At 33.7% G+C, this 72,089-nt stretch overlaps 2 long non-coding RNA genes across 3 annotated transcripts; one reads left to right on the forward strand and one right to left on the reverse strand.

The window, feature by feature from the left end:
• Positions 1-2,158: 2,158 nt before the first annotated feature.
• Positions 2,159-10,514, reverse strand: LOC112641304 (uncharacterized). Of its 2 annotated transcripts, none has more exons than XR_003124585.3 (5): positions 10,419-10,514; positions 10,038-10,151; positions 3,440-3,659; positions 3,183-3,253; positions 2,159-2,352 (listed from the first exon to the last, which is right to left on the reverse strand). It is a non-coding gene; the product is annotated as an uncharacterized LOC112641304 (long non-coding RNA). The 2 variants fall into 2 exon arrangements; XR_004811623.2 differs by having other exon boundaries at positions 3,440-3,675.
• An 86-nt stretch (positions 10,515-10,600) lies between these two features.
• On the forward strand, positions 10,601-57,412 carry LOC112641300 (uncharacterized). The gene is made up of 4 exons (XR_003124584.3): positions 10,601-11,497; positions 12,010-12,137; positions 44,273-44,337; positions 57,262-57,412. It is a non-coding gene; the product is annotated as an uncharacterized LOC112641300 (long non-coding RNA).
• The last annotated feature ends 14,677 nt before the right edge of the window (positions 57,413-72,089 follow it).

Here is a 72,089-nt window from a genome sequence, read left to right on the forward strand (position 1 = left end):
ATTTACTCTGATTATCCAAATTCATTTATGGAAACACAAACTCTTACTAATAATTATGCAAATTACAAGAAGTCTCTTACTTGCTTTATCTCTTCCTCTGAAGTGAGTCATTACAGGTGTTAAAGTTAAACACTTATTCAAACATCTATTAAGTTAGAGTTGTGCTTATAATATAAAGGAATAAGTTCCTAACAAACTGACTCTCAAAAAAATAATAGATATAAACTCTAGACAGAGAACAAAACACAACTCTATGAGTACTCTGGAGGCTGAACAAAAGCAAACAGACTTCTGAAGGAAGGCAAAACTTCAAGCAACAGAGGAACACAAAGTAAACTTCCTAGTTTTTTTTTTTTTTTTTTTTGTCTTGGTTCATTTTATTTTGTGGTTTCGAGCAGGAGGAAAGAGATAATATAGATTTGATAGTAAATTCTAACCTATTTCTGGATAGAGGAGCTAGGGTAAATAGGCCAATAAATTGGGGCTACTGGATAATTAGGGAGAAACATCAGGCAGGAAATTTCCAGAGATGAGGAGATCCTAATTCTCAGTAAAAACTTCCTTGACCTGATAAAGGGCATCTGCACCTGTATGGTGCAAATTTAGTTGGTGTCTGTGATATAAAAATTCTAAATGATCAGAGTCATTGCCCACTACAGACTTAAGAGTATCCAATTTGAGTTCAACCAAGTTAACTGCCTGCTAACACAAACCATAAACAATTTTTGAATCAACATAAAAATATAGTGGAGAATACAATCCAGAGTTACATAACTAAAAAATAAACAAAGGAATGCCAGCTATTCTAAGGTGAAAAAACAATAAAGGGACGCAAGCCTTGAAATGCCACTGCTGTTGAGACTGTCAAACTAGGAATTTACCTATTTATTTATTTTAAGAATTTTTATTTATTCATTTGAGAGAGAGAGAGAGAGCCTGCAAGAGAGCATGGGGTGGGGAGCGGCAGAGGGAGAGGGAGAAGCAGACTCCCAGCTGATCAGGGAGCCTGACCCAGGGCTCCATCCCATCATGACCTGAGCTGAAGGCAGATGCTTAACCAACTGAGCCACCCATTTATATGTATATATATTTAGTTATATATGGTTATATACATAACTATATACATATATATAGTTGGTATATATATACATAACTATATATAACTAAATATATATATTATAACTATATCTATAACTATATATATAATATAGGTAGAATAATTCATACAGAGAGGGCAAAATAGGATATATCCACATGTAATAGAAAAATATAAAAATAATCACAAGAAAATTTCAGAAGTAAAACATGTAACATCTGAATTTTAAAAGAAATTACTGGATGCTTCTAATATTGTTGTAGAACATGAAATTAGCAGCCAAAATCAATAGCATTCATAAACAAAAACAATAAACAGGAAGTAATGGTAGATAAAACCCAATTTACAGTATCAATAAAATGACTAAATACTTAGGAATAAATTTAGCAAGCAATGTGCAACTCTTATATAAAAAAATGTTAAACACATACTGCAAACCAATTTGATAAATTAAATAGAGAACTATCTTGAAAGACACAAATCATTAAATTCATCAAGAAGAAATAGATGACCTCGACAATGTTATATTTATTAAATAAATCAAATTCATCATTTTAAAAAATTCAGAAAGAGGGGTTCTGGATGGCTCAGTCAGTTAAGCACCTGCCATTGGCTCAAGTCATGATATTAGGATCCTGGGATGCAGCAGGCTCCCTGCTCAGTGAGGAGTCTGCTTCTCATTCTCCCTCTGCCACTCCCCTTGCCCCTGCTCATGTGCTCTCTGTGTCTCTCTCTCAAATAAATAAGTAAAATCTTAAAAAAAAAAAATTCAGAAGGAAAACTCCAGTCCACAATGGTCTCCTGGGTGAATTCTACAAAATTATAAGGAAAATATAATCCCAACTACATCTTTCAGAAGTATGAAAAATCTTTCAGAAGTATGACAGAGCTTTCATTTCCTTTTATGAGTCCAACATTATCCTCATATAAAACCAAAGACATTATATAAGAAAATGACAGACCTACCCCTATTTATTATACATGCAAATGATCTTGTAAAATTTTAGCCAATTTAATTCACAAATATATCAAAGTAGTAATGTACTGTGATCAATTGGGGTTTATTACAAGGTTGTAGAATTGCTAAACATCCAAAAGTCAAAGTAATTCTCCATGGTAACAAAACAAAGGTTAGAAAAAAATATATGGTCATTTCAATGATGCAGGAAAATCATGTGATAAAATTCAACATTCACTCATATTGGGAGAAGACGAAGCAGCAGCAACAGCAGCAGCAGTAACAGCAGCTAAGAAAACTAGGAATAGAAGAAAATTTACTTGATTTGATAAAGGGCATCTACTAAAAGCCTACAGCTAACATCATATTTAATGAAAAACTATTAAGTAATTTCCCCCAAAACTGCTTTTAGAAAGGCATGAATAAATGGCTGACAGCCCATTTTTTACCATTACTATCAAACCATGCACTATAAAATTTTGCCAATGCAATAAGTCAATAATAAGATGTAAAAGTTATGAAAATCAGCAAGGAAGAAATAAAACTCAATTTTTAAGTAGATATCATTATTTATGTAGGCAATCTGTAGTAATGTACAAAACAAATGTTAGAATTAATAAGTTATTTATAATTAAGTCAGAAGACACAAAGTTAATTTAAAAGGGCAATAATATTTTATACACTAGGCAGAAAAAAAAACTAGAAAATGAAATTCAAATATTACAAAAATTGTAAAAATGTTATAGTTTTTTAATTGAAGCATGGTTGATACCTAATGATAAATTAGTTTTGGTGTAAAACATAGTGATTTCACAGCTTTATATGTTAAACTATGCTCACCAAAAGCGTAGCTGCCATTTGTCATCATATAATGCTACTACAATTCCGTTGACTACAGTCTTTAAGCTGTGCCTTTCCTTCCCATGACTTATTCTTTCCATAACCAGTAGCCTGTACCTTCCAATCCCCTTCACCCACTTCAAACATCCTGCTGCCATCTTCCCTTCCAAACTGGCAACACCAGTTTGTTCTCTGTATTTATGAATATGTCCCTTTGTTGATTTTGTATTTTTATATTCCACACATAAGTGAAATCATATGGTATTTGTCTCTCTCTGTTTGACTTACTTCACTTAGCATAATGCCTTCTAGTTCATCCATGTTGTCACAAATGGCAAGATCTCAGTCTTTTTTTATAGCTGAAATTAAAAAAAAATAAAGACAATCCACAGGGAGAAAACATTTTCAAATAATGTGTCTAATAAGGGACTTATTTACAGAATATATTATCTATCCCTAGTCTAATAGATAATTCCAATAATACTGTTATTAGCACAACTTTAAATGAAAAAAAAAAAAGGAGGATATCTGAATGGATACTTTACCTAAGAAGATATACGGATGGCAAATAAACACAGGAGAAGGTGTTTAACAGCATTTCCATTAAAAGATGCAAGTAAAGGAGCGCCTGAGTGTCTCAGTCGATTAAGCATCTGCCTTCTGGCTCAGGTCATGATCCCAGGTCTCCTTGCTCAGCAGTGAGTCTGTTTCTTCCTCTCCCTCTGCCTCTCTGTCTACTTGTGCATGTGTGCACTCTTGCTTTCTCTCAAATAAAAACAAACTTTTTAAAAAATGCAAGTAAAACTTAAAATTAGACACCACTATATGCATACTAGAATAGTAAAATGAAAACGATTGCTAAGTACTGACAGGAATGGAGAGTACATGAAAATTTCATAAATTGTGGCTATGTATAATTTTATAGCCAACACTAAAGAAGTTAAATATTCACCTCCTGGAAAACTAGGTAGCTATCACTGTGCTAAGAAATTATATGTATAATTTCTTTATTTTATTAAGGTATAATTAACACACATTATATTGGTGTCAGGTGTATGACATAGTGATTTGATATTTGTATGTATTGAAAAATAATTACTACAATAAGTCTAGTTAACATCCATCACTGTATATAGTTACAGATTTTTTTCATAGCATGACAACTATAGTAAATTATACTGAAGAGTTGAAAGTTGTTGAGAGAAAGTCTTAAAAGATTTCATCACAAGAAAAAAAATAATTATTTTAATCATTATTAGTTGAGAATCCGACCTTCTTTGTAATATATGTGTGTCATCGTACACATTGTACTCACTGACATCGTACATCACTTTGGTGAAAATCAAACAAGATAATGTACCTAAAAATGTTTGTTAACTCTAACATGCTGGAAAATGTAATATTAATGTTATTGTTCATTGCACTGCATACAGTGTGGATATAATGAAATGGATACTTGTTTGAGAAGGTATAATGACTTCTCGAAGTCTGATTACAAACTCAAATATGCTCAAGGGAAAGTATTCATCAACTGACACTGTATTTGAAGAGTAGAATAAATTGCTTACTTAAAGCAAATTATTATTTTAAATATATTTGTGGTAACTTTTTTTTCTTTTGCTTATTGTTCATAATATTTGAAAAAGGACAGAAGTGACACTACAATTGGCAGAAAACAGTCTTAAAGCCTTTGTTAGCTTCCTTGACTTTGTGAACTCAGTTTAAAATCCCTTAGTTTGTTCCTCTTTACTTATTTTTCTCAGTCCCACTGCTCATCTGAATCTCTACTGACAGATTGAGGCTATCACCTGATAGAGGGGAAAAAGTAAAGCTGTGCTAGAGTGGAACAAAAACAGGAAACTGAGTCCAGTGAACCAAGTTTTTGTCTTAATTTTGCTAGTAGGTGAAAAATATGTTCTCTAGGCTTATTTATGTTCATCTGAACCTCTTCATTTTTAAGGCAAAGTGATTAAACATGCTGATTCCAGATGTCCCTTATGGCTCATTGTTTATTTCTCTACAATCTAGGACAAAATATAAAGAGCTCAAATATTCCACTTCCCCTTGTGGTTGATTTTTCCCCCTATTATTGGTAAATTTCTATTTTTATTTATTGATATATAAAGATCTCTGGGGATTTGACATGCAGGAATGTCATCACTTTGGGACACTACATTTATTCTATGAATGCACACAGTATTCATTGGCAACATTACTTTTTTTGCCTATAAGGACTGTCCCAGAGTCAGTGCTTTATGTATGTTTAAGAAACTTGTTTTGGGGGCACCTGGGTGGTGCAATTAACTATCTGACTCTTGGTTTCAGCTCAGGTCATGATCTCAGGGCTATGGCTCTGCATTTAGTGCAGAATCTGCTCCAGACTCCTTCTCCCGATTCCTCTGCCCCTCCACTACAAGTTCTCTTTCTCTTTCCCTCCCTAAAATAAATAAATAAATCTTTTTAAAAAATGAAATTTGTTTTTATTATGTCTCTATCTATTGGCAAAGCAAGATGGACTGGTCTACTCTACTTATTGAATCCAAGTTGCCATTATATTTTTATAACACTATGAAATTTTTAAAATATCAATTATAATTGACACAATTTATTATTCTTGTGTATCTTTATACCCAGATTTCAGGAATGTTAGGATGCGCCTTAGGTTCAAGGAAACAGATGTATATTAAAACTTGTATCACCTTACTTTTATGTAATAAAGTCATAAAAAATTCCAAATTTATGTTACTCTTTTTTTTTTACTTATCAGCCTTTCTCTCCCAGTCAACAAAACACTCAAGAGAAGTGTTTAAAAGTATTATTCAGTAGACCTCCAAAAATGTCCTTTTGAAGGAATCTTCTACTTTACTATTTTTAAAAAGTGCACTCAAGGAAACCTCACAATACATAATTTTTAAATTGTGTGACCTGATGTTAAAGCTCCTGCAATGATATTCTAACCCATTGTTGAGGGTCTACATAGTTCCATGTCTAGAGAAGTAAAAAACTGGCTTCTAAAAGCTGCTTTTCCAGGAGGCATTATCTATTAGAACAAGATGTGAGACCACCTAGAATATGTAATCCCCACACAACTCCAATCAGGCACAAAGTCAAAGATATTTTAAAAGACTTTCTACACATACTCAACATGTTTGAGATTTTTTACTCTAAATCTCTAGACATATACTTCTAAAATTGCCAACAGAGCCCATAACCCTTTCCTAGTTGTCAGAGTATCAATTCTCTTCTGAAATTATTTTCTTTCCTATTTATGGAGAACTAAAATATTCTTCCTCCTTATAATTTCCTTAGTTAAATTTGACTCATATTTTAAGGTTTAGCCCAAGGATCACCCTCTCTGCAAAGCTTAACTTTTTTTTTTTGCCACCAATTTATTATCCATTCCTTATATTGTAACATTTATCAAAATGTAGTACTATTACTGTTTTTAAGTCAACTGCATCAGTTTCCTATTGCTGCTGTAATAAAGTAATGGAAATTAGTGGTTTCTTATAACAACACAACTGTATTAAAATTCTGGAGATGAGAATTCTAGAATGAGTCAACAGGGCTGCATTTATTCTAGAACCTTCAGGAGAGAATTAGTTCCCCTGCCGTTTCAGCTTCTGTAAGCTGCCTGCATTCCTTGACTCGTGGTTGTGCATAACTTTGACCTTAGCTTCTATCATCTTGTCTCCTTCTCTGACTGATCCACCTCTGCCCCTCTTTGTAATGACCTTGATATTACATTGGACCCACTGGACAATCAATGTACTCTTGTTATCTCAAAATCTTTAACATAATCTCAATTGCAAAGTCTTTCTTATTATGTAAAGTAACATATTAATAGGTTTGAGGATTTGGACATGGAAATCATTGAAAGGCTATTATTCTTCAATCACATTGATCTCCCTCATTAGATTTTGAAAAAAAAAAAAAAAAGGTTTTTTTTAAATTCCAGTTAGTTAACATCTAGTGTAATATTAGTTTCAGGAGTAGAATTTAGTGATTCATCACTTACATGTAACACCCAGTACTCATCAAAAGTGCCCTCATTCTTCTTTTTTATTTTTAAAATTTTTATTTATTCATGAGAGATACAGAGAGAGAGAGGCAGAGACATAGAGAGAGAAGCAGGCTCCCTATGCAGGACTCCACCCTGGGACCCTGAGATCATGCCCCAAGCCAAAGAAAAGTGCCCTGCTTCTTCATACCTATCACCCATTTTACCTTTAGGAATTCTCAGTTTGTTCTTTATGATTAAGAGTGTGTTTTATGGTTTGCCTGTCTCTATATATCCCCACACCCATCAGTTTCATTTCTTAAATTCCATATATAAGTGAAATCATATGGTATTTGTCAATTTTTGACTGACTTACTTCACTTTGGATAATACACTCTAGCTTCAACCACACACATCATTGCAAATGGCAAGATTTTATGTGTTGATGGACATTTGGGGTTTTTCGATAATTTTGCCATTGTTTGTAATGCTGCTAGAAACATCAGGGTGCGTGTGTCCCTTCAAATTACTATTCTCATATCCTTTGGGTAAATACTTAGTAGTGCAATTGCTGGATCACAGGATAGTTCTATTTTTAACTTTTTGGGGAACTTCTATACTTTTCCAGAGAGGCTGCCCCAGTTTGCATTTCCATCAGTGATGTGAAGGGTTCCCTTTTCTCCTCATCCTCACCAACATCTGTTGTTTCCTGTATTGTTAATGTTAGCCATTCTGATAGGTTTGAAGTGGTATCTCATGGTTTTGATTTATATTTCCCTGATGAGGGGTGATGGTGAGCATTTTCATGTATCTCTTATCTCCCTGGATGTCTTCTTTGGAAAAATGTCATTGTGTCTCTTCTGCCCATTTATTTTATTTTATTTTTTTTTTCTTCTGCCCATTTCTTAACTGGATTATTTGATTTTGGGGTGTTGAGTTGGTTAAATTCCTTATATATTTTGGATACTAACCATTTATCTCAGCTGTGTCATTTGCAAACATCTCCCAACCTGACGGTTGGATTTTCGTTTTGTGGATTGTTTCCATTGCTGTACAGATGCGCTTTTTTTTCCTGATAATGTCCCAATAGTTCATTTTTGCTTTGGTCTCCCTTGCCTCTAGGGATATGTCTAGTTAAGAAGTTGCTACGGCCAAGGCCAGAGAGGTTGCTGCCTGTATTCTCCTCCAGGATGTTCATGGTTTCCTGCCTCACATTTAGGTCTTTCACCCATTTTGAATTTCTTTTTGGGTATGGTCTAAGAAAGTGGTCCAGTTTCACTCTTCTGCATGGAGTAGTCCAGTTTCCCCAACACCATTTGTTGAAGAGATTGTCTTTTATCCACTGGGTATTCTTTCCTACTTGGTCAAGGAATAGTTGACCGTATCATTGGAGTCCATTTCTGGGTTCTCTATTCTGTTCCATTGATCTATGTGTCTGTTTCTGTGCCAGTACCATACCATCTTGGTGACTATAGATTTGTAATATAGCTTGAAGTCCAGAATTCTGATGCCACGAGCTTTGGTTTTCTTTTTCAAAATTGCTTTGGCTATTCGGGCTCTTTTGTGGTCCCATACAAATTTTGGGATGGTTTGTTCTAGTTCTGTGAAAAATACTGGTAGTAGTTTGATAGAGATTGCATTAAATGTGGAGATTGCTTTGGATAGCATAGATTCTTTAAATATCTTTGTTTGGGGATCAAAGTGGGTGGCTTAACGGTTTAGCGCCTGCCTTCGGCCCAGGGCATGGTACTGGAGTCCTGGGATCAAGTCCCGCATCAGGCTCCCTGAATGGAGCCTGTCTCTCCCCTCTCCCTCTGCTGTGTATCTGTCTCTATCTCTTTCTCTCTCTCATGAATAAACAAATAAAATCGAAAGAAAGAAAGAAAGAAAGAAAGAAAGAAAGAAAGAAAGAAAGAAAGAAAGAAAGAAGAAAGAAAGAAAGGAAGGAAGGAAGGAAGGAAGGAAGGAAGGAAGGAAGGAAGGAAGGAAGGAAGGAAGGAAGAAATTTGTTCTTTCAATCCATGAGCATGAGATGTTTTTCTATTTCTTTGTATCCTCTTCAATTTCTTTCATAAATACTGTATAGTTTTCAGAGTGTAGAACTTTACCTGTTTGGTTAGGTTAATCCCTAGGTTTCTTATGGTTTTGGGTGCAATTGTAAATGGTATTGATTTCTTGATTTCTCTTTGTGCTGCTTCATTTTTGGTTGACTTTGTATCTTGTAACTTTACCAAATTTGTGCATCAGTTCTAGCCATTTTCTGGTAGAGTCTTTGGGTTTTCTACAAATGGTATTATGTCATCTGCAAATAGTGAAAGTTTGATATCTTCCTTGATGATTTGGATGCCTTTAATTTATTTTTGTTGTTCAATTGTTGAATCTACAACTTGCAGTACTATGTTGAAAACAATGGTGAAAGTAGACATCCTTGTCTCTTTCCTGACCATAGACAAAAAGGTCTCAATTTTTCCCTACTGAGGATAATATTAACTGTGAGTCTTTTATAGATGACCTTTTAGACGTTGAGATGTGTTCCCATAATCCCCACTTTGTTGATGGCTTTTATCAAAATGGTTGTTGTACTTTGTCAGATGTTTTTTATCTGCATCTGAATATTCAGAGGATATATGGTTCTTATCCTTTCTTTTATTATTAAGGTGGCATATCAAGTTGATTGATTTGGGACTATTGAACCATCCTTGGAGCCCAGGAACATATCCCACTTGATCGTGGTGCATGATTCTAGTAATGTATAGTTAGAATCAATTTGCTAGTATTTTGTTGAAAATTTTTCCATCTCTGTTCATTAGGGATGGCCTGTGATTTTCTTCTTGATGGAGTCTTTGTCTTGTTTTGGAATCAAGGTAATGATGGCTTCATAGAATAAACTTAGAAGTTTTTCTTCCATGTCTATTTTTTGGAACAGCTTGACATCAATGTGTTGTGGATTTAATTGTACCCCCACCCCAAGCCTTCTCTCCCCAACCAAATTCTTATGTGAATCCCTGTCTCCCAATGTGGTGTCTTTGGAAACAGGACCTTTAAGGAGGCCTTAATTAAGGTTAAATAAAGTCATAACAGTGGACCCAAATTCATTAGACTCTGTCCTTATAAGAAAAGGACGAGACAGCAGAGGCACTCACACACAGAAGAAAGGCCACATGAGGACACAGGAAGGAAGCAGGCATCTGCAAGCTATGGAGAGACATCTCAGAAGAAACCAAACCTGCCTTGGTCTTGGGGTTCAGACTTCAGAACTATGAGAAAATAGATTTTTGTTGTTTAAGACATCCACTCTATCTGACTGATACAGTATGGCAGTTCTAGCTGATATAGTATGCTTTTTCATTTTTTAAATTTCATTATTTAGCTTAGTGACCATACTAAAAAAATATATGCAGCAGGCATAAAATTTATAGTAGCAAACTTATATTTGCAGAAATGTATCTGTAAGGAAATTTTAAATGATTTCAAATTAGCACAGAGTATTATTTAATGTTAAATTGGTCATTTACTCCTGTTACCTATGTTTAAAACTTCATCCTCTTTGGGGTAAATGTTATTCAGATTCAAGAGTCTTACTCTCCTCTATCCCTTCCAACATGACAGGTTTAAGGGAAATTCCTTACTATGATGTCAACAAAGGAACTGTGTGCATTAGGGTTTTGGGTTCTCACTGTGCTTGTTCCTGAAAACAGCAAGGGATTGCAGGAGTTCTAGACTGTAGAAATGAGATGTTTCTTTGTTAAATGTTTGACTATATTGAATTTATTGTTGTGGTTGTCTCAGAACAAGTTGTATAAGCAGAGGCCATATTTAAATTTATCTAAGTTTGCTGGCACAGAGGATTTGGATAGGGCCAAACAATCTCCCTTTGCTGCTTCCAGAAACACAGTAAAATATTCTCCAGGATAGCAGCACAACCTTTAGGCTGAAATCATTCTGATTGCTTGGGGTCAGGGTACTAGGTTCAGGGAAAGAAAAATGTCTCTGCCTCTCCTACCTAGATTTCCTCAACCTATTTACACTGAATATTCAGAAGATTTCCATCAATTGGTAACAAAAGCTGAAAAATATTTCCAGCATTACATTTTCAAAATTATTTCCATAAGCCATGAAAGACAATCTTTCTTCTTCATACTTTCCTCCAAAAATTAACCTAGTATGCAGCATCTATACTCTCCCTATCCACATCAACAATTCTGCTCTTTGAAAAGTACTTTTCTTCATGTCATCTTTCCAACTTGCTATATTCCTATATAGCTCTTACCTTCTGTAATGAGACACGTATGAGAGAATGGAATGGACATAAGGTTTTTGTTCTGACATACTCTCCCACCTGAACACATATTTGCTTAAATATCTATATTGTGGGATCCTAGAGGAGGAGGAGAGTGGGAAATGTTTATGAGAACGAGGAGAGAAAAACAGATCTCATCATTCTGTTTCATTTGTTTTGAAACAAGTAAATAGTTCATTGTGTTTGTGAAATAAATGAATGATGAATGAATGAATATATTAAATTCTAATTACCACAAAGAAATTATTCTCGGGAAACAGAAAATGGTCTTCCTGTTATATCTGCAGAAATCACTCTCAGAAGGTAACTTCTGTAAAAAATCTAGACATATTTGATTGAGTGGTAAGTTTCTAACATCTTCATCTTCACCAGTTTTCGTCTTAGATCTTGCTTCTTCCACTGGAATAATTTGTTATGCCTAATCCCTGATTCCTCCAACTTGAATCTAATAAATATAGAGTAATTTGATTTTCAGAACACACTAATATATTAAAATATCCTTCCAAAATAAAATCAAGAAAAAACCAAAATGGTGCTTTTCATCCTCAAAACAAAAGAACCCACTTTAGGTCTTTTGGCTTAAACTTATCCCTATATTAATCCACATTCAATGTGGTTAACATATCTATAATGTATAATTTGATAAAATATTCAGGCTAACTTTTTTATTCTTAATTGATTCTGAAATCATAATTGAATCCAATCTTTATTTCTTAATGATTATAAAGATACAGGTACATTAAAAATATCTGTACTTGGATATTTGATTTTATTCCTACTAATTCTTTTTTACATTTTATTTATTTATTTGACAGAGGAAGAGAAAGAGAACACAAGCAAATACAGCAGCAAGCAGAGAGAAGGAGAAGCAGGCTCTCTACTGAGCAGAGAAGCCAATGTGGGGCTCGATTCCAGGACACTGAAAACATGACCTGAAGCAAAGGTAGACGCTTAACCAACTGAGCCACCTAGGCATCCCTATTCCTATTAATTCTTAAATTGCAGAGCCTTAACAAATATACCCAACTTAGCTGTTACTTACTCAATTTTGAAGTATTTGTGTGAAAGATGTCATGTAAAAAACCAAAGTAAGCATGAAATGTGAAGAGAGTAAAATCTATTTATATAGCCCGCTGAACATTAATATATTTTATTTCTTCTAAGAAATGGTAAAAATAGGTCAACAAGTACATTTCCATGAAATATAACATAAATTGGAGCATTACTTAAAAAATAGCAGTATACTCCTGGGTCATCTGCTAAATGCTATGCATCATTACAATTTGAATCAATCAAAAAGGATCACAGTAACCTTTCCAACTAAGGTAGCACTCTTAAATCACTTTACTAACGCGTACTACTTCAATTTGAAGTATTAAAAATAAATATATCTCTGCTTCACAAAGTAACTCTTATAGCTTAAAAGAACGTGCTACGCTATGTTTTTAGAGAATTTCAATGTACTGTAGTTCCACATTTTCAGCAATGCATATATGGGATAAATCTTGATTTTAAAACTTTAAATACAGAAGATCTGTTTTTAGAGGTTCCAGTCAGCTTTTTTCCCTATAATTCTTAAAATTTGTCAGTCATAAATAATGAGACACTGAAGAAACTAAGCATAGTATCAAAGCTCATAAATTAATAGCTAAACATAAAGAGACTTCAAAAAGATGTTTAAAATATGCAGAATTAATTCAACTTTTACTACTGAAAACAGAGTGGAGATTAACATACTATGAAACAGATCTCAATCCGGGGTACATTCATCTTGCCTTGATTAAGAGGGATAAATGTTCCACCCTACTTATTCTCTACCCTCCTTTTCTATCTAAAGAACAATTCATTTTGCAGTAATGAAACTGATCTCAGTTTCAGCTGAGAAACTGATCTTTTAAAAATAGTTCTAAGATCCAAAAGAAATATCAAATACCCAGAAAACATGAATCCCTAGGATGGATTAAAAGAGTATAGTTCCCCACCCTCACAAAAGGGAAATAATCCAGGGTAAAACTTAACAGGACACCAAGACATCACAGAATTATTTTAATGACTTCAGTGATACTGGACAGCTGGCTAGCTGTTCCCTGGCCTCAAGAAATAGGTGATTCAAACATTAGTGTAGATTCATATGCCCAGGTCTAAAAATACTATGCCATTACATGATTTAGGGAAAATCCAACATGCTTTCTTTTTTTAGAATATTAAATGAATAGTTATGTAAATCACTTTTTATATTACCCTGAATGCAATAAAAATTTAATAAAAGTCATTTTCCTCCTAGTTTACACTAGGAGGAAATGAGAAATGGAGAATGAGAAAGCAGACCAAACCCCATGCAAATATTTATATGCACTAACTTTATAATCTTGGCATTCCTTTCACAGTTTTTATTTACTCTCTATTTTAACCATTCCTACTATTTGATTTTCATGTGGCGCATTTTTTTGGATCTAAATATATACATACACACAAACACACACCAATCTGCAAGTCTGTTCAAATAAGATAATATATCTATATGCTCAAATATTGCTTGACTCACTTGGACTGTGGATAGTTATTTCCAACTTTATGGCTTATGACAGAATAATAATAGTGGACTAGTTCTCCCATTGTAAACATCCATTAAGCTGGGGAAAAAAAAAAAAAAAAAACAATGCATGTGGAGTAAAAAAAAAAAAAAAAAAATAAGGAAAAAAAATCCATGCTACACATAAGAGAAGAACAGAAAGTATCCTGATCCCAGACCATAGAGATCCAGTTCATACAGAGGAGGGGTGAGTTACTAAGAAAGTCTCAAACTGGGACCCAAAAACAGCCTGTCTGAAATTGAAAGAGGATAATAGAGAATGTCAAAACTGCATCCATCTGTAGACCAACAAGTAGCCTTAATAAATAGCAGTTTATCCCTGGGGGCAAGGACACCATGCTGGAGACATAATCTCTTTAAGGAAAGAAATCACCAGAATAAACTAAAGTTAAAAGAAGAATACAAACACTAAGCAAATTCTCTATTAACCCAACCCCACAATATGCACAGGCAACATTTGAGGACCTTGAAGTCAAGAGCGTAGTGATTTTAATAATAGCAACAATAAAACACAAACACAGTTTGATTCCTAATTCACAAAAATCTCCACAGTAAAGTCCTAGCAAAGGAAGCATGCCCATAATTAGTTCTGATGATCTAATGTATAGCATGGTGACTACAGTAAATAATAACGTATTGTATACTTAAAATTTGCTAAAATTAAGTGTTCTCAACAAACATACAGACACACACACACACACACACAACACTAGTAAACATGTGGGGGCAATGGATAGTTTGATTTGTTTGATTGGGGGAATCATTTCACAATGTATATGTATATCAAAACATGTTCCTGTACATCTTAGACATATACAATGTTACTCATAGACTAACAAAGCTAGGGGAAAAAGATGTATGCTCATTTTGAGAAATAAAGACTAGCTTAGTCTGTCTTAATGTGTTTCATCCAAATACTATGCAACAAATACTATGTAAGAAATAACACAAGGGACAAAACGAACAAAGCAATCAATAGAAGGAGGTTCACATATGACCAAGATGTTAGAACTCTCAGACAGGGAATTTAAAATAGCTACGATTAATATGACAAAGGCTATACTGGAAGGACACACAAAACCAATGGGGAATATCTGCAAAGAAATGGAAACTAGGTACGCCTGGGTGGCTCACCCATTGAGCATCTGCCTTCGGCTCAGGACATGATCCTGAGTCCTCGGATCAAGTCCTGCATCGGGCTCTCTGTGTGGAGCCTGCTTCTCCCTCTGCCTATGTCTCTGCCTCTGTCTCTCTCAGTGTCTCTCATGAATAAATAAATAAAATCTAAAAAAAAAAAATGTGAACAAGAAGACAATGGAGTGCGCTCATTCCAGTGTGAAAAACGATAGCCCAGAATTTTATATACTAGTTAAAAGTTTTAAAATAAATAAATAAAAATATATGAAAACCAGCAACCCCAACAGAAGCAAAACCAAAGCAACAAGTAAGTCTATCTTCTCACAAAAGGTCTAATTCCTAAGTAGTGTAGTTATGCTTAATATTTAAAAATATGTAGGACTAAAAATTTAAAAAAAAATATGTAGGACTTGCAAATATTGAAGGAATTTTAATAATATTATGAAATGTAAAATAAGGCAAATGCTATGAGCAGAATATATATGAAATACACAAAGTTTTATTTTTAGTAGATATAATCACAAGGCAGCTCCGATAAGATTAACTTAATAGGAGTATACTGTTCAATTTTAATTTTCCAAAAAATGAACAAGCTCAACTAATGCATTCACAACATTTCATTCCTGCTCTCTATCCACACACCTATTTCATCTATCAACTTCCTTTTGGGGAATGCAAACAAGCATCGATTTGTGTGATATGCAGCAGCTGTTTATGAGAATCTCTTATAAGAGTCCTGAGTAGTCATGTACTTTATTATTAGTAGAATCAAATACACAACAAATATGTTGCTATCTGCCACTGATCAGAAATTTAAAAATCAGGGAACAGAAATGTCATGATCTCATTTCAGATACAATATGAAATACTTGGAAAAGGGTATTAAAGATACAGCATTCACAGTTAAAAAGACACAAATTGTGCATGTGTGTGAAATGGATTAAAATATTGGCAGACTGTTTGAAATAAGAGCTCAAAGTCCTACTTACATCAGTAAGTATGGTATATAAAACCAGTTTCAGTTGTCTGTTGCTAAGAATACTCATGTCATGAAGCTCATTGGTGTTTGGTAGCAGAAGTATTCTTATTTGTTTTATTTGAAAGCCTTTCAGGTTTCAGATGAAGTTACTCAAAGTAGTTTCCAATACTAAATTTGTTCACACATGATTTATTTTTCCTCCCATAGGTAACAAGCTTAGATCAACCCCCTCAACAAAAATAAAAAGAACAACTTTTAACGAGAGCCCATTTCCCATTCTCAGTAGTTACAAAATTGTTCTCTAAATTAAAATAAATTCAAAGTTCCCCCTTTTAAAATACTGCATATACACATAAAAGATTCATATTTAAAGAAAATTATTTTAATTTTAAATAGGAAGAAAATGGGATAGATCTGGAAAGGAAATCATATACAGAATATTTATGGTTAATCAAACAGAATAAAACAGCACTTTAATTCTATATTTGATTTCCCTTGCATTGACATAAATTGAGAGGAATATTTGTTTTGAACACACTAAGGGAAAAATATCTGTTATTGATAAGTATGACAAGTAACTTAAATATCACTGGAGGAGTAAAGACACAGAAAGTTTCATTTTCAGTGTATTCCTTTAATTTAAAAAGTTTCCACTGAAGAATAGTTATGCTCATCACAGTTGCATAAGGGTTTCATAACTTAGCAATTTAAGGTCATAACCTACTGCAAGCTTCTCTGTTTAATTCAGAGATTTTTAAAAATTCATATTTCTTTTTTTTGCTTTGATTTCTCTGACTGCTAGCTTTGACTTTGCCTATACATTTCTCATTGCACACCCAGAACGGCAAATTTCTTGAAGTATTAGAAATAAGTAAATGCCGTTAAAAGGATTACTCTGGTTTAGAAATTCCTCCTTAGCAGCAATTTATTCCATCATAATTTGTGCAAACCTGTGAAATAAGTAGTGGCAGTGAGGCTGAACTTTAGACAAACTTTCTCTTTTCCTTACTGGAAATTGTGTTTTGAAAATGGTGTCTTCTTAAAGGTTCACAGAATTTGTCATCCCTCTGTGGTCATGCAAATCTCACAGGCAACATACATTCAATCTTTCTCCTTTTTTTAGTATGTGTGCATGTATGTGTGTGGGGGTGTGTTTATCGAAAAATTCTGCTGAAAAGGGAAATTGTGTGCTAGTCCTCTAAGGCAAATCTAAAGGAAATTGATAGTAATAGCAATGATGATGATTATAAAAATAATAAATTTTTAATTAAAATGCCCTCAATATTAACGTAGAGCTTGGATGAAGACAGTTATTAACTTTGTTAATATTGGTGAAACTATTAACTATGTTAACTATTGGCAAAACACATCTTAGCTCCTGAATTTTCACTTCTATCATAATTCTGGCATTTCCACTAGGTTTTCTGTGGCATGTTCTTCTTAATAACTCCTTATAAAAAAGGTCAGATTCTAGTCATGTATGTGGGAACTCTTTGTTCATTCATTTAAATCTCTAAGAAACTCTACCCATTTGATACTATTATTTTTAAATCAAGCAATAGGTTAATATTTATATGTTCTCACAAAATCTAAAATATCAGATATATCTATATGTAAAGATATACCACAAATAGTTTAAAACAATAGAAAATTTACTCTAAAATATGATGTTCTTAGAAATAGGTTAAATTGCACAGGTATTTAATTCCAGTATATAAAAGGAATGTTTAACACAAGTGGAGGTAAAACAGAAATTATACTGTTTATAGTCTTATAACTCTACAGGAAGGGATTAGGAGACAAGGAAGAAAAGCTGTTAACATTTTGAATTTTATGACTAAGTTCAACAGTCAGGTGTGACACAGTATTTTTATTCATAGTGACACAGTTCTAGGTGCATCTTGTTCTTGATAACCTAACTTGAATTCTTTTCATCCTTCTTACATCCCAACTATGGAAAAATAAAGTCTATTTCACTAAAGCATTATTAATAAGTTAATTATCATTATGCATAACTCAGTTCAGTCATACTTATATAAGTAAAACAATTTATTCATGCTTGCGAACTGTGCAAAAAGTAAGGTATGAATAGAATGAGGATGGTGAAGGTATGTGGGATCAAAGAAGGAGATGAGAAGGGTACGTGAGTAAGTAATTTTGATGTTTCTTATTAGAAAGTATGTAAAGAGCTCCAGTGTTCTCAAATTATAGTTATCAAACAGAAGTTATCTATTTTAATCACTGTGGAGTTAGTATAACATGTGTTGGTCAGTTTACAGCATTTTCTCTATTGTTTATAATATCTATTTAGATGACTGAGATATCCACTCTCCTCTCGACTGACTCTCAACATCTTTCAACATGACACCTGGTTCTGACTAATGTGCTGTATTGATTCTTTACAGTTTCCTAAGATACTTAATTTTACTTTTATTTTTTTGTAATTTTGTTTTACTACATTTCTCCCCTCTTTTAAAAAAAGATTTTATTTGTTTATTTGGGAGGGAGTGCACGAACCAGAGAGAGAGCAAGGACGAGTTGGGGACTGGGGACAGAGGTAGAGGGAGAAGCAGGCTCCCCACTGAGCAGAAAGCTGATGTGGGGCTCCATTCCAGGACCCTGGGATCATGACCTGAGCCTAAGTCACAAGCCTAACTTACTGGACCACCCAGGTGCCCTTGCATTTCTCTTTTTACCAAATAATTGGAAAACACTTTTGTTGGTACGCCACGTGCAAAAATTAAAGTCAAATTATATTGTAATAAGAACTTGATTCCTTCCACTTCCTTTTTCTAGCTAGCTTTCAGGTCAGCATTATGTCCCCATGATAGTTCTTTATTGTAGATGGAGCCCCTATAAAATATTGCAGATGGGTGAATTTTCACAGTAAGATATATATCTAAAGAAAAAAATACACCACTGTGGAAAGAATTTCTATCTATGAAATTTGCATAGGTCTCTGATTATAATTAAAAAAAAACTGATGGAAAGGAATAGTTTAATGCTGTAATAATAGGAATTGTATTATTATTAATTATATTATTCAATAAACTTACATTTCACAATTTTATTTATTTTAATAGAGTTAGGGCTTTCAAACTAGGAGTTTTCTAAGCACTTTACTTAGTTATGTACTATTGTATTGGGAATCTAGTTTGAAAGGGAGGTATCGTGTAATCAGGTATGCCCTTGATATGGTAAAACTCTGTTTCAGTTTGACAAACTTAAGAGAAAAGCATCATCAGAGAGGATGATTTTGATTATTCAGTATAATCTTACATTTTCAATAAAAACATCCTTCCTACTCTCATTTTTACTGACTTGCATACTATCTAATGGTTAAGCTTAATTTTCCTCATGTGAACAAAAACCAAACCAACTTTGCCTTTTTACTTTAACATTTTTTAAATGAATTTAACATTTAAAATTTTAATTTATGCCAACCAAACCAACTTTGCCTTTTTACTTTAACATTTTTTAAATGAATTTAACATTTAAAATTTAAATATATTTCCTACTGTGTCTTTAAAAAATCCGGCAGACATATATATTGACCAGAGTCACGGTTCTCTAGTTTTAAATGATTTCAATAGGTGCGTTTGAACACATTTGAGTTCATTTAGAAATAGGGTAGAAGAAGGCAATGATTGTCCCTCCAAGACAGCAACAAAAAGCAATAGAAAATTTTCTTATTCAGTGAAATAATAGACATTCATTACAAAATCTATGCACAGTCTGAAAAATGGGGCAATAACACCACTTAGATGTGAAATTGAATCATTTTATAAGCTTTCATTTGTAATCTATACATTTATACAATAAAATCCCATATTCACAAAAGATTGAATCCACATGTTTCAGAATTTTTCATGAGAATGCAAGATAAATGAATACTTATCCTTCCACTCGAGAGAAAAAAACAGTATTCCAACATTGAAATGTAAAATTTTTGTACCTATTTTATTTTTAGCTCAATCTAAGAGCCAACTACTAGTTTACATGAAATATTATAATTGGTAAATTATTTTTGCTATATACAAGTAATAGACTTCAAAAAAATCCCAAATCTGAGCATTCATTGGTTGTTTCTAGCTGCATTTCTGCTTATATATTTCCAAAAATGTGAAAATACTGCCTATTAGCATAATTATTATGTCCTTAAAATGTGAACATAAAATAGTTTTTTAAATGAGGATTATATATATATATATATATATATATATATATATATATATTTAATTGTGGTATTTTTCTTTTAAATAAAATGCTTTTTTTGGTGGGGGTTGTTTCAGGTTTTTATTTAAATTCCACTTAGCTAATATAGAGTGTAATATTCGTTTTAGGAATATTATTTAGGAATTCATCACTTCCATATAATACCCAGTACTCATCACAAGAAATGCCCTTCTTAATACTCATCACCCATTTTACTCATAGCCCTGCCCACCTCCCATCTAGCAACGCTCAGGTTATTCTCTATAGTAAAAGAGTCAGTTTTATGGTTTGCCTCTCTATTTTCCCCTTTATGTTCATCTCTTTCCTTTCTAAATTTCTGCATAGGAGTGAAATAATCTAGAATTTGTCATTTTCTGACTGATTTATTTCACTTAGCATAATACACTCTAGCTCCATCCATGTTGTTGCAAATGGCTAGGTTTCATTCCTTTTCATAGTTGAGTAATATTTGTGTGTGTGTGTGTGTGTGTGTGTGTGTGTGTGTGTGTGGCATCTTCTTTATCCACTCATCAGTCAATAGACAATTGGGCTCTTTCAATAATTTTGCCATTGTTGGTAATGCTGCTAGAAACATCAGGGTGCATGTGTCCCTTCAAATTAGTATTCTCATATCTTTTGGGTAAATACTTAGTAGTGCAATTGCTGGATCATAGGGTAGTTCTATTTTTAACTTTTTTGAGAAACTTCTGTACTTTTCCAGAGAGTATGCCCCAGTTTGCATTTCCATCAGCAATATTAAGGGTTCCCTTTTCTCCTCATCTTCACCAACATCTGTTGTTTCCTGTATTGTTAATTTTAGCCATTCTGACAGGTTTGAAGTGGTATCTCATGGTTTTGATTTATATTTCCATGATGAAGGGTGATGGTGAGCATTTTCATGTGTCTCTTATCTCTCTGGATGTCTTCTTTGGAAAAATGTCATTGTGTCTCTTCTGCCCATTTCTTAACTAGATTATTTGATTTTGGGGTGTTGAGTTGGTTAAATTCCTTATAGATTTTGGATACTAACCATTTATCAGCTGTGTCATTTGCAAACATCTCCCATCCTAAAGGTTGGATTTTAGTTTTGTGGATTGTTTCCTTTGTTGTACAAATGATTTTTTTCCTGATAAAGTCCCAATAGTTCATTTTTGCTTTGGTCTCCCTTGCCTCCAGGGATATGTCTAGTCAAGAAGTTGCTACAGCCAAGGTCAAAGAGGTTGCTGCCTGTATTCTCCTCCAGGATGTTCATGGTTTCCTGCCTCACATTTAGGTCTTTCACCCACTTTGAATTTCTTTTTGGGTATGGTCTAAGAAAGTGGTCCAGTTTCACTCTTCTGCATGTTGTAGTCCAGTTTCTCCAACACCATTTGTTGAAGATATTGTCTTTTATCCACTGAGTATTCTTTCCTACTTTGTCAAGGGATAGTTGACCATATCATTGGAGTCATTTCTGGGTTCTCTATTCTGTTCCATTGATCTATGTGTCTGTTTTTGTGCCAATACCATACCATCCTGGTGACTATAGATTTGTAGTTGACCATATCATTGGGGTCCATTTCTGGGTTCTCTATTCTGTTCCATTGACCTACGTGTCTGTTTTTGTGCCAATACCATACCATCCTGGTGACTATAGATTTGTAAATAGCTTGAAGTCCAGAATTGTGATGCCACCAGCTTTGGTTTTCTTTTTCAAGGTTGCTTTGGCTATTCAGGGTCTTTTATTGTTCCATATAAACTTTAGGATGGTTTGTTCTAGCTCTGTGAAAAACGCTGGTGGTATTTGATAGAGATTGCATTAAATGTGGAGATTGCTTTGGATAGCATAGATTCTTAAAATATCTTTGTTCTTCCAATCCATGAGCATGGGATGTTTTTCTATTTCTTTGTGTCCTCTTCAATTTCTTTCATAAATGCTCTATAGTTTTCAGAGTGTAGAACTTTTACCTGTTTGGTTAGGTTTATGCTTAGGTTTCTTATGGCTTTGGGTGCAATTGTAAATGGTATTGATTTCTTGATTTCTCTTTGTGCTGCTTCATTTTTAGTGTATAGAAATCCCACAGATTTTTGTATGTTGATTTTGTATCCTGCAACTTTACTGAATTTGTCTCTCAGATCTAGCCTAATTTGAGGAAGTACACAGATATTCAAATCCAGGAGACACAGAGAATTCCCATCAAAATCAGCAAAAGTAGGCCAATACCAAAACATATTGTGGTAAAATTGCAAAATATGTAGATAAACAAAAAATCCTCATAGTAGAAAGACAAAAGAAGTCCTTTGCTTTCAAGGGAAAACAAGGTTAAAAGAAATATTTCCATAGAAACTTAGCAGGCTGTAAGAGAATGGAATGATATACTCAGTGTGCTGAATGACAAAAATATGCAGCCAACAATACTTTATCCAGCAAGGCTGTCATTCAGAATAGGGAGATAAAAAGTTTCCAGAGAAACAAAAACTAAAGGAGTCCATGACCATTAAACCAGACCTGTGAGAAATATTAAAGGGAACTCTTTGAGTGGGAAAAAAGACCAAAAGCAAAAGACAAGAAAGTAACAGAGAAAATCTCCTGAAACAATGACAAAACAAGTAATAAAATGACACTAAATTATTTCTATCAATAATTACTTTGAACGCAGGGGCATCTGAGTGGTATATTTGGTTGAGCATCTAACTCTTAGTTTTGGCTCAGGCTGTGATCATGATTATAGGATCAAGCTCCTTATCAGGCTCTCCACACTCAGTGCAGAGTCTCCTTGGGATTCTCTATCTCTTTCTCCCCCTTGATCTCTTTCTCTCTCTCTCTCTCTCCCTCTCTCTCTCTCATGTAAATAAATCTTTAAAAAATATTACTGTGAATTTAAGTAGACTCTATGTTCCAATCAAAAGACATAGGGTATCAGAATGGATTATTTAAAAAAATCCATGTATATGCTACTTATCAGGAGTCATTTTAGACCTCAAGACACCTCCAGATTGAAAATGAGGGGATGAAGAACCATATATTATACTAATGGATATCAAAAGAGGCCAGACTACTAATCCTTATAACGGTCAAGCTAGATTTTAAACCAAAGACTGTAAGAAGTGATAAAGAAGAGCACTATATCATAACAAATGGGTTTATCCAATAAGATGATCTAACAATTGTAAATATTTATGCCCCCAACTTGAGACTACCCAAATACATAAAACAATTAATAACATGAAGGAACTCATTGATAATAATACAATAATATTAGATGTTGTAACACCCCCATTTACACCAGTGAATGGATTATCTAAGCAGAAAATCAACATGGAAACAATGGCTTTTAATGACACTATGGAACAGATGGACTTAACAGATATATTCCTAACTTTCCACCCTAAAGCAACAGAATACATATTTTTTTTTCATGTACATATGAGACATTCTCCAGAATAGATCACATACAAGGTCACGAGTCAGGCTTCAACAAGTACCAAAAAGACTGAGATCGTACCATGCATAATTTCTGATCACAACACTATGAAACTTGAAGTGAACCACAAGAAAAAAATTGGAAATACCACAAACACAGGGAGGTTAGAAAACATCCTATTAAAGAATAAATGGGTCAACCAGGAAATTTAAGAAGAAATTCTGAAAAACACATGGAAAAAATGATAATGAAAGCATGAGAGTCCAAAACCTTTGAGATGCAGCAAAAGCAGTCAAAAAAGGGAAGTATTTAGCAATAAAGGTCCCTCAAGAAGCAAGAAATATCTCAAATACATTACCTAATCTTACACCTAAAGGAGATTGATAAAGAACAACAAATGAAGCCTAAAGCCAGCGGAAGAAGGGAAATAATAAAGACTAGAGAAGAAATAAATGACACTGAAAACAAAAAACAAAACAGGAGAACAAATAAATGAAACCAGAAGTTTGTTCTTTGAATGAATTAATAAAATTGATAAACCTATAGTCAGACTTATCAAAAAGAAAAGGGAATGGACCCAAATAAATAAAGTAACAAATGAGAGAGGAGAGATCACAACTAATGCCACAGAAATACTAACACTTATAAAAGAATGTTATGAAAAATTTTATGCCAACAAATTGGGCCATCTGTAAGAAATGGATAAATTCCTAGAAACATTCAAACTACCAAAACTGAAACAGGAAGAAATAGAAAATTTGAACAGACTTATAAGCAGCAAAGAAATTGAATCAGTAATCAAAAGTCTCCCAAAAAAACAAAAGTCCAGGGCCAGATGGCTTCCCAGGGAAATTTTACTGAACATTTAAAGAAGAGTTAATAGCGATTCTTCTCAAATTGTTCCAAAGAATAGAAACAGAAGGTACATTTCCAAATTCATTCTATGAGGTCAGCATTCCCTTGATACTAAAACCCAAGTCCCCACTACAAAAGAGAATTACAGGAAAATATCCTTTATGAACATAAATGGAAAATTTCTCAAAAAACGCTAGCAATTTGAATCCAACAGTACATTCAAAGAACCATTTACCACAATCAAATGGGATATATTCCTGAGCTATAAGGGTAGTTCAGTATTCCCAAATCAATCAACATGATACACCACATTAATAAAAGAAAGAATAAGAACCATATGTTCCTTTCAATAGATGCAGAAAAAGCATTTTTCAAAGTACAGCACCCATTCTTGATAAAAACACTCAACATAAGGTGGGGATTGTGGGACCATATCTCAGCATCTAAAAGGCCATCTAGGAAAGACCCACAGCTAATATCATCCTCATTGGGGAAAAACTCAGAGCTTTTTGTCTAAGGTCAAGAACAAGACAGGGATGCCTACTTTACTATTATTATTTAATATAGTACAGGAAATCCTAGCCTAAGCAATCAGAATATAAAATATTTCTAACAAAAGTCTTGAACCCACAATGACTGCAAACATTGAGGAGATGTGATTAGACTGACTGCCACAATGCAAGCAAGCATTCCTTTTCTCATTAATAGTCCCTCAAAACATATTTCTCTAATATAAAAGGTAATAAAAGGAAAGAATAGAAGTAGTAGTAAGCCAGAAGAAGAGGCCATTAGATCAAACATTCAAATAAATATTTTTAATCAGAAATTTCTGTAATGAAGAAATGGCTAAGTGATATAACTGACCTGGTTTAATATTTCATCCGATAGACATACACCACCATTTCTGTAACCCAATTATCTTTTCCTTTTTTTATTGTCTTTATATCGACTTAAGTTAAAGTCAACATGTAATTTTATTCCTCACATTTTGCATGTCCAGTAAAATAATCTATACTAGTGAATCTTTAATTTTAGTCAGTCATTTTTTAGTTATATTTTTTAAAGGGAGAAAAAGTTCTTAAAAGAAAAATTTTGAATTTAAGATTCTCCCTTTATGGAAAAGGAATGTAGAGGGTCATACAGTTATTTGTCATGATTTTCAGTAAATCCTCTTATCTCAAAAAAAAAAGAAAAAGACCCAAAATGAGCTCATTGATATTTAAAGTTACAAATTGGATACTTATTCCTTTGGTCTGGTCCTGGTGCTTTGACTTTCATTTTCATTAAAATGCAAATATCCTAAGGGGGCTCACTATTTTATTCATTCATTTATACTTTCCTGTAAACAATTGGTATACAATCAATATTTCTTCGTTTATACTGTCAGATCATTTATAATGAAATATTACAATTGATTTTTTAGGGGGTGTGGGAAGAGAGAAATAAAGAAGTAATTTTCAATAAAACATATAGTGTAGGAGAAAAAAAGTATAACTGTGAAGAGTTCATAAAGACACCTTACAATTTTGCTGAGAGTTGACCTTGATTCTACTTCAGATACAACTTAGTTATAATGAAAAGCAAGTTCCATATTATTGTAGTATACCTAGTGATAAAAATGAGCATCAGAGATAGCTAATACTAGAAAATATATTTTATATTTATTGATTGCTAAATATATTGAACAAAATATGAACAATGAGTAGAGACTGTAAAATTTCCTAATATCTCAATATTAGATAAAACATTTCTTTCCCGTATGAATAAAAGTAAGAAGACCAGAAAAATCAAGTTCCTTTCAAAATCTGCATATGCATATTGAAATACAAATAATTAAGTTTTTCCTTTTCCATCTTCCTTGAAGATTGTAGGGGGTGCGAAAATGTGATGGCCTTTTGTATTAACTGTGTTTTAGGAGGGAACAATCTCTGAAAGCTGCATTGTATGAGGAGAATTTAATAAAGAGAGGGATCTTGTTTATTTTTTTATTTCTTTATTTTTTTAATTTACACAGTAAAGTTCACTTTGTCGTTGTTGTTGTTGGAAAGATGCATGAGTTTATATACTTACACAAACACCAGCATAGACAGGATACAGAACAACTCTTTTTTTTCAGACTCTCCCCCATCATTTGTCCCCTGCAACCACTTATCTGTCCTCTGTTGCTATAGTTTTACCATTTTTGAGAATATTATAAAAATAGAATCATACAGTATATAATATTTTCAGGCTGGCCACTTTTACTAAGCATAATGCAAACATTATTTTGTTGACAAAATTCAACATCCGTTCATGATGCAAACTCTCAGTGAACTAGCAGTCTTTGGTCACATCAGGATCTACTAATTATAGCCCTGATGTATGAAACGAGATGGTTATCTGGAGTATGACACATATCTACCTGTATTTTTATTTCTGCCACATCTATTGTGATGCACACAACAGTAGTTTATATTTAAATGCGTTATAATAAGGTTACAGTACAAATAAAGTAATAATGTAAAAAGTATTAGCTCCTTTCAGTTATTCCCAAGATTTGCTGATTAGGGTGATGTCTTAGGAAAAAAAAAAGAGAGAGAGAGAAAGAACTGGAATTTGGTGTTTGAGTTAAATAATGAAACAGACTTTTGCTCTTCTTCTCTTCCTCCTTTGGAAGGAACATATATTTTGCTTGTTTAGAAATTCAGAATCAAGACAATATTCCTTTTAGTCAGCTCTAAGACTGTAGGCTCTTACATAAATCCTCTAAGTAAGTACACAGCTATACAGTATGGCAAAAACACAAAACTTAAAATTCTTTTTACAGTATCAAACAGAAAAAAATATAATAGAATATTACTTAGATTTAGTGATTAAAATCGGTCATTCATTCGACAAATATTATCAATCATATAGTATGTGGAAGGAGTATGATAAGGATTGAATATTGGGTCCTGAATAAGCTTTCCCCCAATTACTATTTTCCCCAATTAGCTCTTTAGAGCCTTCAACACCATCAGTATTGGACACTGGTTATTATGAGATGAACAAGTTAAATATGTTTAGTTCTACAAATATTTCTTAATTTCATTCTTTTTTTTTTAATTTTTTATTGATTTATGATAGTCACAGAGAGAGAGAGAGGCAGAGACACAGGCAGAGGGAGAAGCAGGCTCCATGCACCGGGAGCCCGACGTGGGATTCGATCCTGGGTCTCCCGGATCGTGCCCTGGGCCAATGGCAGGCGCTAAACTGCTGCGCCACCCAGGGATCCCCTCAATCTTAATCTCAAATTGAATTTGCTAACCAACGAACACTTATTAGAAATGCTTGGAACTATGCCATTTTCTATTCATCTACATATACTTAATTTCCTTCCTATCATTCATTGTTCTGATTTATATTAAAGGAATTTGAACCCTAAACATTAAATTTCCTAGACCTTTCTTCCTGCTGGAATCCAGTTAGTATTGGCAAGTAAGAGGAACTAGCAGGTTTAGTTTATTTATTGCATTTATGCAATTTGATTTTGAAATAATTATATTTTCATAGTAATTTGCAAAGAAAGAATGCAGAGAGGCACAGTATATTCTACACAATTTCCCCAAATTGCCAAAACTTAAATTATTATAGTACAACTACCAAAACCATGCATTGACATTTATATAATGTACATACAATTCTATTTCATTTTATCACATGCATAGATTTGTATAACCACCACTTTGATCAAGATACAAAACTGTTTCAGCACCATAAAAGATCTCCAATGTTTTATCCTTTAATAATCATTCCCATTGCTGCCATGCCCCTCCAGCATCTCTGACCCCTGGCAAATACCACTATGTTTTCTGTATCTATCATTTTGTCATTTCAAGAATGCTATCTAGATGGGATCATACAGTATGTGACCTTTTGGGATTTGTTTCTCTACTCAGAATAATGCCCCTGAGATCACTGGCATTATTTTAGAAGGAATGACCAGCACACAGCAGTGAGTGGTGGTTGACTGGACTTTGGTTTTCCAGCAGTAGCAGGAGGTAACTACCAACAGTTGTGGGAGCCACAGGCTTCAGAGGCTTTCAGCAGCACTGAAGGATAAATCAGTGAGTAGCTGCAAGCTTCAACTGACTTAGGAGGGTCCGGCATTGGCAATATCTAGCAGGGTCAAGGGAACAAGTCCACTTGAGCTCTGGAAACAAGACCTCCCTTGTTTCTTCCAGACCTCTGGTATGGGAGAAGTTTCCTGAAATTATTATTATTTTTTTTTTGGTTCCTGAAATTATTAATCTCTATTTACTTCAGTGTCTCCTTTTCATTAATTCTACCCTTTTAATACTTTTATAACTAGTTCTCAGTATTTAATACCCTCTATATTACTTACTTAGCATAAATTCTACTTTTCTGAGTGGATTCTGACAGAGACATTGTTAAACAGATTCGATGCTAAGAAGTTAGTTCATAGAGTATCATTAACACATATTGATAGTATTGATATTATTACTAATATTAGTGATAATAAAGCTATTATTTATTGGAAATCTATTCTGCACTAGGCATTCTGTATAATAGCTTTCTTTCAAACAGCAATGAAAAAAAGTTGAGTAAGAAGAGTAGAGCTAAAAAAAAAAAAAAAAAGGAAGAGTAGAGCTATGCCAGCTTTGAATACAGTCATTTTTAATTATATAAACACATTTTCTACATGTATTTGATGAAAAAACTGAATTCTCAGAGTCAACTAAAAGTTAATCTATTTCACATGACAGCTCACTTAGGAGTCCAATGGTCATTCAATGTCAACGTGGTTAAGTTTATGATGCTTAATGACAGAACCAGAATATGGTTGCAGTGAAATGTTCTGGTGCTATAACACTCACACTGTGAAATGCTGTCCTATTGAGCATTTCAGATTCCAAGTCCAAGCCAATATTCTTTAACTTGTGAAAATACTTTTGGCATTATATTTTATGTTTGCTGAAAAGTCGTCTCAGTCAAAATGGTTTGGTGGTGCCAGTTGAAGCCTTGTGCAGCTGGCAACTTTTAATTGTTTCCTGTATAGCTTGGAATGACAATGATGCCAGTGGCCTAGTTTAATAATTGATTACTTATTTAAAATAAATAAGTTTTATGTTTTGCTTTAACTGGCTACACTTTAAAAAAATGTTTTTTCTAAAAGGAAGAAAATTATATAAAAGTCTCCTAATTTAATAAAAAGCCACGTTAAAAAAATAAAAAGCCATGTTTTTATTTCTCAAATTCCTTTGGAAAAATTTTAGCCTGTATCTTAAACATTTAGTTATCTAAATATTCTTAACCAGTGACCATGATTGTCACTTATTTCTCCATGAATTTTTAAAGTGATAACTCTAGTCCAAATTGAATTGCTCCTAATAAATTGTATTTTATATTAATTATACCATATAATTTGTGTTATATTTTACTGTTTTTACAAAACCCCCACCACTTTTGTTTCTGAAATTGATCAATTGTTAATAATGCCAAATACATTTATTTCATATTTCTACCATGTGTAAGACCTTAATGCTATGGATATATTAATATTTGTGTTTTTAAGCTCTCACTCTAATAAAATATTCAACTAACTTGTTTCTATATCTGTATTTGAATGTTTACAACTACTAATTTAAGAGTAAATTGCTAAAGTGTTCTCTTTTAAAATTGAGAATCATGCCAAATCAGAGCATGCAATCCCCTCTGATCATGGATTCCATCTGGTTTATACACTCTCTGCCTTGTTGGCCAGTGATTACACTGGGTGTTTATTCAACAATCATTGTCTCAGTGCTAATCTCTAAGTAAAAACAAAGCACTCAATGTGACAAAGTCCCTGCTTTCATAAAACTTGTATTTAAGAAACATAAATAAGAAAAATATTAAATAAAAAGATAATTTCTCATGATAATAATCATATAAAGAGAGCAAATCACAAAAATATTATCTGAGGAAGAATTATTGTAAACAAGTCATGAGGGACGCCTGGGTGCCTCAGCCGTTGAGTGTCTGCCCTTGGCTCAGGGTGTGATCCTGGAGTCTGGGATCCAGTCCCACGTTGGGCTCCCTGCACGGAGCCTGCTTCTCCTTCTGCCTGTGTCTCTGCCTCTCTCCCTATCTATGTCTCTTATGAATAAATAAATAAAACCTTTAAAATAAGTAAATAAATAATAAATTAATAAATTAATAACTAAATAAGATAAAATAAACTGATAAATAAGTCCTGAAAGAAATTCTCTTAAAGGATATGATATTCAAGCTGAGAACTGAATTTTGCCAACAGCTTATTCAGATAATCAGAAGAAAAAATATTTCAGTCCATGGTTAGCATAAACTCCTGGAGGTGAGAATAAGCTTGACTTACTTAAAAAAAACGTTTTTTTTTTTCTTTAGGTGTTTTTTAATTAAATTAAGTAGTTTAGATTTTATACGAGGAATAATAGGAAACATTTTTGTTTGAACAAGGAGGTAATCTCATTTTATTTGAATTTATGATAATGAATCTGTGTTGTGAAAAATGAATTAAAAGTGGCAAAATATAAAAATGTCTTAGTTATAGGTGAGAAACAACGGTTGTTTAGGATGGTATCAGTTGATACAAAGATAAACAGGCATATTTGCAATGTGTTTGTTAGCCAAATTAAAAATACTTGCATAAATTAGAGGTGAAGAACAGAAAAACTTAGGTGGACAAATGAAAATTTTAGGAAAAGCTCTCAAAATGTCAAAAAAATATTTCTCTCCAAGCTTCACTATTTATAATCAGCCAAATTTTATATAATTTAATCCTCTCAATAATTATATTTAATAATTATTTTTATTGTACTCTAAAGATGAATTCACTCAATGTCAGGAAGATTAAGTCAATGTCTCAAGATTGCAGAGCTTTCTTTAAGGTAAAATTAGCAATATAAAACTTCAGAATATATTTGAATAGAAATGCCATAGAAATAATTTAGACTCCATGTTTTTTTCTGATTGGAAGCTGCTGAGATGGAAGGTGGGAATGTATATTCATTTGTTAAACATATGATTTGCTCATAACATGTGCCTCTGAAATAGTTGTACCTGAAGTATAAGCTGGCAAAAATTTCATTAAAAGAAATATTTTAGGGGATCCCTGGGTGGTTCAGTGCCTGACTTCTGCCCAGGACATGATCCTGGAGTCCCAGGATCGAGTCCCACATCAGGCTCCCTGCATGGAGCCTGCTTCTCCCTCTGCCTGTGTCTCTGCCTCTCTCTGTGACTCTCATGAATAAATAAATAAAATCTTAAAATATATATATATAAAGAAATATTTTACCAAAATCACTTGATATGAATTTCTTATGAATCTAACTTGAAATTTTCTGAAATACAACCACAAAATTCATTCTTTACTGCCATACAAAATTAATGAGATGAATTTTCAAAATTTAACAGAGAAGTTCATTAGGGATTATTTAGCAAATTAAGCTTGGAGTATTGGCATTATTATATTATTTTTTATGTTTGTTAGTATTAAGCTTACTAAGTGCTAGTTTCTTTCCATAAGTTATTTCATTTAATTATTAAAAATGTACTTAGAGGTAGAAAGTATATGGATTTTTCCAATCCAGATACTAAGGAGACAATTCAAGTAACTTGGTCAAGATCACTAGGTTAAAACAGCCTGAGATGAGTTTCAACTTCATTTAGTTCTAAATTTATAATAAATACTTCTTAAGTACATTCTATTTTTTCCAGCAAAAAGTGGGTAGAATGATAGCCGCTGTTTTGAGATATATCTAAAAGTATATTTTGATTTGTGTGTGGTTAATTCATTTTTTCATATACATATACCCATACCTTATTTTAAAACATCTAAGGATTTAATTCTAGTGCCTCGTATTTGTGTAGTATAGAAACATAGAAAATTTGACTTGTTAGATATAAAACAGCAAATGTTAATTTCCAAGGATATAAATACTAATTCAATTCTTTACTGAAAGCTTATTCTTGTCCCAGAGCTAGAACAAACCATCCTAAAATTTTATGCAACCACAAAAGACCATGAATAGCCAAAGCAGTCTTGAAAAAGAAAAGTAAAGTTGTAGGCATCATGATTCTGGACTTCAAACGATATTACAAAGGTGTTCTTATCAAGACAATATGTTACTGGCATACAAAGAGACACATAAATCCATAGAATAAAAGAGAAAACCCAGAAATGGACCCACAACCATAGGATCAACTAATCTTCAACAAAGCAGGAAAGAATATCCAATGGTAAAAACACAATCTTTTCAACAAATGGTGTTGGGAAAACTGGACAGCAACATTCAAATGAATGAAACTCAACCACTTTTGTACACCATACAGAAAAATAAATTCAAAATAGGTGAAAGACCTAAATGTGAGATAAGAAACCATCAAAATCCTGGAGGAGAACACAAGGAGCAACCTTTTTGACCTTGGCTATAACAACTTCTTAAGACATGTCTCTGGAGACAAAGGAAACCAAAGCAAAAATGCACTTTTGGGACTTCAAGAAAAAAAGCTTCTGCACAGTGAAGGACAGATGCAGTGTCAACAAGAATAAAGGGAACCTTTGGAATGAGAGACTCTATAAAGAATTTATCAAACTCAACACCCCTCCCCCAAATAATCCAGTTTAAAAATGTGTAATCCAACAGATTTTTTAGAAAATAAACATACCCATGTGACGATAATCCAGTTTAAGAAATAGAATAATGCTAGCAAACTAGAAGCCTTACTGCCTCCCCCGTCATCTTCCAGTCTTTATCCCCTCTGTACTTACCAAAGTTAACCAGTATCTTGTAACATTGGAGATTGGTTTTGCCAATTAGGGGCCTTTTATAAATAGAATAGTGTATATTCTTCTGTGATGACTTCTTTCATCCAACATTATGTTGCTGAGAACATGTAATTTAATGCATATTGATTATCCTATTCTAATCTAGCATTAATTTTTTAATGCAGCAATTCATGTATACGGTTGACTCTTTTTTTTTTAAGATTTTATTTATTAATTCATGAGAGAGAGAGAGAGAGAGAGAGAGAGGCAGAGACACAGGCAGAGGGAGGAGAAGCAGGCTCCATGCAGGGAGTCCGATGTAGGACTTGATCCCAGGTCCCCAGGATCACACCAGGGGCTGAAGACAGAGCTAAACTGCTGAGCCACCCAGGCTGCCCTACAGTTGACTCTTGTTAAACAACTGGGTTGTGTCCAGTTTGGGACTACTACAAGTAATTTTCCATATCAAAACTCAATTGATAAAATAACAATTATAAAATAGTTTATTCACCAGGGCAGCTCAGTCAATTAAACGTCCAACTCTCAGTTTCAGCCCAGGCCAGGATCTCAGGCTCAGGGAACCAAGCTCCACCTGGGGCTCCATGCACAGCATGGAGTCTGCGTTTCTCCCCCTCTCCCTGCCCCAGGGACTCTCTAAAATAAATAAATAAATCTTTAAAAAAAAGTATATTCTCCACTGCTGCTGTGCCATCTCTGCATGGAGGAAGCATTCATATTAAGTGTTCTAGACTTGTCCTGTTTGTCTACTTTTTATTTTACCCTTGCAAGAACACTGCACTCTCATAGCTTTAATAATAAACCTTGATATTCAGAGTAATAACCCCTTTATACCTTTCTCCTTTTCTTCAAGAGTCATGCTATTTTGGGCTTTCAAATTTCTAATAACTTAGATTTGTTGACCAATTTTAGTAAAAGTTATGCATAAATTTGTTTAGGAATATCTTAATTCAAGAGGTCAATTTAAAGGGAACTGACAGCTTTCCAATATTGTCTTTTGATTCATGGATCTGATATATTATTCCCTTATGTCTAGTTCTAAAAGAAAAAAAAAAAGACTCCATTCTTAGAGTTACCATTTTTTGCCTGTCAGTTCAAATAAATAACTTAGTTTCTCTCCTCTGTAATTTGGATATATCATATATTCATTATAATTTAGTACAAAATGTTTTACAATTACATTTATGATTTATTTCTTTGAGCTACAGATTATTTAGAAAAAAGCTTTACATTTCTAAACATGTGATGGTTATATTTTGTTATGACTTTCTAGCTTACTTCCATTATTTTATAATCAGAATGATTATGAATGATTTAAACCCTTTAAGCATGTCAACATTTGCTTAGTGGCATAGCATATGGTGAAATTTTATTAACATTGCATGTATACTTCAAAAAGACATTATTTTCTGCAATTGTTAGTTTCTATAGAAAAAACATTATATCAAGATTATTCATCAGAGTTCCAATTTTCTATATTCTCACTCATTTTTTTGTCTGATTGCCCTACCAGCTATTGAAAAATGTATGCTAAAATTTCCCACTATAATTATAGTTTTTTATATTTATCTTTTTTGTTTGGTCAAATTTTACTTTGTTGTGACATTGTATTATGTGACTACAAATTAAAATCTGCTATATTTTCTTCATTAATTAAGCATTTTATCATCATGAAATTTCACTTTATCTTTTCCCTTAAATTCAACTGTGCCTAACTAATAGCTCCATCAATTTCTTTTGATGGGTATTCACATAGCATTTGATTTTCTCTACTTTTACTTTTAAATGCTCTTCATTTTTTATGTTTCTCTTATTTGTAGTATATATATATTTTTCTCTATGTCTGATAATTATTTTTGAACATCAATTTCATGTATACAAATGTGCTTTCTGATATTGGGAGTTTAAATAAACCATTTTGGTACTTCTTTTCTCTTTATTCTGCCTATTATGAGTTTCTTTCATCACTTATTTGATTTATTTATATTTATTTTTATAAAATTATTCAATTTTCCTTATATTACCCATGCACTCATTCTTCTACCACTATATCAGTAGTTTCCAGATCATATCATACATTGCTATCTTATCAAAATCTAATAAAAATATCTAATTTCAGTATGGAAATGTCTAAGGTTTTGGATTCCATTAGCTCCATTTATCTTTTTCACAATTTATATCATCTTTCTCTCATATACCTTAAATTTTTTAAATTCCACTCGATATTACTATATTGTTTTAAGCTCTTACTATTCATTTGATTTATCCAAATATTTCCTTTTATAAATCCTTATCCTTTATCTTATCCAAGTTATCTGATCTTCTATCTAGTTTCATGTATATTTTTTCAACACTTGAATACCCTCTTATACTTGCTTTATCATCAGAAATACTAATGACACATTTTCTCAGCTTGTTCTTTTAATGACATTTTTTTTATTTCATCTTTCTTTTTGAGACTAATTTAGCTAAAATTGTAGACTAGAAGCCCCTTCTTTCCCTGCCAAACACAGCCCAAAGTTTTAAATATTATATCCAATCATAATCCTCTATTGTTTTCTTTTTTTTCCTTCTTCTATTGTTTTCTATGAGAAATTATGTGTCAGTATTGTCATTGATTATTTGAAAGCACTCATTTGTATCTCACTTCCTACTTTTCTATATATCTATTTTTTTTACATATTCATTTTGTGAGAAACACTGATGTCATTATTTTTGCTGAGGCAAGTGCATTTAGTTTTAGTTTCCTCTTGTCTGAATTTTTGCTGCCCAATTATATTTTATGTCTTTGGGTAATGATTCTAAATTTTTCATGGGTTGGAGTAAATCAAATTGGGAATTTAAACCAAATCCTCCATCACTTATTTACCTTTCAATTATGATACAATCACCTACATTAACTTAGTTTAAAAATATTTTATGTTTAAATTTACATTCAGCTGTAACTTGAATAAACACACATACACACATACACACACAGACTTATAGTGATTTTGTGAAATTCGGGTTTAGAATTAAAGACATAATGCCTAGGACAGCCCCGGTGGTTTGGCACAAAGCGGTTTGGCACTGCCTTCTGCCCAGGGCGTGACATGGAGACCCCCGATCCAGTCCCACGTCAGGTTCCCTGCATGGAGCCTACTTCTCTCCCTCTCCCTCTGCTTGTGTCTCTGCTTCTCTCTCTCTCTCTCTCTCTCTCTCTCTGTCTGTCATGAATACATTAAAAAAATAGACATGCCTAAAATAATTGTTATATTTTTCATTCTTTAAAATAAACTTATGTGCTACCAGTACTCATTAGGACATAGAATGATGATAGGCCTGTGGTCTCATGATAACAAGAGAAAAACAAAACAAACAGCAAACAAAAAAACAAGATGAAATATTTAAAAGATAATAGACTTTTATAGGAAGGCTATTGTAGAGTAGTGTATGCAAGGAAGCCTGAGAAACAATATTCCCGAGAGGACCAAGTCTCCTATAGGTGAGCAGAGTGCCACAGCTGGCTAAGGAAAAAAAAAAAACCTCAAGCAGAATTTTAAGGACAATTTTAATAGCAAGATAGATTAGAATCCAAAAGAGGTTAAAATGTAAAATTAAATAACTCAACCTAAAATTTTTCCTCTTGTCTGAATTTTGCTGAAAGATTAGCAGTGAAAGTAGTTGGAAATCTGAAAGAATTTATGAAGTTTTTATGATTTGCAAAGAAACTAGATTCATAAACCCTGACATAAAGCTCTCTGAAATATCACTCCAATAACATATTTGATCAAATTTTCACAAGAATACAGAGATCAGCCCTTCAGCAACTGTAGTTGAAAGTGAGTAGAAAGAGATTTTTCTAACAAAGTGTAAAAGAAAAAAATCTAATTAAAACAGCACCAAAAACAAAAACAAAACAACAAAAACAGCACCTAAATTGGTAGCATCTGACTCTTTAGCTTCTTATTCTAGCTGCTAGAAAAAGGAGAGAGCTTGTAACATCATGGATACAAATAGAAAATGTTGTATTTCCAAAATCCCTATGCTGTTACTTTATACCCATTGTCCAGAAAATAATAGGGAAAAAGTGAGAAGTATGGAAAAACTGGAAACTCCATACATAATTAAGAGAAAAAAATTCAACAAAAGCAGATCCCCAGGATGATTCAGATGTTGGTATTAACATTTAAACAATTATGATAAAATACATATTATGCCTTGGAGAGTAACACAATCTGTTTATTTTCTTTATTTTTTAAAGATTATTTATTTATTTATTCATGAGAGACACACTAGAAAGAGAGGCGGAGACATAGGCAGAGGGAGAAGCAGGCTCCACGCAGGGAGCCTGATGCGGGACTCAATCCTGGGTCTCCAGGATCATACCCTGGGCCCAAGGCAGGCGCTAAACCGCTGAGCCGCCCAGGGATCCTCTCAATCTGTTTATTTTTACAGCCAAGGCAATGAGGTACCTTGTGATGCTTCTTTCCTAAACAGAAACCTTTTGTTTTTTAATTATGGCTTTACAGAAAAAGTGTGAAGGCCACTTCATTAAGGAATAGAATATAAGACAGAAGTCCTTTTCACATTGGAACAAGAAAAACTGCTCCAGTCACCACTTCTGAAGTACTGAAAGGAGGACAGAAATAAATGTAGGGCAAGCAGGTGATTTGGGATTGTGGGCCTAAACTTAGGGATTTAAGAAGGTTGCTGCTAATAAAATAACCATGTTCGTATGGGGAAGACAACTGAGTTAGTGTTGCTCATCACTGACAGATTTACCACCATTTAGCACCATTTACTATGGAATGGGAACTATTCTGCACCATTGGTAGAAGAAGTAAACTAAAGCAGGTTTTCTAATATCCCCTTACCTTCAAGTAGTAGCAATAAGTGATAAAGAAATCCCTAAATGTTACAGGAAGGGATCATGGAGTATGCTAACGTTAAAAAGCCCTTAATGTGAACAGTCTTTGAATCCAGAGGCAAATCTCTATTGGCCCACATATCAACAGTGGGCATCACATCATCTCAAAATATTAGATAGGACTTGGCAAATATAAATTAAAAGACCAAAACCGATCAGCCATTTTGCATCAGAAAGAACAAGGGATTAAGATACTCCTAATTGATTGAATCTCTTCTCTCATTGGCTTCTATGGAATCACAAAAGCTATTCCAGGTACTTAGCGCCTACATGAAGAAAATGACGGCAGACATATGAAGCACTAAGCATTTATCTGTATGAGTCTGGAAAAAAAAATCAACTTGTAAAGACTAAGATACCATAGATGAAAAAAATTTCTAGTTGTTTGCTTATTTGTACACTTGGTGTACTGTACTTGGATTAGTCCACTAATTGGAAAATAAACAACGAAAAGCTATCACATTATTTTTGTTCATTTAAGAAGCTGAAAAGCAGAATAAGTATATTTAGGATTCACTATCTGAATAACTGCAGGAATATCTGAGAATATAATTTTATTTTTTAACATGTATAGGTCTTCTTTTTGAGAACTGGCTGATAGCCTAAAAGGCACAGCTCTAACATGGCTTTAACCTATTATTTTTTGATGTTTAATGAGTAAGAAAAAATGAAATAATAAAACAAAACTATACATTTAATTAACAAATATCTATCTTTTTCCCAATCTCCCAAAACATAATCTGGAATGGGGAAAACAGACTCTCAGTGTGTTTGTTCCCTTCACATCATCAGGACATCCAGGGAAAAGCCTGAGCAGGACCCTCAATAATATAGGATCCCAGACAATGGACCCCTTTTGCCAGAGTCTAAGGAAGGTACTGTCTCACTAGCAGTATTATGCTTCTTTGGTAATATTAATGGGAACTAAAGGACGAAACATGGAGATATTTAAAAAGAAGCATAAGTAGAGAACCAGTTAGGAATGTAAGAGATTTTATACTTATGTAACACAGACTAAAGTCAAATGCAAAGGTATGTTAATTCAATAAGCTGCAGCTGGGATGAGTCATAGCTTGTAAATGGTTTTTATTAGGCCATTAGTAATCTGAAGTTATGAAATTATGTGGCTTTAAGGTCAATCTAACATTGCACTACTGTTAATAAGATATCTTCATGATTTTCCATCAACCTACACACTGAGTCATCACATTTCTGATATCAGGCTAATTCATCAATAAGTGGATTGTTTCCTCTAAAAAGAAAAGTGCAACCTATAGCGACATATGCATTCTAACAGAATATGAAAAACTAAATTTTATGTAATAAATTTTGAAAAGGCTTGGCAATTATTCATCCCATTCAGTGTTCTGCAAAACTTTTAATATCTATTCAGAAAGTCTAATAAAAATTTTTCTGGATTGAAAAGAAACAGGACTCTCCCTGATTCTTGAGTGCCTTTCAAGCAGTTTGTTATTTAAGATTCTTAATGAAGACAGACCAGTTCCATTCCTAAAGATACACTTCATTAACATCAATTATTTGAGTCCCTGTAACATGTATAGATACAGAAAAAGAAAAATTTTAAGGGGAAGATAACCCAAGTGTTTGAATAATTAACAACTGTTTAATCATTATTTATTGCCTGTTTCATAAGTTTACTCTAAGATGCATTGCATTAGAAAAAAAATAATGCAATAATAGTAATATATCATTCAGTAAAAAGTCCCTCAGGCACCAACAAGGTAAAAAAATGAGGAAGAATATAATTTTTTAATCTCTAGCATACATGTAGTATTAAAATATTCAATCATTTACTCCAGTCCACAAAGCAAGCCAATAATGTGAATTTAATCCAAAGTGAGTTTTTTTTTTTATATCCATAATTATTTTACTGCCAATAAAAACAATCAGTAATTTTGGATTCATTTGGATTCAACTATGCATAGCATCTCTATGTTCAAACCACTTTGTGACTTGAAACTATTATTCTAGAAGAAATAAATAAAAGCTATTTTTAATATACTGTTCATATAAAATCTACCAACTTTACAAATCTTTATCATTTGACTTTCTTATCCCTGACTTCCACCTTTATGTTCACACTTGATTTTAATTTTTTTAAAGGTTTTATTTATTTATTCATGAGAGACACAGAGAGAGGCAGAGGCATAGGAAGAAGGTGGAGAAGCAGGCTCCATGCAGGAGCCCCACGCAGGACTTGATCCCCGAACTCCATGATCACATCCTGAGCTGAAGGCGGATGCTCAACCACTGAGCCACCCAGGCGTCCCCACACTTGATTTTAATGATTTTAATAATTCATTAAAAGGAAAAAGAACAGTTGCTTTCCTTTACCTTTGCTGCCACTCATTCTTCATCACAACACTTTACAAGACTTTAATTAAAAGACTTTCTTTTATTACCCAAATACATTTTGTTCATCATGATAAAGACAGTTGAATTCAGTGTCAGAAATCTAATTGTCTTTTATTTAGTGGCTAGTTCATTGATACAATCAGTATAATTAGGCTGATCTTGAAGTTTAATGAACATTCAGAAAAAATAAAATCTCTACAGGAAAGAGCAACAACTCTAGTAAATTATATTCCTTGGTTTCTTAATGATCTAGGTTTTGTTCTGATATTGGTGGAAGAATGAAATCTTACGTGTCTTACCTTGCTCTATTAGGCCTGCTGATGATAAACAGAACGTTTAAAGAAATGATTGTATGCTATGGCTGCTGTTACAGAGCCATAGCTGGAAGACTGATTGCAAATAAAAAGATAATCAACAAAATATTCTCTGTCTCCAGAGCCTTATTGCACTAGGATAGGAAATTAAAGTCAAATAAGCTTAAAAGTGAATTCTATACAAAGGAAGGGTTTTTGTATACTTAGGCCATTTTATTATTCCAATGACAACTATAATAAACGATTTAATTTTAAAAAAAATAATACAAATTCCTCAGATTTACATTTTTTCAATAAACATTTTATGTTAGAACAGTTTTAGATTTACCAAAAAAAAGATGTCAAGATAGTAATATGCTTAATCTCCCTATTATTAATATCTCACCTTAGTATGGTACATTTGTTACAATTAATAAACTGATATTGATACATCATAAGCAAAGTTCACACTTTATTAAAGTATCCTTAGTTTTTATCTAATTTCCTTTTTCCGTTTTAGGATCTATCTAGAATATGACATTGGATTTAGTTGTCTTGTCTCCTTAGGCTACTCTTGGCTGTAATAACTTCTCAGAATTCTCTTGATTTTGATGACCTTGATAATTTTGAGAAGTAATGTTTAGGTATTTTCTAACTATCCTTTAATTGGAATTTGTTTCATAGTTTTCTCATGATTAGACTTGGTTTATGTGTTGTGGGGAAGAGCAGAAAGGGAAAGTGCTATTTTCATTACATTATATTCATGGGTTTATGCTATCGAAGTAACCTCACTGTTGATGTTGACCTTGATCACATGTCTGTAGGAGTGTTTATCAGATTTCTCTGCTATAAAGTTACTCTTCCCCCCCCTCTCCGCTCTATACTTTATCCTTTGGAAGAAAATTACCATGCATAGCCTATAATTAAGAAGTGAGGGGTTATACTCCATCCCCTTGAGGGTAAAGTATCAACATAAGTTATTTGGAATTGTTTTCCATGGGCTTGTCTATTTTCACCTATTTGCTCATTTATTCAACCATTTATTTATATCAGTATGGACCTATAGGTATGTATTTTGTACTTTGCCTTTTAAAGCAGTATTACAATATCTATTTCGTTGTTAAAAATTTCAGATTTGGGCATTGGTAACTCCTACAGACAGCCACTATTTACTTACTGCATCTATCTGATATATCAACATCAGAGTGTTGTGTTTTGTTTTGTTTTGTTTTGTTTTGTTTTGTTTAGAACTTCCTTACTTTCTGGCACCGAAAGGCACTCCATACTCATATTGAGTATTTCTATCCCAGTCCTAGAATCAGCCACTTCTCCAAGAAGCTCTAGTTTCTTTACATGAAAATCAAAGAATATTACTCAGCCATGAAAAAAAAAGAAAGAAAAGAAAAAAAAAAAGCTTTCCATTTGCAATGTTGTGGACGGAACCAGAGTCTAGTGAAATAAGTCAGAGGAAGACAAGCATCATATGATTTCACGCATATGGAATATAAGAAACAAAGTAGATGAACATATGGGAAGGGGGGACAAAAAAAGAAAGAGAGGGAAACAAAACATAAGAGACTCTTAACAATAGAGAGCAAACAGGATTGATGAGGGAGGTGGGTGGAGAATAGGCTAGATGGGTGATAAGTATTAAGGAGGGCACTTGTGATGAGCACTAGGTGTTGTACTTAAAAGTGATGAATCACTGAATTCTATTCCTGAAACAAAATTGCACCAGATGTTAACTAAAATCTAAGTTAAAATCAAGTTATTAACCAAGATTAGAATACTAGCTGTGTTTATTGTTACTGGGGGGAGGAGGTATCATTGCTTTTAGTTCCTCTCAAATGACAGAATAAGGAATTATATGTGTATATACTAACTAGTGTGTGTGTGCATGTATCTCTAAAATTTCTATGTGTAATTTATGTATATTTACGGTAAGCTATACATATATGAGGGAATATTGATGATTCCAACTTTAACGCATTATAAATGCATCATTCTAGCTTCCTCCCTTTCTTGTGTATAAACTCTCACTCCAAGGGCATCTGGGTGACTCAGTCTGTTAAGTCATTAATCATCTGCTTTTGGCTCAGGTCATGATCCCAGGGTCCTAGGATAGAGCCCCCTGTTGGGCTCCCCATTCATCAGGAAGTCTGCTTCCCTCTCTCCTTCTGCCTCTCCTCCCTGCTCATACTCTCTCTCTCTCTCTCTCTCTCTCTCTCTTTCTTATTCTTTCTTAAATAAATAAATAAAATCACTAAAAAAATAAAAATTAGAAATAAATAAAAAATAAACTCTCACTCCAACAATAAGAAACCTGGTGCCCACCATCCAGCACCCATTTATTTGATTATTTAATCCCAGTATACATATTTAAAGTATCAGAATTACTAAACCTTTCCCCTTTGAAAAATAATTTTATCAGCTATGGTATAGTACTTATGTACAATTGCTTCTGATTTAATTTTAGAGATTCTGTTAATTTCCAAACTTATTGTCAGCACTATTTTTCACACTGACCTTCAGTGAGGTTGTTTCATAAACACAGTTAGAATGTATTGTCACATTCCACATTCCATCCAGGGATCCCATTACCTCCTACATAATTATTTTTAAAATTTATATATATTAAGGTTTAATCTTTGGGCTGTACATTTATGTAGGTTTTGTGAAAGGCCTTACATCATATATCTTTTCACTGCCCTAAAAATTCTCCTTTGCCTCACCTATCCAATACTTTCCCCATTCTCCAGGAAATCCTGGGATTACTTTTTTTTTTTTTTTGCATGTTTTGTAATTTTCTGTTGAAAGCCAGACATGATTTATCTGGTAAAATAAGCTAAAAAATGAACCTTCCTCATGAAATTTTATGTTAATCTGGCTAGCAGTTAAACTATGTTTAATGTATGCTACGGTGGTTAAGAGGCTTCAAATTCTGCTGGTGTCCTGATTTATGTGTCCTCTTGATTTTGGGCTCTACTAAGTACTCATCCTCAAGGGATCTGCATCCCTTAGTTCTTCACCTATAATTAATTATTGCTAAACCAAAGTCTTGTTAGTACAGTACTAAGGTGTAAGTGAGGAGGCATATTCTACAGTTTTATATTAAATCTCAGGTTTTGTTTTGTTTTGTTTTGTCTTTGTGAGCTTGTATATTTGTGCTGTGACCTTCTCATGTGTTTACAGCTTTACATTTTGGGGTTTTGTTTGTGTGTTTGTTTGTTTGTTTCCCACGTAGATGTGACAGGAAGGCTAAAGTAGGCTGGAGTAGTAGAAATGCTCTTCCCCAATAGAAAAGGCTCTGTTAAAATACTTTCTGCTGGAAAGTAAGTCTTTGTGGTGGAGAACGCACTGGATGCATTTCACAGTGGTTATTCTTCCCACCCTCCACCAGAGGGAAAAATGGATTTTTTTCCTCTTCATTTTGAGAACCTATTGGGATTCCTAGAGTTAAAACTCAGGAAAAGCATGGGACCAATAGTGGTTTCTAGGAGTTTCTCACTCTGATTTTCCTATTGGCCTCCAGCAATTCATGAAAATTGTCAGAAGGTTTCCACCAGTTCACGGCTCTAGCAGCTTCTGCTACAGAAGGTAAGTCTTAGCTGTGACAATTTTGATTTGTCTGTCTCTCTAAATTTTAGAGTAACAGTCTGTCCTATGATCTTAATTTTCTGTTAGGTCCAGGAAGAGCCCTTGATCTTCTATTTGTTCAAATTTCAATTTGTTCGAAATTTATTGTAATAGCAGTGGTGATTTCTAAGTACGTCATGAGCTGAAACTGGAAGTCCATGACTATATTTTTATTAATTTTTCTCTTGACTTTAGAATTTGAATTTTTTAAAATATTTTTTCATATATGCATACTTGGAAGTGAAAGGTGGCATTTTTAAAATTCCATAAAATAAAATAAATTATAATTCTTAGATCCCTCTTTCTGTGAAAGGAGTATGTAGTTTCACAGAAAGGTAACTTACCAGGATGCTTTATTCATGATTTTTATTTAAGAATTTGAAGACCATTAAAAATAAATAAATAAATAAGTGAAGCCAAGCATTGAGAGAAAAGAAAAAGAGAGGGCAGTGACTCTAACTAGATTTCTATTGTTTCTGTGTTTTAACAGTGGTTTTTATTTATTTTATTTAATTTTTTTTTTTAACAGTGGTTTTTAAATAATGCATCCAGTAACTTTTAAGACACTTATTTTAAAATACCAACAAAGGAAATCATATCTCCAAGACTAACCATGGGTTATATATGGCCCTTGTCACAGGGCAAAAATTCAGGGGGTTTATGGTTGTGGATGGGAAAATAATAGATTTCTATATTCACTTAATTTGAATCGAAATTTACATTTCACTCAAGTATGAATGTAGGTAAAAATCAACAGTAATAAAAGCAGTAGCTGTGACTTTAGAACTTGAAATAAAAATCACACATTTTCATATTACCTATAGTCAATGCAGATTTTTTGAAATATTTCTGTTAGTATTCTGAAATTACAATAATTCTTAGACCCATCCTTAACATCATTTCATTTAATGCATTAATAAATAACCACAGATATTTTTACATCACAAATGTGATATATTAAAATAACTTAGCAAGTGTTTTAGTAAATTATTATCCTTTACAATCCAATTTACATTGTGCATTTTGAAAGGTCTCATAGTCTCAATTAGACTGAAAGGTCCTCAGCATGAGTGATGAGGCATTTTATACACATATACTCTTTTTTATTTTTTTTTAGATTTTATTTATTTATTCATAAGAGACACAGAAAAAGAAGCAGAGACACAGGCAGAGGGAGAAGCAGGTTCCATGCAAGGAGCCGGATGTGGGACTTGAACCCAGGAATCTGGGATCCTGCCCTGATCCAAAGGCAGACCCTTAATCGCTGAGCCCTCAGGCGTCCCACATACCTGGTTCTTGATGGAAATCATAATATTATTATTACTAAGAGTATTTTCCACAATAAAAATTACAAGTATTTGTCACTTGTTTAGCCTCACTAAAAAACCAAACCGAAACAAAACAAACAAAAACTCAGTGCCCCCTTCAGTCACAGGGTGTCATTTTCCTGCGTCCGGTGTCCTATCATTCTTGATGACCAAGGAAACTCTAAGTTCTGTTAAGGAGGACTGTAAGTTCTGTTGCATAGACACACCACACAGCATTTTCTCCTATGAGGTCATGACACCTGCATAAACTTATAAAAGAGATCCAGGCCTCTTCTGCCCTGGATACTCCAACTTTGCTGGTTATTTGGAATTTTAAACAAATCTCCAACCTCCTGCTCAAAGATAGGGTACAACCTGAATTCAGAACATTCTCTTCAAAACCCAAAGAATCTATGTATTTATTTATCACTTGGTTACGATTCTTGCTCTCTCCCCTGAAAAAGAAATTTTTATCATCTGTTTATTGATCTTTGCTGGAGGTAATTTGACTTTGGTTAAGTTCAAGTCTTTCAAAACATCAGACATTAGAAGTTTCCTTCCCCTTTCCTCCCCTCTCCTGATGCATGCTGTGTTTATCTTTTCTCTAAGGCAAAAAAAATACTGAATATTTAACTGATCAAATATGGAAAAAGGCATTTGTAACACATTTTCTAGTAACTCTTTTGATTAATATTCCAACATATTATTGTGTTTTACTCTCTTGTTCTTTGTTTTGTTTTGTGTGTCATTTTTCTAATTACAAGAAATAATGCGTCTTTTCTAATGTTTCAACCTCCTGGGACTTGCTGGTCTCAGAGATTGCTCTTGCAGGGGCTAGTCAGTTCTTAGAGATAGTAAAGGGCTCACCTACAAGTATGTTTTTCATATGCAAACCAACTAATCCAAAACCCATACTTCCACTATTACTTCTTTTATTTAACTCTTTCACTCTGGACCATCTACCCCTCAACACCCCAGGGGCAGGACAGGAAAAGCAGGGATAACTCTTAAGTCCCAGAGTCTGCCAAAGTTATTCAAATCACGTGATTCTAAAGCTATTTACTTTCTTTGCCTTCTCATAGAAACTATAATAAACTGTCTTGCCCATGTTTTCCCCTCACTCTTTCTGCTTCCTGACAGATACTGATGCTTGCTTTCCCATGTGGCCTTGTACTGTGATGTGTATCCCCATCTCTTGGGGACTGTAACAAACCATCCTTTCAAAAAGCAGCTCTCCAGATCTGTTGGCCTTAACCATAACTGAGTAATAGTAAACCTACATTTAAAAATATTTGGATAATTACGTGTCTATCAAATAATGCATCTATTAATTGTATTAGACCAAGCTAACTAAAAATTTAAATGCTTTGTAAGAGTATAAATTTCTAAAGTATTTGCTATCAATTGCCTAACGACCCTGAAAAAGTGAAACAATTTGAATTCTTTTCTACACTTCTTGAGAGTATTTATTTCCTCACATCCTTAACAGGATCTTGTAGAATAATTCGTTATAAAATTTACAAGTATGCTAATACCAAATATTTTTTCCCGTCAATTGTGCATTTCTGATTTCTAGTGGTGCTAAATATTTACAATTGACTAGCATTTAAAAAAAATCTTTCTGTAAAACTACATATTTTTTTCAGGAATTTATTTCTTTATTACTATTTCAGAGTAAAACATAGTAAAACTTAATTCTAATAACTATTTAACAAATAAATTTACCCAGATAAACACCACTCCTTCTTTCAATGATAGTTTATTAGGGTTTATTGTGGTAGCTATGGTTTTGTTTCATTTTGTTTCACTTTAAAGATATTTATTTATTTATTTATTTATTTATTTATTTATTTGAGAGACAGAGAAAGAGGAAGGGCAGAGGAGAGAGAGGGAAATACTCAGACTCCCCAATGAGTATGGAGCCTAAGGCAGGGCTGCATCCCAGGACCCAGAGATCATGACCTGAGCCATGATGATTAACCAACAGAGACACCCAGTTGCCCTGATAGCTATGTTTTTAAATTTTATTTTCACAAATCTGTGATATCTTTTATGTTTTCCATATTTGATGTTGTGATTACAAAGTCCTTCAACACTGAAAGCTTATATGATTTGTTAGCTAGTGTTCTATAATATTATTATTTTTTTATATGTAGATATTTAATTCCCAAAGGACTAGTGTTCCTGAGTGTTGTGCTATATGAATCAAAGTTTTGACTCCCAGTGTTCATCCATCATCTACAAGAAACAAACTAAAATAAGGAACTCCTGGGTGGCTTAGGGGTTGGGCATCTGCTTTCGGCCCAGGGCTTGATCCTGGAGTTCTGGGATCAAGTCCCACATCGGACTCCCTGCATGGAGCCTGCTTCTCCCTCTGCCTGTGTCTCTGAACTAACTAATAAGTTCTATTTTCCACCAAAGCACATAGCATATTACCCCATTTCTATGCTTTCCTGTAGCAAACACTGTTAATGGTCTTAAACCTGTTTTCCATGTTGAGTACAGATGAAGATGACTTTCCAAGACTCACTAGGTATTAGGCTACATTATGACTGGGAAATAGCCAGTGACACAGAAGATACAGCCTGTGTTTCTTCTAAACCAGGCCTGTAAACAGTTGGCAATGTAATCCTTAAATGTTTCTCCATCTGGTGGCTGAATGTAGAGGATATCACAGTATCCTGGAGAAGAGTGGTACCTTGAAATGTTAGAGACAGTTAGCTTCCAAGAGGATGCTTGGAGGCCAGCAAAGAGAGTGTCATAGCCAGCTATTGGGAAAGTCAGAGGCCTGTCCTGACAGCACTCCAAAACAGTCACAAGAAACTAGATCAAATCACACAAGCCCAAGACGGCTGACAAAATAGATTGGAAACCTCTGGCCAAGTAAGGAAGAAAAAGCAGGAAACCCTTTTTCCCAAAAAATCCTGATATCAAGTAATAAAAATCCCTCCCCCTTGTTAAGAACTGTCAATGAAAGATAGAAACCTGAACCCTGGTGGGGGGGTGGCAGGGGAGACACCTCTCATTCTTTCTTGACTTACCGGCTCTCACATACCCAGCATGTACTTTCACTTTGATAAACTTTCTCACTTGGGTCCCTCAGCCACTGTGTTGTGTCTGTCCTTGAATTCTTTCACATGAGGAGACCAACTCTTCCACAATATCTATAGGATATGTTGGTTGGGTCAAGGCCTCAGGGTCCAGGGTCTCCCCAGTTCACCCAGCAAAAGAAGGATCCCACTGATTTAGCATAATTGTTTTCCTCTGAATTTTTAAACATTATTTAAATCCGGCTTTCTTCATAGATAACAATGATAATTTGTGTGGAATATGGCTCAACGTTTTATGCTTTTTGAGAATTTTATCCAGTACTTGGTGACCTCTTTGTTATTTCAAATTAAAGCCTTTCCTCAATTTTGACATTTCCCCCTTTTCAGGCACATTCTTATTTCAACTAATTGTAATATTTTGTTCAGACATAACAATTAGCCAAAAATACTGCTCTTCAGAATTTATTCTCTATGGGATTTGGAGTCAAGATGACCTGGTTTTAAGTCAGCCATTTAAAAACTCCATTACCTTGGGCAAATCAATTACTGTCTCTTGACATCAGTGTCCATATCTACAATCTTCATTTTATAGAATTGTGGTGAAAGAGAGATGTATAGTTAATTTAGTTTAAATACATGTAAAACGTTTATTATAGTACCTAGTTTTTTTTAAGCTTCCTATACATCCCAATCTCTTTTCTCCAGAATAGTGCCCATATTGTCCCATTGTCTCTTACTTTTTTTTGGGGGGGGGGAGGGTGCAGATAATGTTAGGTAATTTTTAAGGCTCAAGTATATGTCTTCTTTACAAAGGAATATTTACTAACCATTCCATCTAATGGGAGCCACCTCTTATTCACCTATGACTTAGTCTTTTAATTTCATATTTGCTAACACTTATAATTTGGATTTTTCCCCCAGGAATAAAGACATTATAATGATAGGATATCCCTATTAGGTAATACAATGCCAAAAATAGGTATTCAAGAATTATGTGAATTGGGATGCCTGGGTGGCTCAGCAGTTGAGCATCTGCCTTTGGCTCAGGGCATGATCCTGGGGGGATGGATTCCCATATCAGGCTCCTTGCAGGGAGCCTACTTCTCCCTCTGCCTGTGTCTTTGCCTTTGTCTCTGTGTGTCTCTCATGAATAAATAAATAAAATCTAAAAAAAAAAAAAAAGAATTATATCAATTATTTTATCAGTATACTTTCCCCTTTACTCCAAAAGTTCTTTCTTTGTGTCCCATACACTTCTTTTTCATTTTGCTTCAGTATACATTTTGTTTTTGTCAATTTCTAGAACTTTCACTCCTCTAACAATCTAATTTTTTTTGCATTATTTTCCTAACTCTGCCAATCTTCTAATTTCAGTCTCTGACTTTCTTATTCATTAGCTTAGAGGACTAAAATGGTGTCAACAATATATCTTTTTTTCTGAGAATATAATCATTTTTCATTATTGCTCTTCCTCATGTTTTGCATATAATTTTTATATTTATTCAATTTTGTCATGGGTTCCACGTTGTCTTTCATTGCTACTTATTCACTCTTAAAGTATCAGGTATCCCCAGGCCTGACCAAATGGCATGAATGAACTATTTCAGTGTCCTCTCACTGTTTATCTTAATGTTCTTGAAGTCCTCCTATGATCTTAAGGTGCAGAGATATAATGTCTAGATTTTAAATGTTATATCTCTATCATCTATCTATCTATCTATCTATCATCTGTCTATCATCTTCCTTTTGTTTAGACTTTCAAATACTGTAGGAATCTGAGAAATAAATTGGTACCTAATTATTTTCATTAGGGGGCCTTCTCTTTGCCTGATTTTTCTCTCTCATTGCCCCAGAAATCTTTCCAAATCTAGTATAACATAGATTAAATTTTTACATTCTATCCACTAATGTGGAAAACTAAGCTTTTTTTTTTTTTTTTTTTTTTCCCTAAAAGCATCTTGGCAGGCTCAGAAGCTTATATTTCTGCTGATGGTAGTATAAAACAAAGCCAGAAGTTAACAACAAACACTAAAACCTTTCAGTTGAAAAAGACATCCGAGATTTTTTTCCAGTTTGAGACACTTTCACAGGATCTGAGGCTCTTTTTTCAAGTGCTCTCTCTATGTATATGCCATACAACCTCCTCTGACCCAGTCTTCCTTTGGTCCACACATTACTCTCTTATTTTGGAGGTTTGTCTGTATGGATTATCAGAAAGGAATCACAAGCTTTGTGTTTCTATTTGGGCTGCTATTGGAGAGCCTAGAAAGAGTTAAGGGAGAAAGAAGAGTGAGATTGGGGGTATTTTTTATTCTGGCCTCTCCCTGCTAGATTACCTTGGCCCATTACATCTCTAACAGTGGCCCGCTACAACAGATCATTTTCCAGATTGTGCTAATAATTCCATTCTCATGTTCCTTCAGTTCTGATGGGGGTAATGAAGCTATTGTCAGCTCTTGAATTCTGCACTATTCTTTCTGCTTTTCCTACAATCAGCCTACATAATTCTATTTATTTATTATGTATTTACTTATACTGAGTTATAATTGACATATAACTTCATATTAGTTTCAGGTGTACCACATAATTATTCAATATTTATATTACATTGTTCTTTTTAAACTGTTCTTTAATCACCCAAATTGAAAGCATAATCTTTATCTGCTGAGTCCCCGACTGTTACAGGTAAATTATCATTTTTTCCTCCAAAACCAAGTCTCAGAATAGGGTAATTATCAAGTGTTTTTATTGGGAAGTGGAAAAAAATGCCACCACTATCTTGCTGACTCTGAATTCGTACTGCCTTCGTGATTACTTGGTGCATCTGGTAACTGCTTATGTTGCTATAATCTGTTACTCAGTTCTTTAACTGATAAAACTTGGGATTTGGTCTGTAACCAGAGTGGAGAGCACCAGTTGCACCAACCCAGATCTAACCTTCCAATTTTTTAAAAATAGAATTATTATTATTTTTTTTTACATAGTTTTAGGTTCACAAGAAAATTGAGAGGAAAAGAACAGAGATTTCCTATTTCTCTTTGTTCTCACATGCATGACCTCTCATGTGATCAACATCCTCCACTAGACTGGTACATTTATAATAATTCATGAACCTACATTGACACATCTTCATTAAGTCCATAGTTTAAATCAGGGTTCACTCTTGATATTGTACATTTTAAGGTGTTGAGAGTTTAACTAAGATACTCTGTAACACTACTGTTCAGTATCCATTTTTGTGTGGCCAAGTGGCCTGTAGCGTCCTTGAACTGCCACTAGACCCTCCAGTGAATACATGCCCTAGATGATTGCCATAGAGTCACAAGTTCTGATATGACTCCCAAACTGCCCTTGTGATAAGCACTTTCCTTTGCTTCCTATGGCCTTCCTTAGGTAAGATCCCTGCAAAGCTTCCCAAAAGCTGGCTCTTTTAAAATTTGAATTGACCAATCTGGCCTCAGCCCAGGAAGCCCAAAGCACCTTAACCATAGCCCTTAATAAAGGCATGTACCCAAGATCCTGCCCCAGTCTCTCTGTCTGCATCCTGCCTTGACCTAATGTGGCCTTGACCAAAGTGTGCTGTGTTTTTCCTCTAGGATGTGTAACGAAATATTCTTTTTCACTTCCCCTTTTGGTCTTTTGCTGAAACCTGGCTCCAATCCAACATCCCAGGGCTCTGTTTAACATATATTAATTTAACAAAGTCACAACATAAGGATTTGGGCAAATATATAACGGCATGGACTAGTATATAATGGCATATATCAAACATCATAATATCACGCAGAGTAGTTTCACTGCCTTAAAAATCTTCTCTGCTGTTCCTATTCTTCCCTCCATCCCTCTTACCCCCTGGCAGACACAGATCTTTTTACTGCTTTCCAGGATTCCAATAGTTGGAATCATATAGTATGTAGCTCTTTTTAACTGCCATCTTTCACTTAGAGGAAATTTAAATGCATATTACTAGGTCTTGTTATAGCCTGATAGCTCATTTCTTTTTATTTATTATTTATGTTTTTAAAATATTTTATTTGCTTATTAATGAGAGACACAGAGGGAGGCAGAGACGCAGGCAGGAGGAGAAGCAGTCTCCCCACTGGGAGCCCGATATGGGACACAATCTCACTCAGATCTCATGACCTGAGCCAAATGCAGAAACTCAACCACTGAGCCATCCACACACCCCCCTCCCCATTTCTTTTTAGTTCTGAAAAATATTTCATTGTCTGGTTGTACCAGTTTATTTATCCATTCACCTAGTGAAGAACTTCTTGGTTGCTTCCAACTTTTGCAATTGTGACCAAAGTTTCTAAAAACATCTGTGTATAGGTTTTGTTGTGGGAATGAGTTTTTTACCCCTTTGGGAAGGCAAAATGTCAAGGAACATGATTGCTGGATCATAAGATAAGAGTATGTTTAGTTTTGTAAGAAACCACCCAACTGTACACACAAAGTGGTTATTACCATCTTGCATTCCCACAGGCAGTTAAAGTTTATGTTTTTCATCACCTGTATTTAGTGTCATCAGTGTTCTGAATTACGGTCATTTTAATAGTTGTATAATAGTACTCAATTATGATTTTAATTTGCATTTCCCTAATGACATCTAACATGGAGCATTTTTTAGATATGTTTTGTTTTGTTTGCCATCTATATAACTTCTGTGGTCAGATGTCTTTTAAGGCGTTTGGGCATTTTTTAATTGGGTTCTTTTCTTATAAAGAGTATTTATATATTATACAGTAATTTGAATATATGGTATATTTCAGGTAACGGTGCTTTATCGGTTGTCACTTTTGAAAATATTTTCTCCTAGTATGTGGTTTGCCTTTTCATTCTATTGATAGTATCTCTTGAGGAACAGAAAATTTTAAGTCGGCTTATCAATTATTTCTTATATGGATTGTACCTTTAACAGAAAATCTAAAAAGTCATTACACCCAAAGGCATCTAGATAATTTTCCTAAATTATCTTATATGCGTTTTATACCTTTGAGTCTACATGTTCTATCACTGATTGTGAGTTAATTTGTGAAAGCTGTAATGTCTATGTCTAGATTCATCTTTTTTGCATATGGGTACCCTTTCTCCATTATATTGCTTTACGCTTTTGCCCAAGATCAGTTGAATTTATTCATGTGGGTCTATTTCTGGATTCTCTATTTCATTCTGTTAATTAATTTGTCTATTCTTCCCCAATATCACATTGTCTTGATCACTGTAGTTTCATAGTAAATCCTGAAGTCTACCAACCAACTTTGCTCTTCAGTATTGTGTCTTTTGCCTCTCCATAGAAACTTTAGAATCAGTTTGTCAATATTACTTGCCTGAATTTTGTTTGGGATTGTGTTGAATCAATAGTACAAATAGATAAATCCCAATTGGTTGCAGCAAAGAATTATTTTTATACATTGTTGGATTTGATTTGCCTATTTTTTGTTGAAGACTTTTGCATCTATATTCGTGAGAGATATTGGTTTATTTTCTTTTCTTATAATGTGTGACTGTTTGGTATTAGAATAGTGCTGGCCTCATAGAATGAGTTAGGAAGTATCCCTTCTGCTCCTTTCCTCTGAAGGAGTTGGTAGATAATTGATATAATCTATTTTTTTAAAGATCTATTTATTTATTACAGTAGCAGGGAGTGCAAGTATGAGCTGGGGGAAGAAATAGAGGGAGAGAGAGTCTCAAGTAGACTTCACACCAAGTATGGAACCTTACATAGGGCTCCATTCTCATGCCTGAGATCACAACTTGGGCCAAAATGAAGAGTCCTACATTTAATCAACTGTGCCACTCAGGCGCTCCGATATAATTTATTTCTTGCAGAATTCTCCAGTTAACCCATCTGGACCTGGGCTTTCTGTTTTGTAAAGTTATTATTTATTTAATTTCTTTAGTACATATAAGTCTATTCAGATTGTCTACTTGTGTGAGTTTTGGCAAATTGTGTCTTTCAAGGAATTGGTTCATTCCATCTAGGTTATCAAATATGTGGGGATAAGTGTTGTTCAAAAATGTCCTTTTTTATCTATTTAATATCCATGGAAACTGTAATGATTGCTCCTCTCCCATTTTTTTAAATTGGTGATTTGAGTCCTCTTCCTTTTTCTTCTCCATCAGTCTGGCCATTGGATTATTGATTTTACTGATCTCTTCAGAGAACCATCTTTTGATTTGATTTATGTTCTCTATTCACTTTTTTTTTTTATTTCATCAAATTCTGCTCTTTTTTTATCATTTCTTTTTGGCTGCTTCCTTAAAATTTAATTTGCTTTTATTTCTTCAGTTGCCTGAGGTGGACGTTTAGAGCATTTATTTTTATATCTTTCTTCTTTCTTAATGTATTAATTTAATGCTATGAATCTCCCTCTAAGCACTAGCTTTGCTGCATCCCACAAATTTTGATAAATTGTTTTCTTTTCCATTTAGTTCAAAATACTTTAAATTTATACTTGAGATTTCTATTTTGACTCACGTGTAATTTAGAAATGTGTTGCTTAATCTCCAAATATTTTGAGTTTTCCATCTATCTTTCTGTTATTGATTTCTAGTTGAATTCCAGTGTGCTTGGAGAACAGACATTATACAATTTATATTTTTTAAATTTATTAATGCACTTTTAATGACTCAAAATGGGTTCTATTTTGGTGAATGTTACATGTGAGCTTGCAAAGAATATGTATTCTGTTCTTGGATAAAGTAGTCTATAGATGTCCACTACGTACAGTTGATTGATAGTACTCTTGAGCTCAACTATGTCCTTACTGATTTTCTGCCTGCTAGATCTGTCCATTTATGATATGGGGGTGTTGAGGTCACCAAATATAATAATGAATTCATCTATTTCTATCAGTATTTGCCTCATGCATTTTGACATGTTAGAGTATTATTATATCTTCTTGGAGAACTCTTTTATCATTATGTAATATCCTTCTCTCTTTATCCCTTATAATATTCCTTGCTCCATTTGAATTTAATGCAGTTACTCCTTTTTTATTCATATTAAGATGATGTGTTTTTCTTTAATCTTTATGTGCTTTTACATTTAAAGTGGATTTCTTATAGACAATGTATTGTTTTTTTATTCATTCTGACAATTTCTTTTCATTGATGCATTTAGACCAGTAATATTCTAAGTGATTATTGATAAACTAAGACTAATATTTACCATATTTGTTACTGTTTATTTGTTGCCTTTGTTCTTTCTTTATTTTATCTTCCACTTTTCCCCTGCTTTTGTGGTTTTGACTGAGCATTTTATATAAATGCATTCTATCTCCCTTTTAACTTATCAGGCATATTTACTTTAAAAAAACAAAATAAAACTTTTTTTTTAGTAATTCCCCTAGAGTTTACAATACACATTTACAACTAATGCAAATCTATTTTTAAATAACACTACATTACTGCCCAGGTAGTGAGACTACCTTATGAAAGAAAAAATCCTAATTTCACTCTCGTATCCCTGTGTCACTATTATCATTTATTTTACTTACGCATAAGTATGTAAAGCATATATAATATACAACTATATATAATTGAAAAAATAGTTGCTATTATTATTTTGAACAAGTTGTTAACATTAGATCAATTAAAAATAAGATAATTTTTTTTGTTTTCCCTTCACTAATCACTTATCTAATACTCTCCCTTTCTTTATTGTAGATCTCAGTATCTAATCCATGTTATTTTACTTTTTTCTAAAGAATGTTTTTTTTAACATTTCTTGTAATGCAGATCCACTGCTAAAAGTTTTTCTCAATCTTTGTAAACAATTTCTTTTCCTTCATTTTTTTACAGGATAATTTTACAGAATACAGGATTCTTGTTTTGAGTCTGTGTGTGTGTTCTCTCAACTCTTTAAAATTTCACTCCATTTTTCTTGCTTGTTTCTGAGCAGAAGATGGATATAATTCTTATATTTGCTCAACTATAGATGAGATGTTTCCCCTGCAGCCTTCTTTAAAGATTTTTTTTTTTAATCTTTGTCTTTCTTCAGTTTGAAGTTATGCCTAAGTGTAGTTTTTTTGGAATTTATCTTGCTTGATGTCCTCAGAGCTTTCTCAATCTGTAGTGTGGTATCTGACGTTAGTGGGGGAAATTCTCAGTTGTTATTGTTTCAAATATTTGTTCCCTTCCTTTTGTTTATTTTTCTTCTTGTATTTCCATTACATGTACATTACACATTTGAAGCTCTTCCACAGTTCTTGAACATTCTGTTATTTCTCTTCTAGTATTTTTCTCTTTTCAGTTTTGGAGGGTTTTGTTAATATATACTCATGTTCAGAGATTTATTTTCAGCCATATCCAATCTACTAATAAGCCCATTTAAGGCATTCTTCAGATATGCTAGTGTTTTTTTATCTCTAGTCTTTTTATCTCTAGGTTTTTTGTTTGTTTGTTTGTTTTTAGGATTTCCATGTCTCTGTTTACATTTCCCAATTGTTCTTGCATAATGTGTATTTTATCCATTAGAGCCTTCAGCATACTAATCATAGTTTTTATTTTTTATTTTTTAATAGATTTTATGTATTCATGAAAGACACAGAGAGAGAGGCAGAGACATAGGCAGAGGTAGAAGCAGGCTCCCTGACGGGAGCCCGATCTGGGACTCGATCCCAGGACCCCAGGATCAGGCCCTGAGCCAAAGACAGACATTCAAACATTAAGCCACCCAGGTATGTCAATCATTTTTGTTTTTTATTCCCAATTCAATAAGTCTAACATCCCTGCCATGTCTGAGTCTTGTCCTGATGCTCACTTGGTGCCCTCAAACTGCATTTTTTATCCTTTAGTAACCTCTGTAATTTTTTCTTGACCACTAAACATGACATATTGGCTAAAAGGGACTGCTATAAATAGGGCCTTTATTAATGTAGTGGTGAGATGTGGTGGGAAGGAAAATGTTCTATAGTCCGATGATTAGGTTTCAATCTGCTATTAAGCCTGTACTGTATCATTGGACTGTGAACTCACAAGTGCTTCTCTCTCCTGTCCGTAGGTGGGAAGGAAGTCTAGACTTTGCTGGAATTAGGTATAGCTCTCATTCCAAATGGCTGGAGTTGGTTATTTCCTTTCTCCAAGTCAGTGGGCTCTGAGAAAAACCAAAGCAGGTTAGGCTCTGTTAAATAGTTTCCCTTAAGAACGGATTTTGTTAAGAATAAGATGCTCTGGCATTTTTTCAAAATTGTTCATTTTTTTTCTCTCCCTGCTGGAAGCATGAAGAGATTTTTCTCCAGTGTTCACTGTGAGTGAACCTAGTAGAACTCCAGGTTGTAAATCACAAAGTATTGGAATCATTAGATGACCAGCTTCCCTTAGAATATTTACTCCTCACTGAGCCAACACCAATTTGTCAATTGCATTTCAAGTTTTTCAACCCTGGCACTGGTCCTGTGGAAGTTTTTCCTCAGCTCAGTCAAGCTGTGATTCTTTGTACATGCCTGTTTGTCTCTCCAATTTGGGAAGAGCAGTTTGACCTGTGACTTCATTTCTCTTAGTCACCTAAGAATTGTTTGTTTCTCAGTCTACTCAGTTTTTCACTTCTTGGTAGGATGTAATAGTGACTTCCAAGTTTCTTACATGCTGGTACTGGCCCCTGTGCACTACTGAGTTTGGCTTTTTCAGCAAGGCAAATGCCTCTAGGTCTCAGCCATCCTCCAACCAGTCCATGCTAGTTATGGCCATTCCATTACATGCTATAGAATGGCTCTTTCCAGGCCTGCTATCTTTTTAAAATAACTTATATTATTTACCCCAGGATAATGTACAGAACACTAAGAATCAGCCTAATGTTCAGAGAAGCTGAGAAATCCATATTTGATAGAGATCTTTGGCTTAGGGATACCTGATTATAATATTTATTCCCATCCATTTCTGAACCAAGTGAGAGGCACAATCTTACTCTAGTTCCAGATTAGTACAAGGATTGTTCTGAAGGGCCTTCAGTATTCCTGGGCTTCATTAGCTAAATCTATACTTCACAGAAGAGTATTTAAACTATCTCCACTCCAACTCATTTCTAAGATTATAAGAGTGAAAAGTATACATGAAACTAATATTTTATGGGAGAAGAAATTTAAAATTTCATTTCCTTCTTATAAAATTTTTGAAAAGACATATATTACACTGCTTTCTATTTGACTTGACCTCTGCTCTAGTTAACTATTATGTCCACGTATAGTCAATTTTCTTTGTTATTTTACTAGCCAGTTAGGAGGGGATTAAAATTTTTCTCATTTAGCTGAGATTTTATCCTTGAGTTAGGAGCTTTCCTACAGACAGTTGTTTGGGCTATGACATGAAGAAACTTAGGAGCAATACCTGTTGCTTGCAGACACTATTGTTATGGTTGCATATATATTTGTTCCTCTATTTTCCTAAAATGTGTTGTTGCTTTTTTTTTTTAGAGAGAGATTGAGTCCCTCTGCTTGAGATTCTCCTTTTCCCTCTTCCTCTGCCCTTCCCTCCACTCGCTGTCTCATTCTCTAAAATAAATAAATAAAATATTTTAAAAACCAGTATGATGTAATAATGTCTAAAATTTAAAAGGCATCTATTGACATATTAAGCAATCTGCCATATAATGAGTACAACATATGCATGATTTTCCCCCATGTAATCCCATACAAAAAACTCAAGGCTGACCTCACAAACCATATGAAATGATTTAGCTCCTTCATTTAAAAAAAATAAAAAAATATATTTTTTTAGAAAGAGAGTAGAGAGTGAGTGTGAGTATGAGAGAGAGAGAGCAAGAGCAGGGGGAGGGGTAGACGGAGAGGTAGAAATAGACGCCCCACTAAGCAGGAAGCCCTATGTGGGACTCAACCCCAGGACCCTGCGATCATGACCTGAGCTGAAGGCACTTAACCAACTAAGCCACTCAGGCACACAATTTACCTCCTTCAAAGTCACTTTTAAATCTTGTTGATAATTCTGAAGAAGGTTATCTGTTTTTAAAGCTGTGATCACAGGCTTCAGACAACTATTCTCCAGAAAAACTTTCTAAAATATTATTACTAAGAATCTTGTAAGTTTCTCCATTCATAAGCTTCCTCTCTTCACTGGTTTCTATCACTAGGCTCATAGTGAGATGAAATAATAAAGAAATATTATTCTTCCATGTGCACCACCTAGAACACTACTTCATTTGCCTTTAGAACTCACACTGTTTTCTTCATGAATTTAATGTATCCTATACACATTTCTGGCAGGTGTTGAAAAATCCTACTCCCTGCTTTTAGAGAAGTCATGTTTCACAGCTAGAAATGGGAAGGAAATGGAGGGTTATATTTCATTGGAACAAATACATGTTTAAGCTAGTAATTACCATTTATAGTGCTGTCCTTAAAATGTCTAACAGCCCCTAGGCTTCCCTGCACCATTCATGCTAATTCTCAGACAAGAATTTCCAAATGATAATAAACCTTATAAATCTTTCAAAGTGATCACAAAGATACTCTTTGTGAAACTATAAAAAACATTAAATCGTCAATGATAATACTTTGTGCATGGACATATCTTAAACTCATGGATCTATATCATTTAGCAACAGGAACTCAATATGCTACATAAGTAGCAAGCACTGTGTAATTATCCCGATTATCAAAAGGGACAAAGTGCTAGAAAAATTAAGCTGCTACCAAGAGGCCATACAAAGAGAACTCATATATTTCCCAAAGAATCGTCTCTTTGTTGTGGAAAAGAAAGTGATGAAAGAAATTAATAATTATTGAGTGCTTACCAGGTGCATGTAGTGACACCTGGTTATCTTTGGTATCTAGATTTTATTCTCAATGCCAGTCATATTTCATTATATTGCAATGTCATGAGTATATTTTATTACCTTCAAACCTCAAATTTAGTGCATATCCTATAAGAAATTTTATATTACACTAACCCTTATAGTACCAGAAAAAAAGTTCCCATTCCTCCCTTTTCTTGTATTTTACTTTCTTGGTGATTAACAAAGATGAAGTTCTCATAATAGCTTATTTGTTCAATAGCCTCTAGAACACTGTCACATCACAACGATGGCTCACAGTTACCTAGCTCTTTATATTTATGGGCCTTCCCCTCTGTAAGTTGAAGATATTTGGTTAGTGTATTCCCAGGACCCATTTCAGTCTAATATTCAATAGTTTATAACTGTGTTGTTCCAGTCATTATCTCCCTTCTATATGGTAGCTTCCCAGTCAAAAAAAGGAAAAGCAGTATTACTCTGTCTTATGCACTTTAATTCCTCCTTCCCGCCTTTCATAAAGAACCAAATTTCTACTCAAATAACAAGACTAGTTTTATTTAATAATATGTTGAAACAAAAAAATTCCATTAACACAGGTTGCTTCTGAACCCATTCAAACCACTTAAACCAACAAGGGGAAAAAATTGGTTTCTTAAAGTGATACTGGGCAAGACAAAAGCATATCCCATTCACTCTATTTTGGCAAATGAAACAGAGAAAAGGAGGTTTATTTTATTGAATATCAACAGTTACCATTTAGCATCATTATTTATAATAAAGAATATTTGCTTTGGAAAGAGATGTACTAAATTCCCATGTGTACAGGAGACAGTATTTGTTCTAAAATAATCCAAATCTATGGTTTCAACAAGATGTTACCTACTGGAATTTTACCCTGATAATAATTTCAAACTTAATTCCTAAAGCATGAAAGAAGTAATAGGATAACAGTCATTTATAGGCACTAAGAAATTCTTCTAATAAATATATCAAATTTTTTATTATAGTTGGTAACATATCACTTTAGAAAAGGGCATTGCTTTATCCAATTTCACCATTCCCTTTGCACCACAACTTAAATTTCTCTTTGTAAAACCCAGATATTTTCAGAGAACATTTCAGAATAATATTATATATTCCTCCTTAGTACCTTGGGCATTTTGTAAATATGATTTCATTCTGGGCTTTTCTTTTTCCCCTTTAAATATTGATGCTTAATTTGTCAATAAGTAAGTAAGCAAAAACCATTTCCAAACTTTTGGCCAGAATATCTGGCTTCAGGGAATGGTTTTCTATCTTACTGATATTCAAACAATTTACTTTGTGTTAAAGCTGCAAAATAGTTTACCCTATAACAATTTGTGATAAAGAGTGTATGCTACCTGCTGATGAATTTACCAGTGACAAAATTATATAATATATCTTCTAAAAGAACACACTTATTGTTCAGTACAGGTTAACTCATTCAATAAATAGAAAAGAAAAAAAATAAATTGTACATATATTTCTGTTTCACACTTGGCGGTTGTTATATAAATGGGCCAAAGAGGGCCCTTGTGTATTGGCCTAAATGGATGCATGTTGCTTATTCCTTCAGGGCAGCCAACAACAAATTAGCCCAAAGCTTACTCGTACCAACATCAAACTCTTACACAAAAATCATTTTAAATATAGTACAAATAAATATATTTTTAGCTATTTAGAGTTTATTTACTTTGTATACCTCTCAAAGCTGCACTCAACATCTGGTAGCCATAGATAGGATAAACCCTGAGGTTATGAAAAACCCTGAACTACAAATGCCCTCTACAACAATGACCCAGAAACTCTACAACTTGCTGCTGGGTGACACTAATATACATTTGCCCCTCTCTGATTTTCCTGGAGAGGTCTACTCTCTTCCCCACTTCCCCTTCCAAGTGGTTCCTCTTGCCACTGTCTTTGGAAAGCCTTTTCCTGGAAGAAACTTCTCCTCTCATACCGTTCTGTCCAAGCAGTGACCAGTGAATCGTGCTATGTATTACTGTCTCTCCTGGTCCTGTCTCTTCCTTGATCAATTCCAAAATCCTTAAGCTTACCACACAGCTAATATATTCATTTCAAATTAAATAGTTTCTAGGTCTTGATCTAACACTCAGAAACTATGATGAGAAAGAAAATATAATTTATTTAATTAAAGTACAATCTATGAGTTCTGAAGTGGAAAAAAAATGTAATGACTGCCATTTAAGAAATACTGCAAGGTGACAATATTTTGTACCTGTTTATTGTCTGGCAATTCACCGAACGGAACAGACTAAGGATAAATATTTTGCTAGGGAAGCTTTTATAAATATTTAAAAGTTATAAAGCAGAACACAAAACAGACTTCTCACCCTCATAAAGTTAAGAAAGAAAAGGAGGGAGGAGAAGAAAGAAGAGCAAAATCAAACACTACCTTTAAATGCCAGTATGAGATCAATAAAACTGAAGTTTAATCTGAAAAATAAAAATAAACATAGATCTCTTAATTTTTCTATAGTAATTAAAATATTTGATTTATATTAATCTAAAAGCTTCTAAAGAGGAGGTTGCTGCAGTACTAAAATTTCAAAAAACTATTTATATGTCCATCCAACTAAGCTCTTCAAACTTATCAGACCAATTATTTTCCTCTCAAAGAGAAAAGAAAGCTGTAGGAAGAAATGGTTAGTGATTAATGTTGCAGTTTTCAGGGACAATTATATTACATACATTTTTCTGGTTCCTTTTTGGGAGACAAATAAAAGTAAAGTGGGTGGAAATTAAATATCAAGTTTAAAATTGAGAAATCTAAATTAGAAGACTAGATTTTCCTGTTTGTGAACAGTAGAGTCATAAAGAAACTTTAGAGTGTCTGCAAAAAGTATGCTTATCTCTGCCCAAATTTATCCATCAGTAAAGGAGTAACAGAGAGGAGCCTAGAGTCTTCCTCTCATAGAATTATTCTTAAGTAAATATTAGACAAACGCTTACAATCAAAAGGTTTTAAAAAAGAAAAATGTTCAAATCACAGCTTCATTGCTTGCAACTTATATAAACTTGAGAACATTTATGAACACATGCATGCTTTTGTTTTCTCTTTATCTAGTATGAGGGAAAATCAAAACCTCCTCCAGAAAGCATTGACATGGATTAGTAAGGCTTTCAAAATCGATGTAACCAGCAACTCTCCAGTCAAATTAATTTTCGGGTGTCTATTCTGATCTATTCTGGTCAAGAAAGTACCTCATTAGTCTTTCATCCATCAGATACCAACAATGTCAAAGAATATTTTAATATTATTTTAATTTTATTGTCCGTGATGATTTTGAATATCATTTTAAAGGTGTATTAGGCATTCTTTGATGAGTTGTTAATTCTCACCCATTGCCCATGAATTGGGGTACAAATTCCTCAGTAGGTCTTATCTTTATCTCTATAAACACACACACTTTACCTGTTATACATATATACATATTTTTTGCCTCTGAATATCTGGAAATTACATAAATGACACACATACAGGAGTGCAGCTGGTTGACAAGGGAAAAATCAAACAGCACTGAATGACATCAAATGAAAATTAAAAATTAAATCCTCCTCATCTTATTCTACCTCCACTTACTAGAGTTAGCCTTCTTTACATACTTTTGTTTTTATTCAATAGTTATCAAGATAATTCCAAACAACTATGTCCATATGCATTTCTTGAATACCAACATTGCATGGTTTCCAATGATGAATTTCCTTATTTATAATGCTTTCAATTTAATGTATATAATAACTCAAACTGGCTTAAAACATGTGTAGTATTATTTTATTTCATATAACTTCATGATTTCATAGTTTCACAGGCCTCAGGATTTATTATATTAATTATATTATATATTATCAAGAACTCAGGTTTTTCTAATCTATTCAGCTAAACATTGAATATATTTCATTTTTAGACATAGAAAATTGAGGGATCCCTGGGTGGCGCAGCGGTTTGGCGCCTTTGGCCTAGGGCGCGATCCTGGAGACCCAGGATCGATTCCCACGTCGGGCTCCCGGTGCATGGAGCCTGCTTCTCTCTGCCTGTGTCTCTGCCTCTCTTTCTCTCTCTGTGACTATCATAAATAAATAAAAATTAAAAAAAATATTAAAAAAAAAAAGAAAATTGATTCCACAGGTTCTAGGCATGAAACAGCCCACATAAAACCCAGAGGAAGAAGAAAGGACATCTTGTCATATCTCTTTTAGGATGAAATTATTCTCACAAAATTCTAAACAGTTTTCCTTTCGCTACTCATTGGTCAGAATTAAGTGACATGCTCATTCTTAAACTAATTACTATGAAGAATAATCGGTTTACACTTTGACTAATCCAGGCTTTCCTGGATGTGGCAGTAGAGTTAGCTTCTTCTGAGATCATGGCTTCAAGTACAAGGTGAATAACTGAACAGTACTGATTCTTGATTAGGATGTGAAACAATGGCAATGGGCAGTGTTGGTCATCAACATTATTACAGATTCCAATATAGCGTACTTAGGCTTTTTCTCCTCCCATTGATAACCTTTAATTTTTAAAGCATTTTTCTCTGAAGTAAAATCAGAAAAAAAAAAATTGCAGAAATTGTACAAGAAGTTCCCATACACTCTCTACCCAGTTTCCTCTAGTGTTAACTAAGCTTCCATAATCACGATAGAATTATCAAAACCAAAAAAGATACTGTTAACTAAACTATGCTATCTTTAATTTGGTTAATTATATTTTACAATTTGTCTGCAATTTTCTGAAATTTTAAATAGGTAGATTAACTTTTGTTTACTGTTTCATGAACTTCAATCCATGTCTCTTGATTCCTTAATGCCTTTATTCTAGCACCTATTTTTCCACTTCACCAGTCTCCTTCACTGCCACCTTCAATGTTGTTATTGCTTTTACATTGTTTAAAATGCTATGGTTTATAATATGCTATACTCCACTTGTCATTAAGTCTTTACTTTTTTTGTTTTGTTTTGTTTTGTTTGTGGAAGAGAGATGCTAGATGGGAAATTTAAATTTAAAATTTGTAACAACTCCAACTATAGTTCTGAACTTCTTGGCCAATATTTATTCTAGTTATAAGGTTTTTTTTTTTTTTGAAGAAAAAATACATTTTCTTTGTACCAGTTAGAAAAGTTCACTCTATTAAACTTTCCAAATTCATGACAAAGTGAGTTGTTAAACAGGACCATGTGAACCAGATGTCTGTATACTTTGCTTAGCTGGTTTTTTGACCTATTAACTCTATTTGCTAAATTTGCTAGGACTCCATCTTAAATCCTGTATCTTAGAATTGGTTTCCTCAATATTTAGTTGAGTTTTCTCTTCTCTTCTCTTATAAATTTCTCCTTAGGTCATTTCAGCCAATCTCAAGGATTCATACATCCTCTAGCTGTTGATGCCAAAATTATCTCTACCTAGACCTATCCTCTGAGCCCCATCTTAAACACATTCATTTCATCATTTTAGATTTATCTTAACCCTGCCATATCCAAAACTAAACTCTTGATTGATTAAATAAAAATGGCTGTGGCCCTTCTATCACATTGTCATAACTACCCCAATAAATTGTTTCCTTCTGAACTACCCCCACACATCCAATTAAGCATAAATCAACAAATTCTGCCAATTTTATCTCCAATATACATACTAACTTCTTCTATTTTTGTCCATCTTCCTCAGCATATTCCTCATTCAAACCAGAATCATCTCCTCTTCTGCCCATGCCCACACCAACATAAAGTAGTAACATCTTGCAGTCATCCTACAGGAATGCTTGCTTCCACTAAATTCTTTCTCTATTCTATAATCACAGTGTTTTGCCTAAATAATAATCATATCCTGACAGTTGGAAGACAATTGCCCATGAGTTTCTTGCATTTCTACATGTGGTCTATATCTGATCTCCCTTTGTTCTCGACTATCTTTTCAAGGATGTTTGTATATCAAAAACAGAGAAAGTGTCTCCTACTGGAGAAAAGAGCAGACATGTTTACTATTCAATATAATAAAAATCATGTCTTTTCCTAGAAAAAAGGGCACATTTTCTTATTATCAACTACAAATGATTAATGTTCTGTAAATGCAAAGTTCCTCTCCTGCACCACAATCTATTGCCTATTCCAGTACCCATCGGAGCCCATTTGCATTGCTGTGATGGGAACTGGAGGCAGAGGAAACTGGCACAGATACGTTGATCTTCACACTCACTGCTGTGACATGAATTTCATCTTTAACTGTAGAGTCTCAAGTCCTCTACCAGTAATCTACGTGACTCTGACAGGCTAACTTATAAGCTTGTGAATGTGGGCACAATCTCCAACTATTCACATATCTTAATACTGTCACTTTCTCACATCATTGTTAAACCACAGAATCATAAAGAAAATCTGGTCTCTTTTTCATGACCTAAAATGTCCTGCATGGCCTACCTTCTTGGTACAGTGTTACTTTTGAAATGTTAGTTAGCCATTACAACCTTCTTTTATTTCCTGCTTTAGGGATGCCCCCTCCCCTCTTTATCTTAACATGACCTTCTTCTTTAAGCTTTGAGAATCTACCAAGTCACTTAAGAAGCCTGCCTTAATTTACCTAGCACTCCTTCATCCTCAATTCCCCACCATCATTCACTATCAGCAGCCCGGTTCTTTCCTTTTAGCTAATACCACTACATGTTATTTTATTTGGTTGTTTTTGTCTGCTTTTCCCACTGGATTATATGCTTAGATGTTAGTACAGAAGTGGAATACAGCAGGTTTTCACTTTGTATGCCAAATGTGATTGTGACAAATAAGATTTAAATGTCAAATTATTAAATAAAAAAAAAACCTTGATGGCTTCAGATATTTCCCACAATAATTATGCTTATGAAGAGGAGAAATGGGACACCTGGGTGGGTGAGCAGTTGGGTGCCTGCCTTCGGCTCCAGTCGTGATCCGCATCTGGGATTGAGTCTTGCATCAGGCTCCCTGTGAGGAACTACTTCTCCCTCTGCCTGTGTCTCTGCCTCTCTCTCTCTCTCTCTCTCTCTCTCTCTGTCTCTTATGAATAAATAAATAAATCTTATAAAAAATAAAAAATAAAGAGAAGAAATGCATGCTATAAATGATATATTTTGTTTTTAATTGCATATACATTTTATTACGTAGGAAAAATATAAATTTTCAGTAATACAATTAATAACTTTCTATTATCAACCAGAAAAGAAATGTAGTGATCTAAAATCTACAAGAGTAATCAATTTATTTTTCTTACCTCTTTATTAACATAGTAGCTATTCTAGTGTTAAACATGAAGTGATCAATACATATTTTAAAAATTTTATTTCAGTTTGTAATTTTCTTTTTTTTTATTTTTTATTTATTTATGATAGGCACACAGTGAGAGAGAGAGGCAGAGACACAGGCAGAGGGAGAAGCAGGCTCCATGCACTGGGAGCCCGACGTGGGATTCGATCCCGGGTCTCCAGGATCGCGCCCTGGGCCAAAGGCAGGCGCTAAACTGCTGCGCCACCTGACATGATTTTTACACCTGAACAAATTTTTAAATTAAAAAAATATATATATGTTTCAATTTATTGAGGGTACATGAACATAAGCACTTTACTATTTCACTGGAGACACAGTGGAGAAAGGACCAGCATTAAAAAAAAAAAAATACTGAATATATTTGGACCTACACAAGATGATTACCTTAATGTAATTGACTTTATTTAATGTACTTGTTTGTCTATATTTTTAAAAGATTTTATTTATTTATTCATGAGAGACACATGGAGAGAGAGAGAGAGAGAGAGAGAGAGAGACGCAGAGAGAAGCAGAGGGAGAAGCAGGCTCCATGCAGGGAGCCTGAAGTGGGACTCAATCCAGGGTCTCCAGGATCAGGCCCCGGGCTGAAGGTGGCACTAAACCACTGAGCCCCCTAGGCTGCCCTTGTCTATAATATTTTATTTCAAAATAATTTAATATTTGATCTGGTGAGTCTTCTAAGTTGGAACTGAAAGCTCTCTCTCTCTTTTTTTTTTTAATATTTTCTTTATTTTATTTAAAGAGAGATAAAGAACGTGAGCCAATGTGATCATGACTTGCGCCATAATCAAGAGTTGGCTGCTTAACTGACTAGCCACCCAGATGCCTCTGGAACTGAAAACTCTTAAATGACTTAAGTTAAAAGCTTTGTTTGGAGCAATAGTTGAAACTCTTGAGTTTCACAAGTACAACATATTGTTCAGTAGATAGAGGGAGGTACATGTATCATTCTGTTATAAATGGAGTCTCCTGAGGTTGGTTAAGAGACTGTGTGAAATGTAACCACAGAACAGACATCTCAGACTATCTTAGTGATAATATCTTCCAAGCTACTAGTAAAAAAAGAAACCTCTAAAAGGATGAGGAACACAAGTCAACGGCAATTACAGAAAGGATAACTTGACTGCTTTTGTTGGGAAAAAACTGATCAATGAAAAGAATTCTATGAGTTATGTGAACAGCAGTATTCCTGGAGGAGTGACAATGTTTTAAGAACTCCTTACCTTAAATCCAGCACTCCTTACCTTAAATCTCAGGTTCCTCTGGGGTCCTTTCACCCACAGAATGGAAAGCCTGCACCAGGAAGTTTGGGCTGAAGACTTCTGTGAGGCTGCACTGTAAGAAACACTGGTCCTGGATTTTTAAAAATCTGTATGTTTTAGAAGAAAAAAAATATATTTTTAAAAGATTTTATTTATTTATTTGTGGGACTCGATCCCAGAACCCCGGGGTTACTACCTGAGCCACAGGCTCAACTCAGTCATCCCGGAAAAAAAAAAAATCTTAATGTTATTTTTTGTTTGTTTGTTTTTGATCTTTTAACTTAAAGAGAACCAAATATCATTAACAGTTTCAGGGCTTTATCAGGTCCTGATTTCACATATTTGCTTGAGATTTTAGTGACACTTCTGAGAAATCTCAATGGCAAATTTCAACATAGGGAAGATGTCACTAAACATGGGAAAGAATTATGATTATTGAAATGATGTCTCAAATCTAAGTTCAATCAAAAGTAGGAAGAAATAAAATCAAATCTTTCTTTCCATTCTCATTAACATTTTCTTCAAGGAATCCTGAAACTTATTGTTTTACTTTCTCCCACCATAAGAAGGAATACCATCATATACTCTGTGAGTGTGTGTGTGCACATGCACACATATGTATCTGCCTATTTGAGTCATGAGAGACCAAAGAATGGAGTGTTGATAGAATATGTGTTGACTCAGTCATTCTTTATGATATATGTCTACAAAAATCACAACTATTAAACATATTGGATAATTAGAAGTGAAGGAAAGGAAAAGCCCTGGGGCAAACCCTCAAAAGTCCAATTAAATACCCCTTTCTAATGTTTTTCCTAGAGATAATTCAAATCATAAGTTTGCAAAACATGTATGTATGCACATGGCATACCTATGTGGATGTATAAATATGTGTACGTATATATTTGTATGCATATATGTGTATGGGTATATGTATGTGTGTATGTGTATATCCATCTTCTATGTTTACCTCTTTAAAAGAGTTCCTTCAAAAGGGAACTGCATTTCAATGGCGCTGTATTTTCAAAGATGTTAGAAATTAAGCTATTGAAGATACTTTGGTTAAACTATTGGTAGATCATTTTGGTAGATCTATGTTTCTGCTAAACTTATTCATATATAGTTTTGCTATATTTGCCCATTTAATTTATACTAATCAATTGCAGCCTTTTGAGAACTTAAAGGTCTACTAAATTTGGTTCTTTTTGTGGCTTTTCTCACAGAAGCCAAAAATAATTACTGAGAATGACCAGTTAAATATATTATCACTTGTCAATTCCATTTGCTTTTTAAAAATCAATTTATGGATAATTTTCCAATGCTTTCAAATAAGGCTCTGTTATACTGATGTTTTAAATGTCATGTTGTTATGATGGACACTTAGAAGGCAACTCCTTTCAATAAATTTTTAAGGAGCACCAAGTTTAGTTTACACTATTTCCAACCTCATTCTTACATTAAACCAAAACCAAAAATATCTGTATTAACTGGGTTCAAATATATCTAAAATTACATTTTTTAAAGATTTATTTATTTATTTATGATAGACAGAGAGAGACAGAGAGGCAGAGACACAGGAGGAGGGAGAAGCAGGCTCCATGCACCGGGAGCCCGACGTGGGATTCGATCCCGGGTCTCCAGGATCGCACCCTGGGCCAAAGGCAGGCGCTAAACCGCTGCGCCACCCAGGGATCCCTAAAATTACATTTTTTAAGAATTTTCTTAATAGTCTTCCTTAAAGAGATATACAGAGTTAAATCACGTATGTGTTTTACAATACAGGGGGAGGGTATACAATGCTGGTAATATGGACAATTAATTGCTTAATGCATTAGTAAACTTAAATGATCTACTTCATTTATTAACCACCATTCTGATTTATGCTAGACGGAAACATGTCACATAAGACAATATACCACAGAAAGAAAATGTGGCACCGATAATTAAGTTTGAGGGGTAAGAGGTAAAATTTTGCATATATGAAGTACTTGGGGATAATTCTGTAAGACACCCAAACAAGACAGTCAAATAAAATAGAAGATACACATTAAATTTAAGTTTTATATAAATAGTAAATAAGTTTTGGTAGAAGTGTGTCCTAAATATTGCATATGAGACATAACTATACTTAAAAATCTACATGTTGTTTATCTAAATTTAAATGTAACTGATATTCCTGCATTTTACTTGCTAAATCTTGCATCCCCAAGCCTAGGGCACCAAGGCCCCAGAATGAGGCCATCAATTGCTACAGTGGGGGAGAGGAAACATGATAAAATGAGGAGTGTTGAGGTTATAGCAAACAACCTCACAAATTTGTCTTGGATAAGTCTAGGGTAGAAGAATACACAATAGAGGAATTTATAAAATATCAATGTTACTGGCTGGCAGAAATATTAGTTAGGTACATTCCTAATTAGGAATTTTACATCAAGGACTATATATAACAAATGCTAGTAAATTTATAGTCTATTTAGCTATCTATAAGTACTTGAATCCATCAAGCTAATGTAAGTATAGAAAAATTTCCTTGATGTTAAACTATACTTTTTAGGGACTGATTTATTTTAGCACTATCTAGAAATTTTACAGTTTGGTTGGTTTTCATTCAGATATTTTAACCATTTGTTGGAAAGTGAAATATGCTTTAAGAAGTGATTTGTTTTTGTTTATTATTTTCTTGTCATTTCAGTCAATGTCTTGGAAAACGGTACTATTTGATTCTATTGAGTATCATTTACTCAGTCTAGCCTGATTATAAACCTTAATCTCTTTCATGGTTGGACTGAAAAGAAAGTAACAGATTCAGGTTTATCATTCAGGTTGTCTGGTTTAAACAATTTTCCAAAGATTTATTTTGATAAATGTGTTATTCAGAAAATAAGATAAATGTGCATATTTAATAAATGGATTCATTAATTTATAAATCAACCAGTGAATAAACTAACAGTCTTTTTAAAGTCACTTGTTATATGGAGTGGTTACTATGTATACATAAGAATTGTTT

Source organism: Canis lupus, chromosome 33 (genome assembly GCF_003254725.2).
Source record: "Canis lupus dingo isolate Sandy chromosome 33, ASM325472v2, whole genome shotgun sequence".
Lineage (NCBI taxonomy): Eukaryota > Metazoa > Chordata > Mammalia > Carnivora > Canidae > Canis > Canis lupus.